The sequence below is a fragment of the Pseudonaja textilis genome, chromosome Z (assembly GCF_049901715.1).
Source record: "Pseudonaja textilis isolate UNSWEBS1 chromosome Z, rPseTex1.2, whole genome shotgun sequence".
NCBI lineage: Eukaryota > Metazoa > Chordata > Lepidosauria > Squamata > Elapidae > Pseudonaja > Pseudonaja textilis.
Genome location: NC_142008.1, coordinates 89663763 through 89735257, shown reverse-complemented (window position 1 = coordinate 89735257; position 71495 = coordinate 89663763). Strand labels below are relative to the sequence as shown.

General features: G+C 36.6%; 3 protein-coding genes and 1 long non-coding RNA gene across 15 annotated transcripts; 2 read left to right on the top strand and 2 right to left on the bottom strand.

Annotated features, from left to right (window-relative positions):
• Positions 1-11902: 11902 nt before the first annotated feature.
• Positions 11903-39237, top strand: ATXN7L3 (ataxin 7 like 3). Of its 6 annotated transcripts, none has more exons than XM_087915282.1 (14): positions 11903-12218; positions 13664-13745; positions 18845-18919; positions 19237-19369; positions 20718-20889; positions 25522-25619; positions 26816-26838; positions 27690-27735; positions 28660-28691; positions 29528-29596; positions 30661-30704; positions 33646-33717; positions 34436-34569; positions 35953-39237. In XM_087915282.1, exons 3-14 carry the CDS (start codon positions 18869-18871, stop codon positions 36102-36104), a joined length of 1026 nt encoding a protein of 341 aa, XP_087771408.1. In that variant the 5' UTR covers positions 11903-12218; positions 13664-13745; positions 18845-18868; the 3' UTR covers positions 36105-39237. The 6 variants fall into 6 exon arrangements, with proteins under 6 accessions (XP_087771408.1, XP_087771406.1, XP_087771407.1 ...); XM_087915280.1 differs by lacking the exon at positions 13664-13745 and adding an exon at positions 17997-18127 and having other exon boundaries at positions 11916-12218; positions 18796-18919; XM_087915281.1 differs by lacking the exon at positions 13664-13745 and adding an exon at positions 13817-14140 and having other exon boundaries at positions 11921-12218; positions 18796-18919.
• Positions 39238-40273: 1036 nt separating this feature from the next.
• On the bottom strand, positions 40274-47892 carry TMUB2 (transmembrane and ubiquitin like domain containing 2). 7 transcript variants are annotated; one of them, XM_087915284.1, is made up of 4 exons: positions 47810-47860; positions 44683-44772; positions 43288-43841; positions 40274-42411 (listed from the first exon to the last, which is right to left on the bottom strand). In XM_087915284.1, the coding sequence occupies exons 3-4, from the start codon at positions 43833-43835 to the stop codon at positions 42060-42062; spliced, it is 900 nt and encodes a 299-aa protein (XP_087771410.1). In that variant the 5' UTR covers positions 43836-43841; positions 44683-44772; positions 47810-47860; the 3' UTR covers positions 40274-42059. The 7 variants fall into 7 exon arrangements, with proteins under 7 accessions (XP_087771410.1, XP_087771413.1, XP_087771409.1 ...); XM_087915287.1 differs by lacking the exon at positions 44683-44772 and adding an exon at positions 46000-46123 and having other exon boundaries at positions 47810-47854; XM_087915283.1 differs by having other exon boundaries at positions 47806-47847.
• A 297-nt stretch (positions 47893-48189) lies between these two features.
• On the top strand, positions 48190-51895 carry LOC148124140 (uncharacterized). Its single transcript, XR_015739903.1, has 3 exons — positions 48190-48298; positions 51596-51659; positions 51859-51895. It is a non-coding gene; the product is annotated as an uncharacterized LOC148124140 (long non-coding RNA).
• A 1860-nt stretch (positions 51896-53755) lies between these two features.
• On the bottom strand, positions 53756-62997 carry ASB16 (ankyrin repeat and SOCS box containing 16). The gene is made up of 5 exons (XM_026717572.2): positions 62533-62997; positions 60707-60974; positions 57493-57985; positions 56836-56949; positions 53756-54970 (listed from the first exon to the last, which is right to left on the bottom strand). Exons 1-5 carry the CDS (start codon positions 62846-62848, stop codon positions 54785-54787), a joined length of 1377 nt encoding a protein of 458 aa, XP_026573357.1. The 5' UTR covers positions 62849-62997; the 3' UTR covers positions 53756-54784.
• Positions 62998-71495: the final 8498 nt, after the last annotated feature.

Genomic DNA, 71495 nt, shown 5'->3' with positions numbered 1-71495 from the left:
TCCTTTTCCAAATAAGTGAAGGAGCAACAAACAGATGCAACAAAAGTCAGTAAAATAAGCATCTGTGGTGACTTGGGATTTTCTTAGGTGATCTGATGCTTTTTTTAAACTACAGACGCTTATGAAGGAAGTGAATTGAAAATTTACTACGCTTTAAGAATCTAAAGAGATTTTAGAAAGTAAAGCAATGTTAAAATCCAAATTTCTAAGTCATTTCAGTCACTTAAATCTTAGCTTTTGTACTTCATTTTATAAACAATACATGTTTTAAATGTTTTTGAGCTCTGTGGGGAAAAAGGTGCATTCTTTCATAATGCAACTCTAGAAGTTAAGTACATCAAGGTAAAAACAGCAATAGGATGGATTTTGGATGCAAAGTGTCAGAGTTGGGTTAATGAATGGCTTTCAGGGTATGAAAGTTCATGTTCCTATAACGAAGAAAGTTAGCACTGGCCCTTCTCCTAGAAGTATGAAGTTTTTTGAGAAATATTAAAAAGGCAGAATAATATATTTCCCTGGATGGGAAGTTGAGAAACATGCTCTTGGAAAGCAGCCCCCACCTTCCTTAATAGCCCACAGTAGATGTCAGCACTTAAGAGATAAGAGAGATAGCTCTATTCATAAGCACTTAAGAGATAGATATAGCTCTATTCATAAGCAAATTCCCTGCAGCAAGGTCTGAACAAAGGTAGGATTAGCTCTCAGCCATAATAGGAATTTCCCAACATCTTTTCAGAACACAAACCCCTTCATTGCATCAGCCAAAATTCAACCAAGCTTAGCTCAGACAAACCCCTAGAATTTGTACATGGCACCATGTGAGTCTGACAATAGCCAATATAATAATGTTCTTCCACAGGAACAGGAAGCTCAAGTTCAAAGCCCAAGAGAAGGTATAAATAGCCCTCACTCTCAACTCCATTTGGTCAGCTGCCCAGAACCATTTGCTTCATGGTTCTGCTTCACCATTAAACCATCTTTCCAATCAGCCTCCATGTTTCCAGTATCTTCTGGCTTGGAACTGTACGAGATGGATATTTATTCCAACAACATGCTAGAAAAAAAAATCAAAACTGCATATATTATGCAACTCTAATTATATGGTCATGGTCTATTTTGCCAGTTCTCAGTTTATTTGCTACATTGGGAACTGGAGTTATTAGCACTGGACATCCATCCATTAACTTTTTGAATCAATGGTTATCCACTCATTCTCAAATAAGTTTTAAGAGCTACTTTAACAACCTCCAATCTGCTCTTAAAATTTGCTTGCTAGTATAGGTTTAATTTGTTTAGATTAGCAAATTAGTCGTATTGAGCTGAAAGAAGGGGTTCATTTATATACAGATAGTCCTTGACTTAAAACAGTTCATTTAGTGACAGTTCGGAGGTACAATGGCACTGAAAAAAGTTACTTCTGATCATTTCCCACACTTACAAACATTGCAGCATCCCCATGGTCATGTAATCAAAACTCAGATGCTTTGGGAACTCACATTTATCACCGTTGTAGTGTCCCAGGGTCATGGGATCACCTTTTGCAACCTTCTGATAAGCAAAGTCAATGAGAAAACCAGATTCACTTGTTAAATTTAACAACAGTGATTCACTTAACTGTGGCAAGAAAGGTTGTAAAATGGCACAAAACTCACTTAGCAATCAAAATTTTGGGCTCAGTGGTATTTTGGGTTGAGCAGTGGTAGGATTCAAATAATTTAAAAACCAGTTTGCCCAGGATCAGGTTAGCTGTCAGAGGCGTGGCAGTCCCAGTCCTCCAGCTCCATCGCACATGAAGGACAAGCCTCCCATGACAGCCAACCTGACCCAGGGTGAACCAGTTATTAAATTACCCTCCTTGGGGAGGAGTTTTTTTCTCCCCACCTGGAAGGAAGTTGAACGAAAACACATCTAATTGGTTCACTGAAGTCAACAAAAAATTAGGTATTGGTTCTGTTGAAGGTGTGAACCGGATGAAAACCACCTTTCCTATCAGTATTTGCTTTTTAGGAAATAACAGGTAAAATTCCACATGTCTATGAAATCTATAAAATTCCACAGAATCTATGAAATCTCAACACTATTTAAACGTTCTGGGTTTTTAGGAGCTGCTATGATGGAGCTGGAACTGAAATGACATGATGCACTAGTTGTGTTTTATGCCAAGTTGAAGTGTTCTACCCTAATGACAATTTTCATCATTCTGGGTCCAGATTTCCCACCAAAACTCTAATCAAATATTAATTAAAAGTAAGCAAACACATTTACTTCCTCAAATGTAAATTTATATGATTATGCCGGATTGACCATCTTAAGTTGTCTTTGTATCTTCAGCTTTCCCTCTGTATCACGGGTATCAAGCTCAATCATGTCATGTTTAGTTTAGCTTACTTTATTGTCATTGCACCTTGTACAACAAAATCAAACATTATCTTCAGTGCGTATCATGACCATGAAAATAAACACAAACACACATCCTTCACACTCCACACATTGAACAGAAAACCCCCGACACCGCACCAACACTGCACTATACAGTAGAATTCAAAAGAGATATTGCCCTGGATTGAAGCTGTTTTTCAGCCTATTTGTGCTTGTCTTTGTTATTCTGTACTGTCTGCCAGATGGTAATAGTTCAAAAAAGGGTGTCCAGGATGAGGTGGATCTTTGAGAATGTTTTGAACATTCTTAAGGCATTGGGAGCTATAAAGTTCTTCCAAAGAGGGGAGAGGGCATCCAATGATATTCTGGGCAATGATATTAACCCTCTGGCGTGCTTTCCTATCTGCCACTGTGCAATTGGCAAACCATACAGAAGTGCAGTAAGTTAAAATGCTCTCTATGGTGCAGCGGTAGAAGGTCACCAGCAGTTTCTCATTCAGTTGTTGTTTTCTGAGAAGTCTCATGTAGTATAATCTCTGCTGGGCCCTTTTGACCAGGGCTGCAATGTCAGCACCCCAGGTCAGGTCCTCTTTTAGGGTAACACCCAGAAACTGGCCACTTGCTCCACTCGGTCTCCATTTGATAAGCAAGGGCTGGATGTGTGATCCGTTCCTTCTATAGTCCACTATAAGCTCCTTGGTCTTATTGGTGTTGAGGACCAAGTTATTGTCCCCACACCACAAAAGCAACTGGTCCACCTCAACTTGGTAGGCAGACTCATCCCCCCACTGATTCCCACCACTGTTGTATCATCTGCAAATTTACAAATAGTATTACTAGCATGAGTGGGAATGCAGTCATGCACATAAAGAGTATAGAGTAAGGGACTCAACACGCAACTCTGTAATGTACCAGTGTTAAGAATAAGGGCTGAAGAGGTATGATTACCTAATCTGGCCCTCTGTGAGCAGACAGACAGGAAATCCATAATCCAAAGGCAGATTGAAAAAGAAAGGTCAAGGTCCAGAAGTTTAGACACTAGTCTGTGTTGAGGAATTGTGTTAAATGCAGAACTAAAATCTACAAAAAGCATCCTCACAGAGCCCCCCCGCCCCCTGCTGTTCTAGAGGAGTCAGAGCAGTGTGAAGAGTGATGTTTGCCTTTCAGAGCCAAGTGGGCATAGCTTGCAGATGATGGATTTGGCCCGCGGGCTGCCAGTTTGACACCCCTGCCTGGGCCTATGTATTTTCCTGGTGGCCAATAACCCTTGCGTCTGATTCATAATGGTTGTAGAGAAAATGGTGGCTTAAATTGGACATCAGCTCAAAGTTATATTCAGTAAATCCCAGATGGAGATAAGAACATGTATTGTGTTGCACTGTTGCTGTGGCTTCCTCAGTAAATTACAATTATATTCCAATTCAGCAATGTCCATTAAGCTGGTATTGGTAGAGATTGGTTTCCCTTTGTGCATCCATTGTGGTGAAAAAAATTGTCACATATATTGGGACATCATCAGATAAAATTGATCAACAATGAAGAATCTGCATTTTTTTTTTTTTTGCATACATAGAAATGTTCCAAGTATATTCATTTGATTCAGAAATTATCTTCTTTGTGTCAAAGTGTTCTAGAGCATGTTTTGGTCCATATTCCTCTGAATGATCTGGAAAAGTTTTAAGAGTAAATGTGTTATGGTTGTAGCAAGAACTAAGCCTCAAAAACTATTTTTTCTTAGAAATTTCTAAGAGAACAAAATAGTGTCTACAAGCAGGAATGTATAAAATAAATATATTTTGACTTTGAGAAACCTTTTTAGGAAAAAATTGATATATTTGATTTAAGATTATGCAATGCAGATTAATATACAATACATAAGATAGCAGTCTCTGCATTTAAATACTTTGATTAATAAAAATTGATTAATTTTTGAGAATTCTTACTGTAGTTGTAAGGTTCCAGTTAAATTCTGGAAATATTTTTAAAGTATGTGATTAGAATTAAAACTTTTAATACGTTTACCTGAATAAGAATTAAATTACTAAAGGCAAACATTTACTAATGCTTTAGTTAATAAAGTTGAAAGGGCAAGATATTGTTTTTATACCAAATAAATAAGGTAAGGAAAATAGAAAAATGTCTTTAAAATAGGTGTTGTCAATTATTTCTAATTCCTGCAAAACCAATGTGTTATCAATAAATTCTTGCTTTCAGAGCTTAATTAATTTAAGCTGGTGTCTACAATGTGTGCAGTTTAATATGAGTTATCATCTAATTTAATAGAAACCAGATGTGCCCGGACTTTTTGCCTGCAGTATTTACAATTTGTAGCTGAGAGAGAATTTAATGTATGGTGGCTAGCACATTATTTGCAGAATTTAAATAGGGTACCTGAGCATAGGAAATCCAGCGAACTATATGCAGTCTTTTTAGAACGTTCATAACTCAGTGATCATCATCATTATCATCATCATCATTATCATCATATATTAGATATCATTTTCTTAAGATTTAAGATATTTCCAAAACTCAAATTGTAGTAACTGCACATCATCCAAGAGAAGAGCAGGAATGCATCTTTTCCAAGAGCCTTGGAAGGAATATACTGTGCTGGGTAATATGCAGATAATGTCACATTTTCTTTTTCTTCCTCCTCATTCATTCCTATATGAATCGCATCATACAAAAACATGATTTTGTACAATGAATCATGCATCTATAGAATCATGCTGTTGGTATCCTATGGATTGCCAGTTTATCAACAGACTCTCCTTGCCAGTACTGTGAAATCCTTACAACCATCCTTACAACCAGTTAGCTGAAACTTAATAGCCAGCCCAGAGAATGCTTTGGTAAGTAGGCCAATAGCGCTCTACTGTTTCTCGGCAGAATCTATTTCATTGTATAAAGTATTATCAGGTATATGCCTGTATCTTTGCAGGGAAGCTGAGTGGTTGGAAAACTATTTTTCATATAATTTTCAGTCTCTCCTTCTCACTCTCATTTTTGTTTGGGTAAGAGAAACACTTTTGCTTTTAAACTATCAGAATTTTTTCCACATCTGAAATGATACAATATGCATCCCACTTCAAAGAATATCCTGTACTCTTTAACTTAGTTATCAACTATACAATGGTGAAGAGTAAAACCAGCAGATGTCACTGTGTGCCAAAATTGTAGAAAACACTCATACATACTTTTTGTTTTACTTCATTGTTCATGGTTATACAGACAATGCATTAAGCAAAGAACAGGAATGGGGACAGCTTCCTGTTGCTTTGTGGGATGTCCACTTCTTTGAAATCTAATTTAGTCCTTTACTGTACACACATCTGGCTGCAGTTTCCCCCACAGATAATTTACTTTTCATTGGCTCTTCTGGATTTTGCTATAATATGCCCACTTTATGTGGGGTTAATCCAGCCCTGTTTTATTTCGAACATTTTTCTGAAGCTTCTAGTTTCCAATCCCAAAATCTATCCTGCTCTCTCCTTCTGTCCTTTAAATTGAGAAATTCAGTTAAATGTTGCTGAATATACCAGTTCTGTTTCATTTTAGCAAGTGTGTTTTTAAGTAAAATTAAAAAGAAAAATCTTGCTTTTAAAGTAAAATTCCTACAATAGCAATATCTTTTTTAAATAAAAAAGTATTATGGGAAAAGGAAAGAATCCTTTGCATGGTAAGAAGGTACAACTCTGCATTTTTGCACTGTTAGCAATGTGATATTCCAAACGGAGGTCCTCATGAAAATATACTTTTCCTATTTAACATATTTAAATATTTTAAAAATGTCAAAATATTTTTAATTTCATGTGATAAATCAAACATGGAAAACCAAAGATCATTTAATTTCCTTATTATCTTGTACTATTTGCATCAACTTCACCAGGATTTTCTTCTGCATATGGCTATTGAAGATAACAATTTCCGTGCTGTTTTATGACCTTCCTTGCTACCACTGTTAAGTGAATCACTGCAATTGTTAAATTAGTGACAAGGTTATTGAGAGAATCTGGCTTCTCCATTGACTTCACTTGTCAGAAGGTCGCAAAAGGTGACCCTGAGATATTGCAACCATCATAAATATGAACCAGTTGCCAAGCATCAGAATTTTTATCGTGAGCATGTTGCAATGGTCACAATGGTTATACATTGGTATATATGGTACAGAGGAGATGTCTGACAGTTTAACCTCACTGAAGATGACAGATTAATCAAGTTCAATGAGAAATCCTATCTGGCTTAATTCAAAGTACAGTTATTGCTTTTTAAAAATTGATTCTTCCATAATATAACAAGTTTCAGCCTTGATAAACTATACAAGACAATTATATTTGGAAAAATAGATTATTAATAATATTCTAAATCAACATTCATTCCTATGAATACCAAGGCAATGTACAATAGACTAGAGCTTTTGAAAAGGTATCTTCTAAAGTAATGCATCAAGACAGGGTTAGCAAATGGAAGCTATCCCTGATTAATAGAAATTTATTTTTTATTTGTTTATTTTAAAAAATTGCCGCCCACCTCACCTCATAGCACCAGTCTGATGTAGAGGTTAAGGCATCTGGCAGAAACCAGAACACCATGAGCCTTAATCAAAAAGCCAGTGACTTTGGGTCAGTAATCTCCGCCCTAAGGAGACAATGGCAAATCACTTCTGAAATCTTGCCAAGAAAGTATCAAATACATGTCCAGTTAGTTGCCAAGAGTCAAAAACTAACTTACAGGCACAAAAGGGGAAAAAAAGGAACCTAGCATTGAAAAAGATTGTTTGGATTGCTATGTCCAACATGTTCAGGGCAGGAATCCAAATTTAAATATCCACAACAGTTGATTGACCATCCCCTAAAGAGGTGCCCACGATCTCTTCAAGCACTTTTTCAATGGTTTTACGGTTGGATTTTTTGAATAAATCTATTTTGGCATGACTCATATGAACTAGTTTTGTTAGAGGGGGGAAATGTTATGTGCACTAGGATAGCAACCAATGGAAAGACAGACAATTGAGAATCATATCAACTGAAGCATCATTGAAAATAATGCTCCTTATAATAGAACTTCATTTGGCTGCCTAGCAACCGTTACCAGAAAGAACGACTTTGAAAGCAGGGTCCAACGGCTGGTGATGAGGCCAACACAGGAAATAAACAAGTGTTTGTACATGGGAAATTTTGATACTGCAAAAGGTGTGTATTCAAGGAAGAATAATGCTTAGGCAGAAGTAAAAGATAATTTGAGATAAAAAAGAATAAGAATGAATATGAGTATCAGAAACATTAGTTTTAGAGAAATGTTTAAATCATCTTTCATATTATCTTGGATTTATTGGGCAAGCCTGGGGAAATAATAAAACCTCAATCTTGGGTTTTATTGTTAAAATAAACATTCTAAAACATTTCATTTGAGAACATGCAGTTCCATACTAATGTACCTGGGAATTTTATTAAATTAGTTCAATTAGATTTACTTTTAAGTAAGCATTGCTGTATTTAATTGTGCTGCAGATTAAGGCCTGATTTCTTTCCATAATGATTTACTTTCAAGGACACCCTATCAAAATATTGATTTTTAAAGTGGAAAGAGTGGGAAGTAAGGTATCCATGGATCCGCCTGTTGATGACTATGGTATATATTTGGAAGACTAACACTTGGAATTTAAAAGTACGAAATGGTAAAGGAGGACAGGACAGGACAAGACAGGATGAAAAAAGAGGCAGATATGTGTATGGAACTAAAAAAAAGAGAAAGCTTGTATTAAAATCTAATTGACGGTAATCTAATTTTACAGAATGAAAGGTAGTCCTCAACCTACAGCCACAACTGAGCCCAAAATTTCTGTGGCCAAGTGAGACATTTGTTATGTGAATTTTGCCCCATTTTACTACCTTTCTTGTCATATTTGTTAAGTGAATCACTGCAATTGTTAATTTAATAATAGGGTTATTAAATGATTTTTTCTTCCCCATCGACTTTGCTTGTCAGAAGGTCGCAAATGGGGATCACATGACCTGGGACACTGCAATGGTCGCAAATACGAGTCCATTGCCAAACATCTGAATTTTGATCACGTGACCATGGGGAAAGCTGCAATGGTCATAAGTGTGAAAAATGGTCATAAGTCACTTTTTTCATATTTCAGGTAGTAAATTTGAACAGTCACTAAATGAACTGTTGTAAATTGAAAACTACCTGAAATATGACTGGCATTTATATATGAAACAAACAAGCGTCTTCCAACATAATATGCTTAATTAAAAATCTGGCAAAAAATAATCAAGCATATCATATTGTGTAAATGGTTGGTTAGCTTATATTTCAGTATAAAATGGCAATCCAGAAATAATTAATTTAATCATATTAGATATGTCACATGAACCCGATTCATTAGTTCCAACTGCAAATTACTTTTTTAATATTGCATTTGAATTCGATCATTTTCACGAAATTACATGAAAAATTTATCTAATTCTAAACCAAATATGATATTATGAGTATAAAAAGTATTTTAAAAGATGACAATGGTGCATAGGTGGTATCTGTCTCAAACAATAGCTTACATATTTAAACGTTATCAGTAAAATGGACAACTATTTTACCAATTTATCCACTCACTCACACACATACATCTACACATACACATCTTTGTTTGCCTCTATAATTACATGAAAATAAACAATAAGAAACCTAACCTCCACATTAGCAAATTAACTTAATGATATATTAAACATAAAATATTAATATACTTGTTTAGTACATTCTATTTCCACATATTAACAAGTTATTTAAACATGAAGGACCTTTCCCCACTCTGTTCTAACCACCATACAAATAATCCTTGGCAATAACTACTTTGCCATGTTCATCTTCTTCAGTCTATGTCTTAAGTATAGCCTCAAACCAGTCTTCATGTTTTACTCTTAAGGCAACAGCAACCAGTAGCAGTTTGAAGATGTATCAAATCTGATGAACTTCATCAGCCATACTGTAGAAACCCAATCACTGACCATATGGACCAGGATCAGCTCTATAATCACTTCAATCTGATGTGACTCTATCCTCTCATTCCAGTTCCCATGAACTTCTTCCACCGTCATTATTCTGTTACCTGCAAACAAAGTTGGAGCATTGTTTTGAAACCTAAGGTTGTGTGGTAAAGCAGGAGGATGCAGGGTTTTGAAGATGCCAGGTTTGAAAAGGGTTCTTTCTCCTGAAAGCAGGGGCTTCCCCAATCCTGTTTGTGAACTTGGTAATTTGATTGGCCTGCTTTGTCACATGCATAGAGCAGGAGAAAAGGGTGGAGCCACTTGTTAAAACTTACCACCTCCCCGTCATTGTCCTGATTATTCATTGGTTTCCAGGTAGCTGATGCCATTCCAAAAGCCAGAAGGGAGCAAGGTCAAACTCTAAGAAACATCATTTAGATATCCAGCTCATTGTTCTGGGTTCTGGCCCAATCACTTTCTATAAGCCTTGGAGGGAAGCAATAGCAAACTACTTCTGAAAAACCTTGCCACTTGTCTATGCACTCTCCAAGAATAAGACACAATGGAACAGAAGAAAAATCTTGAGAGTATATAAGGTCAGATCTTAGGATCTATTATCAGTGGAGAGATGAGTTTGTTTTGAGGATACAGATTGTGATTTTGGATGGGTTAACATCTCTCCTTAAGTTAAGGCTCATTCCAATACATCTGGACTAACCCTTTATTATCTTCTACAACTATCATTAGATAAATTGGCAAGACTGGCATAGGGACTGGCAGCAAGTTAGCTGCACTGAGGTAATTGTCTTTCAGATTATACACTGATTTTCCATTTATAGCTGCATGAAATACAACATAAACTCAAGTAAATATTTTATTGCAAAGGAATAATATACCATCTATTCATTAATGCATATCTCAAGGATTGAAGTAGAATTCAACATTTAGACCTTGGTCTCACTCAGACTCCCTTTCTTTCTATACTCTTCCTAATTGCATGTTAGCAAGTAAGCACAAAGATATTTTGCAGATGTATATACATATTTTGTTTAGATGTGTATGTACGTGTATGAACACATGTTGCACATGTTAATGTGAATGTAGACAGGAGTTTTGGAATGCTATAGATTCTGTATCCTTTATTTATCATTTCTATCATAATACCATAATGTTGGTATTTTTGTGTTTTATAACATTCAATACTGTTACTTGCAACTAAATGTTTAATAATGGGATTTATGAGGCTGCTAGGGCAGATTAATGTTTAAGCAAATTATTTGTAAGCAGTTTTGAACATTACCTACTAGAAAACTAGAGACTTTTTTCCATGTGACAGGATGACAAATTGACACAAAGGGATAAATACAATAAATATAATACTCATTTAAGATAAACCTTTAATCTCTATGCAGGAACAGGAAGACACTTTTTAAACATGAAAGATTTAAGAAATAGAACTAATCTGAATGCAACAAGTATTTTAAAATTCTTCAACTCTGTCATTTGGCCTAAATAAATAGAAATTAGATATAAAACAAAGAAAGGAAAATAAACATCAGCTCATAACTAAAGATTACATATGTGCATGCTCCTTGAAATGATACAAGTACATTACACATTGACATCACTTACACTGTTTGATGTACTGAACTGTTTTAGCTTACATTAAAAGCTAGACTCTCAAGCTTTTATTCCTTTTAACCGAGAATTCATCAAGAAGCGATCTGTTAATGTATCTGTTAAAATCACATATATCATGTGTATCCCCCCTCCCTCAATTTTAACTCGGGGCTTGCATTTTTTAAACCTGAATTTTTACTACAATTGCATCGCTGGATCTTGGGATGTAGGCTGACCTGCAAGCAGATTTTCGCGGTGGGAAAAGAAGTGAGAGTTCAAATCTGGAAGTCCTAGTTTGGTGTTGTTTTTTCACGCTTTCTAGAAGTGTGGAAAAATCCCACAAGTCTGAGAATTCTGGGTAGCATCGAATCGGAAGGAGGCTGCTGGAATTACTCAGTCGGGAGACATTATTTTTCACCTCTTTTAACTACATGGATCCCAGACTTGAATATTTGGGAAAGAACTGGGCGGTTGGACTGTAGGCAACTCCTTCGCCCTGGTTAGGTAGCATGTTTTGCATTTGTTTTCCAAAGTTAGGGTCTGGGGGGGCTCAGGAGCGAGGGCTAAGAGTGAGTTCATCAACTCAAGGACGAAAGTGCGAGTAGGCATATCCACCAGTTTTGAGTTTTAAGTGTATGGGGGAGGGTTTTTTTTTTTTTTTTTGTCCCTTTCCTCATCTCCAGCCTTCCCTTCCCCAGAGCCCCGGAAAATTCTGACCTTCTACATTAAATGTAACAATGTACCAGCAAGCAGCGACTCATCGCGAACAAACTTGAATGACAACGAGACTGGGAGGAGAAGAGGAGACAGAAACCACGTTGATTGGTCGCTTCCTCCCCCATTCTCCAAGAATTACTCCATTGGGCGCCCTTCTACCAATTTCTTTTTTGTGTGTGCGTGTGCCTTCCTCCTGTGCCCGCCCCGTTACCAGCATGTTCGGTTGAGTGTTTATTGCAAAAGCCCCCCCCCCCCTCACTTCCCTATTGCTACCGCCAGTGTTGGAACCGCTGTAAAAGAAAAGGAGGTGGATGCGCTAGGCCGGACTGACCTATCTATCGGTTCGTCTTTTCCTTCTGCCAGGGGCCTTGCGCTGAGCTGGGGCCCGGTGAGGAGAGGGAATGGCTGCTTCGCCTGGGGCCCGGCAGGCCGCCCGGGGAGCAGCCACGGGCCATCAAGGGGGAGGTGATCGGTTGTGAGACTTCTCTTCCTTTTCCTTCCCCGTGTGTGGAGGTAAGTAAATGAGGTGAGGGAGAACAATAATTGGGGGAAGGTAAAATAGGGACAGGGGCTGCTATGGGAGATAGGCAGGGGTGGAGTGAGGTAAGAAACGGGGTGGATAAGCAGATGTGGGATGCAAGTGAGTATCACTGCCGGGGATTAAAGAAGCAAAGGGATTGGGGAAGAAAATAATTGTTTGCTCGGAGACCTGATTAAAAGATAATTACATTTTTGGAGGAGCAGCTACTAAGCAGCATTTTTCAATAAAGTCTCTATGATCAGGAGCACTGCATTTCTGAAAACAGGAAAGAAATAGGGAGAGCTATTGAATTTACCCTTGCTTGCAATGTTTCAGGGACATTGGACTATTCACTGCTGGACAATGAAAGCTGGGCTAAAGGGACCTTTGACCAAATATAATAGAGCAATTTAAATTTTTTGTATAGGATTGAGTAAATTATTGGGACACAGGTTTAACAAGAATTAGCACAGATGCCAGTTAGATGCACGTGCAGGAGAAAAATTTCTAGTTATGAAGCTTGGTAGATAACCTTGAGCCTGGCTCACACACATAGTTTTATCTACTTCTCTAGGTTGTGGTTGGGATAAAATGAGAGAAATAAAAAATGTGTCCTGCCCTAGTTTCCCTGAAGGAGGAATAGGACAGAAATGTAGCAAATATACCAATCTTTATTGAATTTATTAGACTGCTTATCTCAGAATGTGGTATGTTGGGAATATACAGCTGAAAGTTTCTAAAGCAAATACTCAACTGGTGGGGTAAACCAGATGCTAATTTGAGCAATCCTTCATCTGATAAGGCAGTTGCTGAGCCAGCAAGGAAGTGTAACCAAGTAGGTCTGGATGAGGGCAGAATCTGACTGGCAACTGCTTTTACAAAGTGAAATGTTTTTTGAAGGATGTGTGCAAAGGCAGCACTCAGGATAAGTGGGAATAAAAAAATGAAGATGATAAGAACAAGGATGAAAGCCACCTTTCCCAAAGGGGCACTCCCCAGGTGAACTACAACTGTATTTTAGCTGTGTTAGTTTGAGTAATTGGGATGAAAAATATGTTATTTGTGATTTGCTTATAGTCATGGACCTCATACAAACAACAAAAATCAAATATGGTTGTCCTTTTTGGAAACATGTAAAAATGTTATTTACAAATATCAAATCCCACTCCTACATAGATTCTTCCCTTTTTGCTCCCCAGCAGAATTAAAATCTCATCTTCAATATTTTTTTGCTCACTATGGATGTAATTGATGCAATATTGTTGTGGTTATAGTGTAGATATCTAAATTCATAGAGATTTCAATTAATAACCCTAACCCATTTGGTAAGGAAAAAAAGTATGATAGCCAAAATAAGCAGATGTATTTGATTGTTTTGTGAAAGTCACTGGGAAGAGGGGGAAAAGGGAATAATTTTTTTATACTTCCTAAATTGCAGCTGAAATGGCTAGTTCAAATTATCCAGCTGGTTTCCATGCCTAAGGAAGAAACTAGGACCTGGAATCTCCATTTCTGATCAAGTACTTTAACTTATCTTTTTTCAAATTAATGTATATGTATTCTTTTTTATCTCTTCTTTGCTTAATTAAAGGCAAAAAATGGTAGAATATAGAAGATTTAGCTGAAGAAGATGAATAAAATTAGGAAGAACTAAAGGTAGATGTTCAGAAAAGTCTAGAAACTGGTGGATATAATGGAGAAAGCTGAATTGGATTAAAGGAGGAGTTGCTTGGAGCTCAGATGAGGCATGGAGTGATAGCTATGAATGCATTGTTCTGTTGAAAGAAATATCCTTCTGAGTTCAGTTCCAAGTGGGGAAAAAGACACTGGAAACATGGAGGCTGCTTGGAAGGTTTAATAGTAGAAAGGACCACATGGCCTGGAGCTCCAGAGGATGATGATCACATGCTTCAAGGTGAGAAGAGAAAGGACTGAGTTGCTGAGAGTGCCTGGGTTTTATACTCTCTGTTGGGATTTGAATTGGAGCTTGTATTCTAATTGGTTGTCAGACTCCCAGGGGCAACTCTGTAGGCTGTCCCGAGTTCCAGGCTTGGTCTAACCTTGCTGGGTGATTATGCCCTTAAAAGGGCTTTTGGCAATAGCTTTACCTGGAGTTCCTTGTTATGTAAAGTATTCTGGCCCAGGCCTTAACGGCCCACCCATTAACAAAGGTGGAGGTGAGATTCTGCTTCTGGGGTGAGTTTCTGCTTCTGAGTTTCTACTCTTTTTAGAGGAAATATTCTGCCTTTTTAATATTTCCTAAGCTATTTCAATTTTCTAGGAGAGGAGGGGGTGCTAACTTTCTACAGTTCCAATTTGATTCCAGCAGTCAATTTAGTCAAGGAATTATAGTCCAGAAAATTTAAAATCTTCAATTCCTTTTATTGAGTTTCTCTTACGCAATTCAGCATTATTATCTGGTTTTATTTTTAGACTTCTACCAGAGCTCTGAAAATGTTCCACTTACACTATTTACTTCATCTTCGTTTTTCAAGTCCATTCTCTTGTCATTCAAAATAGGACTTAGCTCCAATACTTATTTCCAGTGCTATTTCTTTCTAGAATGTGGGGTGTAATCGTTGAAAAGATAAAATTTCCTCAGAGCAAAGTATGAATGCATTTTCCTCTGGTGAGTAACTGTGGCTTGTATCCCACCTTGGATTGAGAATAAAGCCATCTGGGGAGGCTCAGTTTTGTTCCAGGCAGGGCACTTGTGCAGCATCATGTGTAACCAGTATAGAGTCTGTACATTTGAGCATTAATTCAGTTTTTGCTCTGGAGAAGAAATAAACATGAACAGGAGAAGGGCAGGCACCAATTAATCCTATATGGTATTTAAGTACCTAGTGGGCATGTTAGCTTCTGTTGACCTGAATTGATTCTGGGGCTTGGGAAAAAATTGAAACCAACTGAATAGAGCCACCAATACAGTTTTAAAAAAAACACGTCAAATTTAGAGGGGATATTTTAACTATTGCAAGATTTGGTGGCACAGGAACCAAGGAGAGAGTTGATAGAGGTTAACCATATTTTAAGGAAGAGCTGGATGAATCAGAGAAAAGAGATTAAATATATACCAAGATCCAGGATAGGGGGCAGTTGGAAGAGAAAGCTAGGCTTTGAGAGATGCTGTACAATAAATAGCCAATTTAAATAAGAACTTGATTAATTCTTCCCTATTTTCAAGTTTTACAAGCCCAAATAGATGGTAAAACTGGCCACCATTTTGTAGTCTTGGTGATGAGAGAAGTGGTCGTCTAATGTTCCAAATGGACAACTTCCTATTTGGCAGCTGAGTTTAGGCATGGATACAGTGTCCAGGATGAAGGGTGGGTGATTTCAGATGGTTGGCTGCAGGGAAGCATTAGATCTGTGGTATCCTACAATATTTGGTTTTTGTTTTGTCTTTGTTAAGCTAATGAAGGCTACATCTAGTGTTAAAGGAATGCTTTCCCCAACAGTAGGGTGCCAAAGAGGCCTTGAAATTACTACCAAGCTTTGCAAGCTCACCCATTCTTTGTAAGGTAGCTCTACTAAAGATTAAGATTTCTCTTGAGCAAATCCATTAAAATACAGGGTGTGTGTTAGAACGAGACAGAGACTGGTTTATTTGCATCTTTTAGTCTTATCAACTGCAGATAGCAAATCCCTTATATTAGAGAAGAGGTAGTTTCTGCATCCCCATCTAGATTGTACAGTGATTTCATATGTATATGGATTACTTTTTGCATTTCTCAATGCCAACTACCCTCCCCCCACCAAATGGAGGATTTTTAAACACCAAACATCCCTTTTTAAAAGGTTCCAAGGATAGTAAAACATTGATTACATTATTAGTTGGCATCACATTTTAAATGTTCTATAAAACAGGGCATTGCAGTGTTTAAAAAGCCATGAGTTATATATATGTAAAACCTCTGTCTGAGAATATGAATAAGATTTTTTTAAAGATGCCTTTTTGGATCATGTAGTTCTTAGAAGAAGAAAGAGGTTTTGAGTAGCACTGATCAGTACCAGTGATCCAATGGTTTTGTCATTGATGTATGTTAATGTTAGATTTCTTTTATCCCATTTCTCTCATGTATATGGATACGCACACCACATCTGCCCTGATTCTTTTATTAATACAATGCATAGCTGATTTGTGGGCTCCACATCTGAGCTTGTTGATTTACAATCTCATCCTAATTTTTTTCATGGTCATATTCTCTCTTTTGAAAAGTAGATTCATTAATTATATATATGCTTCTGCCTCTCTTTCTCCTCATCCTTCCCCTTCAAAACTATTGAAATGTAGATCGCTTCTTTTTCTGCTCTGGGGCTCCATATTAGCAAAGCTTGTACTGTGCAATCCAAGCTTGCAGGATTTTTCTCCTATTTACAGAAGGATGCAGCTTTTGATTGTTTGGTGAACAATCTCAGAAAAAGAAGAGCAGGGGAGAGTCAGCAGAAACTTTTGAATCCCAGAAATAGCCATGTTACAATCTGGTTTTATCTAATCTGGTTTCTTTAAAAAGAAAAAAGACAAAGCGAGCTGTTTGTGGGCCTTGATTTCTGTGGAAGTATGTTGGGGAGCTTGAGAGGAGTAAGACAGAAGGTGGTGGATGAAGGTATTGATTTGGAAAAGCCCTTAAACAGATTATTTTCAGATTTCTGTTTTTTTCTTCCTTAATGTTCACTGCATTTGATAAGTAGTCTTTATCTCAATCTGACAGTTATTTCTTGAGGCTGTTTGGAACACATACCTTACATCTGTGCAGTCTGTCCATACTCTCATTGAATGCAGTTTTAATGGATGGGATCAGTTTGTTTGGTTAGTTTACTTTGTGCCCTCTCCTTTTTGAGATGTTACAGATTTTTTTTTCCTTCTGGCATGTTCCCCCTCCCCCCTTCTTTCTATTGTGAAGATACAATTGTTGAAGCTGGAGATGGAATATTGAATCTTATAGAAACTGTCCGTTCTATAAATGGTTGGTCTGCTTTGTTCTCATGTAGGCAAACTATTTTTGCACAAAGGAATAGGTCAATCTATTATTCCCTGAAAAAATACCATCACAGGAGGAAATCATTAAGAAAATATTGGAATGTGATGAAATGAGTAGATTAACATTTGAAATCGAGAACAAGATGATAAACAATTTTATAAAATTTGGGATCTATTCTATCAATGGTTAGACAATAAAACATGGTAATGAAATATGTAGATTCTTAGAAAATAATAAATAAAGATCTATTCTTTTCTTATTATATCTACAAAATGATTGTAGGATAGATTTGAGATGATAATATGAAGTGTCATAAAACAATTTAAGTAAAATATGATTATTTTGTAAAACATGAATGAATAAAAGTATAGTCAAAGGATTGATTAATAATGATATTAATGTATTTAATACTTGATTGAAAATATGAGAATATATACAATGTAATTGTAATTGAAGACTACGAAATGGAAGTACAAAACAATTTGTAAACCAACCGGCACACTGTGTGTGTGTGTGTGTGTGTGTGTGTGTATGGAAGATGGCTTGATGTTTTTATGTTTTGTTTGTCTATGTTCGTCTTAAAAACCAATAATTTTTTTTTTAAAAAATACATGTATTATGTGGGTGGGTGAGCAGAATATAGTTAATATAGCTCACTATTAAGAAAGAGAGGAGCATGTAATTTATCCAAGCTAATGACAAGTTAAGTCCTGCATTGTGTTTTGACTGAAGATTGAATAGTGGAATATGGACGTAATATTTCTAACAGTTTGTATCTCTCAAAAGCCAAGCTATTAGTTGGAATAGACCAGGGCTGTCAAACTCCTGGCCCACGAGCTGGATGCATCACATGCTGGCCACACCCATGCCCAGTTTAGTGAAAGGGGGGAAATGTCATGTGATGCCACCGTGACGATGTAAGTTTGACACCCCTGGAATAGACCATTGGATAAAAGAATTTAAGGCCATAGGTTCCAGAAAATGCCATGAAATTTTAAAATTGGAGGATAAACAGAAGCTTGTTATATTTATATTATAAATCTCTAATAAGATTCATCTTTCTATACAAAGCAATGCCGGAACAAGAAGTGAATATCTATATTCACTTATCTATATTTACTGTCAACAAGTGAGAGAGGGTGACAATCTGGCAGATTGATTAATTTCCTAGGAATCTGTCAGTTAATCAGAGGTCATGGTCAGCATGTACTCAGCAAGGTGGAACTTGTTAAGTTACCATCTATAATACATGGTGGATTACATGAACTCGGAGTCTGAGCTCTGAGCCCTCAGTAAAATAGTAGAACCTATATTAAAAATTGAGAAATCTAGCAAAAACTGCTGGGCTATTTATAAAATAGGTTTTATAAACTTTTGCTTCTTTCAAGAATGGTTTTTCAAAAATGGCTCCCTATCCCAACTCCATATTGCACTTTTCAAAATTATTGATAATTTATATGTGTTATCAATTAAAACTATTAATATTTCTGTCGTAGATAACCTCTTACTCATTGCCTTGTTTTCCATTATGAAAGTAAGATTTTCTTGAAGTGATAATTGAATCCTTTTGCCTGTCTTCATTTAGGGGCACCCCTTCCCATCTCATCTTTGCCTCTACTATGTTGCATTTTCAGCATCTTTTCTGATAGCTGTTGCAAATGAAAATGGAGGAAATGACTTTGTCGGGCCTGGATAACAGCAAGTTAGAGGTAAGTTGCAAAGCTTTTGATAGAGCAGAGCCAAAAAGACTATGGTGAAATGAATAGATTAACAGAAAAAATCTTGCAGTTCCTTTGGACAGAGTGAAGAGCCCGCTGTAGTTAGGGCTTAGCTTAGATGTGTGTGCTATGATTCATCTATCTTTGACATTTGTATATAGCTATTAGGGAGTTTTTTTTTTTTTAATGTCACCATTTTCTGAAAACGAATATATTCTCTTTATATTGAGAAATATATAATAATATGCCGATCTCCCGATGTTCCTTGTTCTTGCAGTTAAGACATTTTTGATCTTGTTGCCTTGCAGGCTTTGGCTCATGATATTTATACTGACTTGATTGAGGATGCTTGCCTGGGCTTGTGCTTTGAGGTACACCGTGCTGTCAAATGTGGCTACTTCTTTCTGGATGATACAGATCCTGATAGTATGAAGGACTTTGGTAAGTGTATATTTCAACCAATGCCCTTCTTATATTTGCTTACCAGGAATATTTTTTTTAATTCATAAACATTTTGAATACAGTGTGTTGTCAGTGCATATCATTTACAGAGGGAAAACAAGAAAAAAAAAGAAATAGTAACATACTGTATACACTAATAACAATATCAATGGTGCAACAGAATAATTTTAACTAAATTTATCTTTATGTTGGCTTATTTGTAATCCTGTTGGTTATATTGGCATACTTATAGTTGTAAACCATCTTTATGTTTAGTTCATGTATAACAATAATCTTTTTTTTTAACTCTAAATTTCTACCTCTTATCTCTAACCATTCATAAAATCTATCCCATCTTAAGGAATATTCTGTATCTCCAGTGTCCTTTATTTTTAATATCAATCTGTCCATCTCTGCACAGTCCAATATTTTCCTACTTACATCCTCATATAATTTTCTCATTTTTTCAATATTGTACAGATACATTCCTCGCTGCTGTCAATACACGCAAAATTAGGTATATAGTCCCTTTATCATAGCCCTCTGGCATTGTGCCGAACAGAAATATTTCTGGTTTCAGACGTAACGTTGTTTAATCATCTTTTCCAACCATGTATGCATTTTCGTGCAATGTTTTCTTGCTTTTATACAGGTCATATGATAATATGTAATATATTCATTTTTATAGTGGCTATTCTCCCGATCATTGATAGTTGTAAATTCTTCTATTTCTCCAAGTCCAGCTTGATTTGTTGCATTAATTTTATATAATTATCCTCTTTAATTGTTGCACATCTTGCTGTTAGATAGATGGCTAAATATTTTACTTCCTTTACTATCTGAAGATCTGTTTTCTCTGTCAATTCCTTTTTCTGTTTATCTGTAAGGTTTTTAACTATTTTAACTATTATCCTACATCGCTCTCCACTCATCTAGCCACTATTTTAACTTTTAATGCACACTAATGATAAGCTAGGCAGGGGAATGTGCGTGTGTGTGTGTGTGTGTGGTGGTGGTGGTGGTTGAGATGGTAGAGATTGTTCTACGATTATCCAAGGAGCTTTGTGAGAGTTGAAACAGTGTTGCATGGTCAGAGCCATTCTAGTGTCTGAAGGTTGTCTCTCCCTCTGTGACTGAGAATTGTTCTGGTAGCAATAGTGATGCTTACATTGTAGGTCACTATTCTTGTAATGTTTATCTTAAAAGAAGGGAAAATTGGACTGTTTTTAAATGTCTGTCAATCTAAGCTGCTACTTTTTGGTGAAGTTCTTGAGGTGCTTATATATGTAGCTCTTTTCCTGGCTATATGTTCAACTGAGAGACATCCTTCTTTCTTTTTTGGTTACAGAAATTGTAGATCAACCAGGGCTAGATATTTTTGGACAGGTCTATAACCAGTGGAAGACTAAGGAATGTGTGTGCCCAAACTGTAGCCGAAGCATTGCTGCCTCCCGCTTTGCCCCACACTTGGAGAAGTGCCTTGGTATGGGTCGGAACAGCAGCCGCATTGCCAATAGGAGGTAAGGACATTAGAAGGCTCTGAACATTATAGGTCTATCAGAAAAAGAGCTGAGACCAAGGATGATATGCTTGAAAATCAGGTATCAGAAGAAGAAAAGAAAATCAAACTTTGAGATTCTATGATTGTGTTGTTTTATGTTTATTCTATGCGTAAAGTAATGCATTATTTGTTGTCACGCTAGCATAAATTATGCATCAGTGGAAAAGCTGAACTGATGCATTTTTGCATCATTATTTTACATTTGTTTGCCATGGTAAAGAATGTGGAGATATGAAAGGCAGTAGAGGAAATCAAAAGATTATGGAGAAAGCAAGGGAGTTCTAGAAAAACATCTACTTCTACTTCATTGATTACACTAAAGTCTTTGATTGTGTAGATAACAACAAACTGTGGCAAGTTCTTTTTTTTTAATTTTATTTGAGTTTTCACAAAGAAATACAAATAAAACATCTTTTTTGAAAATAGCACGATCCTGGGTTACATTTCTTCGTACAGACACAAATTCAATTTCATGCTCATTTTTATGTTCAATTCCATATCTTATTACTGTTTTACATTTTCTACATAGCTTCTCCCTTCTTTTAATTTTCTTAATTTTATTTTAATTATCTCATCTCAATTCAAATCATTGTATTTATACTTTTTGTCTGTCCTGTTTCAAGTTCATATTATCTTTTCTCATTAAACAAGGTTTCTTCTGTAGTTGCTGATTGGAGTATGACACCTTTATATCTTTTAATTTTATCCATTTAACTCTTATTTAGGCTTCAATATATACCTTAAAGTTATAACATTCAATATAATACATAACTTCCATTTGGATTCTGCTTGGAACATTCTTAAAATACACACTATATTCTTAAAAAGAAAAAAAAGGATTATAAATATATGTAGTTAAAACAACACATTCCATTCCAATTCATTTCTTCAATTAATGTTAATATTCATTAAAATCTTAACTTCTTTAACATTACTTTTCAATTAAATATCATACTTCTATGGGTACAGTTATAAGCTTTCCATAATTAATTCCCCCCCTCAACACTTATATTTTATAAAACATTAACTAATTAAAATGTTCCCATCCCTTCCTAATTCAATTCTCATTTATTTTATTTCATTTATTTTATTAACAAACATTTCACAAGATTACAGTAGTTATTTTATCCCTCATTTTAATCATACATTTTTTCCAATTCTCTAAAATTATTTCTAATACTAATATAACAATACAATCTTATGTACCTTTACAGAATCCCTTTTTCAGTTAATTTTTCACCCATTATCTCTAAATAGGCCCTGTTTCTCTTTGTCTTGTTTCTGTCCTTTGTAACTTCTTTTCCTTTCCTTCTTCCCTCTGTTCTTCTCTCCCCTTTTTACCCCCTTGTCTCTCTACCTCTATTTCTCTCTTTTGTATTCCCCTTTTCTGTTGCTTTCCAGTATTATACTTATTTTTCAAATTATTTTTATTTTCTTTGGTTTTTTAATTCTTAAATTCTCCATTCTCTTTCCCCCCTTTCCTTTTTCTTAACCACAGAAAATTACTTGTTCATTAAAGATGGCTTCTTCTTTGTCCCAGTCTTCTTGTTTTGCAGACATTTCTTGTTTCTCATAGTTCCAAATCTCCATTTCTAAGAATTGAAAAACGAAGCCAAAACAACCTCTCCCTTCTTGTGCATCTTCTTTGTACTTTTTAAGTTCCATTTTCAATTCATCCAGAAGTAGTGCCATTGTATAAATTTTTAAACAACCACCCAATTAATTTTAGTCATTCAAATGCAATAACCAAGAATCCAACGATCACCAAGGAATCCAAATACACGCAAGCTGTTTCTTTTTGCTTTTTTTTTCATTTTCTCTTCCCGGGGTTCTACAATTTGGTTACCAAGTTTCAGTTAAAATGTATCTTTTAGAAGTCTTGTTGAGGTTTTACTGTAGATTCCTTTTAATTCCAGGCAGTCTCCTCCCTTTTTTCCAGATCCTGCCCTTTTATTCTTTTTCTCTCCTTTCCTGCTTATAAAAAACTTTTTAATGTCCAGAAATCTTTATTATCCCTTTGACATTTTATTTTATTTTCAGCTTAATTGCCTGTTGAAGTCAAAGTGGGGTTTTTTCCCGATTTCTTATTTAAGTCTCTTAGTTGTCAATATAGGGAAAGGGAGAGAAGAAGAAAAAGCCAAACCTTTCCCTTTTCACTTTCCTTCGCTGCTTCCGAATCTTTTTTGGGAACGATGTTACTTTTTTTTTTAGTTTAAATTCCAGGGTACCTTAGTTGTTGCTTTTGCAATTTAACCCAGTCAGCCAGAACTTACACTTCTTATCTTCCTCCTGCACATTCTTTTCCAGTCGAGTTCTTCTTTGAGGTGGCCATTTCTGACCACCGCTGCAACCGCCTTCGGGAAAGGGAGTAATGGCCAGCTGAGGAGGAGAGATGCGGCTCTCCTCAACCCTGTTGGCAGTCTCCCCCCTCTTCACCACCTCTATGGGATGGCTTCGCCCCGAAACCAGCCGGCTTGGGGTGCTCCAGCGGTGAGCCCAGACTGAAATCGCGCACGATCACGGATTTCTGTCTGTCGCTGAAGAAGCTCAAAACCGGAACCCCAAACTGTGAAGAGAATGAAAAACCAGACCACCTTACCTGCCTCCTTAAAAAATATGTCAAGAAGTAACAGTTAGAATCAGACATAGAACATATGATTGGTTCAAAAGAGGGAAAGGAGTATGAAAAGGTTGTATATTGGTAATTTAACTTACATGCAGAGTACATCATGCAAAATGCCAAGCTCAGTGAATCACAATCTGGAATTAAGTTTGTCGGGAGAAATAACAACAACCTCAGATATGTAGACCATACCACTCTAATGGCAGAAAGTGAAGAACTAAAGAGCCTCTTGATAAGGATGAAAAAGGAAAAGCAAATGTTGGTTTGAAAATCAACATTTAAAAAACTAAGATCGTCCGCTCCCATCACTTCCTGGCAAATAGAAGTGGAAGAAATGGAAGCAGTGACAACTTTTGTTTTCTTGAGGTTCAAGATCACTGCAGATAGTGACTACAGCCATGAAATTAAAAGAACTTGCTTTTTGGGAGGAAAGCTACAACAAACCTAGACGGCATAGTGAAAAGCAGAGACATCATTTTGCTGACAAAGATTTGTATAGTTAAAACTATGGTTTTCCCAATAGTAATTTATGGCTGTGAAATTTGGGCCATAAGAAAGGCTGAACACCAAAGAATTGATGCCTTTGAATTATGATTTCAGAGAAAACTACTGAGAGCCCCTTAGACTGCAAGGAGATCAGATCAGTCAATCCTAAAGGAAATCAACCCTGACTGTTGTTTGGAAGGACAGATAGTGAAACTCAAATGTTTTGGCCACCAAATGAGAAGAAAGGACTAATTGGAAAAGACTTGGATGTTGGGAAAGATTGAAGGCAAAAGGAGAAAGAGATGACAGAGGATAAGATGGTTAGATAGTGTCATCAATGCAATGAACATGAATAAAGGAGACAGTGGAAGATGGGGGAGCCTGGGTGTGCTGTGATCACAAAGAGTTGGACATGACTTAGCAACTAAACAAAATAGACAATCAATTCCCTATTTTCTATATGGTGCCTCTGCTCCCACATCTGTTAAAATATGGCAAGGGGTAGCCTGTAATTGCAAAATGTTGGCCCCTAAAGCAAATTATCTGCTTGTACATGATGGAAGAATGCACTCAGCACAAGGTGAGAGTTTGATTTCCTGTGGTATTCCAGTTAAGGGATTGAGCTGCAAGTCAAAAAACACCTGGTACAAGTTTTACCTTTGCATCCAAATGTCAATTCCTCATTCACTTTCCCTTCCTTCCCTCTTTCTCCCTTCCGTTTCTTTCTTTCTCTTTCTTCCTTCCTTCCCTTTCTTTCTCCCTTCGCTCACTCACTCCGTCCCTCTCCTTTCCTTCCTTCCTTCCTTCCTTCCTTCCTTCCTTCCTTCCTTCCTTCCTTCCTTCCTTCCTTCCTCTTTCTTTCTTTCTTTCTTTCTTTCTTTCTTTCTTTCTTTCTTTCTTTCTTTCTTTCTTTCTTTCTTTCTTTCTTTCCATCCCCGTGCCTGGTTTCGGGCCTAGGAAGCCTCCTGGAGCCTCCTGGGTGCAAAAATGGGGTTTGGGAGTTCAGCATGCCCTTTAAGCCCCATTTTTGCTCCCAGTAGGCTGCAGAGACTTGCTAGGCCCAAAACAGGGCGCGGGGAGCCTCAGAAGAGCTAAAATGGGGTATGGGGGGCACACCCCATGCCCCGTTTTGGGCCTAGCAAGTCTCCCTGGAGCTTCAGGAGAGCCAAAACAGGGTATGGGAAGTGCGCGCCACACCCCCTGTGCCTTATTTGGGGTCTAGGAAGCCTTCCTGCACTTACCTGGGAGCCAGAACCATGTGCCTGGGGACTCCTGGGTGGGGCAGGCTCAGCCGGTTTTTGGAACTACCAGTTCCCCAAACTGGATGTAAAATTAATATCCGGTTCACCCGAACTAGCCCAAACAGCTGAATCCCACCCCTGGTTAATGGCTTGGAACAGAAAGTGGAAGTTCTAGTTGCAGTCTTTCATCCTGAAATTAAAAATAAAGAACCCTTTTTCTTCTTTCTTCTCCCTGCTACAGGATAGCAAGTAGTAACAACATGAACAAATCTGAGAGTGATCAAGAGGACAATGATGACATAAATGATAATGACTGGTCATATGGATCTGAGAAGAAAGGTAAGCTGAGGCAAAGATGTGTTTGTGAGAGTGCTCTTTTTTAAAGATAGTCTCTTCATAGAATGAGGACTTGATATTGAATTTGGCTGCCACTTCAGTCAAATTCTGATGAGTTAGATTTTCTAGAAGGCTCTTCTGGTGGAATTTGATGGTTCAAAGGGGCAATCCTGCATCTTGAGCATTTTGCAATATGGAGTCTAATGCAAAAGATCAGGATTCAGATAGAGTTCCCACTTTGGGGGGTAGGGGAGAGAGAGATTGCCAATGCCACAGTAAGTTATTATTGGGCAGTTTTATACAACTGTGGGTCTAAAAACAGTTTTCATAAGTGACCTCGAGAATGAAAAGATTTTGGCTTCCTCTAATGGCGATACGTTTCAGAGGAATAGATTAATTATTAATTCATTATTAATTATGGTAATCCTCAACCTGCTACCGTAATGGAGACTGCCTATTACAGTCCATCCATCCAGTGACAACTGTTATGTGAGACAACCTTACTTAATGACGTCACCCCTGCTTTCCCTGATGCCACTGATAGGTAAATGCACAGGTCGTTAAGCATGCATAGGTACCTCATGGTGGAGGAGGCCTGCCACCCAGCTGAGAGTCCATAAAGAAGGCAGACAAGCAGCAAAAAGCTTTGCAAAGCCAAAATCAGCCCAGCAAGGTTAAGTCTAGTGTTGCATTCCAATGTCATATAGGGTCCCAAACAATCTGAAATGCTTGGCCAATGAAACCATGCTTGTGGTTTAGGTCTTTGTTCCACCTGGAAATCTGGTATCGTTTAATCTTTGCAGAAGTGCATGCTTGGCATTGTTATATCCTATAGATCACATGTAACCCATATGTCATTAGTTGTTCTATGACATTATGCCAACTTGATGAAAAATTATCAGTCTTTATTACTTGAAATAAACCTGAGGGGGAATGACTTGAGAAACTAATCATACTTTAACATCAGCCTCCATGCCCTAACTTCCATTTTACATATCTCTGTTTCTAATTTGAGACAAGAATGAGTTCTCTGGGCTACTACAAATATAGACTCAGAACTTGGATCTGTACTATTAAAGAGCATTGTTTCTAACATCCAGACACACATGGGCTTATATAATTCTTGGACCAAAAATTAAGTTTAAAAATGTTTTAAGGGGGTGGTAAAATAAAATATCTCTTTTTTGTCTACTGATTAGCAAAGAAGAGGAAATCGGATAAGGTAAGATCATGCCTACCTTTAATATTGTTTTAGTTATTAAAATAAGCATTTCTAAACTTTTTGCAAAGTTAGAAGTTAGTATTAGAAAAAATTGAAGTATTCTGTATGTGAAGAAGACGCACTAATTGCTCTCTGTTTTCATGCTCTTATACTATTTGTAAACCCTGGGTTTCAAAATCTCTTGTGCATTGGATTGAAATTGTGCTACTGTAAGCAAGGGAAACAAGATTATGGTTCAATTTGGATCCTTTAGGGAGGTTTTTCTCAGTTTATTCTGTGCGTTTACATCTTTTATCTTTTACTTTGAGTCACATGGCTCCTTTGAGTTGTAGGCTCCTCAAATAGTGCTGGCAAAGAGGAAGAATAAGTGAAGACACCAAATACAGAAAAAAGAGAAAGGGCCTCTAACAGGCATAGAAACATTTATAAAAAAAATTGTAATAAAAATTTCCCCTTTTTACAACTCTGTAATCCATTAATTCAATGTAGAACTCAGCATACATTGGGAATGTAAGTTTTCCTTCCCAGACACTCTAGTAATGAACATTTTGTATCTGTATATCAACTACTGTCTTTAAAACTATTCATTTCACAATAATTTCTGTGCTTCTATTTCAAATATTATTTGAGTTCCAGGTAACCAAAACATTTTTTTAAATCATCTACATTGCTGAAACTGTTGTTCAAACTGTTGAGCGAGTAGCCTGATCTTTGTCACTGAAATGAAATAACGTTGAAAAATCTGCCCTTCAAGTTGGGGAAGGAATTTAGTTGCAGGATCTATTAAATTCAGAGTTTCCGTATCCCCCCATACCAAAACTATACCTTTTATTTTTCCTGACTTCTTTCAGAATCCCAATTCTCCCCGAAGATCCAAGTCCATGAAGCATAAAAATGGTGAGTGTATTGTGGAAAGTCATCTTTTATTGTTCCTATGTCTGATCTCCATATGACATAGCATAATGCATTTTCAAAGAATTCCCCAATTCTCCTGTAGAACTTTTGTGTATCTTAATTAAAATTTGGAGTGGAGAGGGTACATACTTTTTGCACTGCAAGAAGTGCCCGCCTTTGGAAAGCCCAGTTTTCTTGTGTTTCTGCATGAGTGATGAATATGGGCATGCCAGATTAATTGGGGGGAAACAAGTAGCTTGGTTTCAGGTTTTTAGTGGAAAGGCAGGAGCAATATGCACTATGCTCAGAAAACAAAGGTGGTCATGGCTTTCAATTGGATTGGGCATTTGGAGGAAGTGCATAGAATGGATTTGTTACCCTACTAAGGCTGCCAAAATGCAGGTTCGATGTAGTAGCCCTACCACAGGCAATCTACTGTTCTGGTGTGTCAAATAAGGAGAGGAAATACTGAGCATTTGGAGGAACCTACTGAAGGCTTGATGGACTGTGGTAGATGGGCAGGTAGTAATGGCAGTTAGGTGATGGGTTTGCTTAAGAGAGCCTTTCATGAATGGCAACAAGGAAATATAAAAAAGCCTTCAGAATCACAGGTGTCTTGGGTCACCATGAAAATGATTGGAAGGAATGGGGGTTGCTTCACTGTTTGAGCATGCTTTCTCCACTAATTAACCTTTCCTACTGTAATTTGAATTAAGCATGTTTTAGAATGTTTAGAACAGGGCTTGCCAACCTTTTGGACCTCACGGACCACCCAACTCAACAAACTTGATATATAGCCATATGGAATCTATGAATTGACCTTTAAAGACAAATACTAGTTCTCTGGCATGTGCATTGGTGATTTCACTAGTAGAATGAGATCACATGTGTTGCTACTTATGTGTATTCTTTTTTCTCTTCCTATAGGGGAGCTGAGTGGTAGCTCAGATCCATTTAAGGTGAGTTTAAGTTCAGCACAGCAATGCCGTGTCCTATCATACTGTGTTGCTTCTTATGATTTTAAGAAGTACTAGATCTTCTACAACACCTCTGTTTTGAGGTGCCTGAGTCAACTTGTCTAAATACAGCAGTGGCTCTGGAACCCATTCTTACAATATGTCTGAATTTGATGGCATAAATGCCTACATTTAAAAAAGAATGTGAGGAAATTTTAATGTCAGCTTCAAAGAGACTTATCATCAATTTTAACAAAAAACAGTGCTCCCTAAAAGAATTTCACTGCTATGTGACAAAGCCCTGTCCATTCTGCATCATTACCCTATCCCTTGTGGCTGTCAACCTGTCTTAAAGTTAAAAGAGCTCCTAAGGTTAATGACTCCAGAATAGAATAGGATTACAGAAGGGCATGCATTATATTTCTATTTGCTTTTTTATCTTGTTATGCTAGTTTTTTATCTCATCTTATTTATTTGTTTGTTTGTATCCCATCTTTATTTTACAAATAATGTGGTGAATGTATCAGAATACCGTCCTCCTTCTATATTCCTCACTAGAACAACCCTTTAAGATGGGTTGGGCTGAGAGAGAGTGATTGGTCCAAAGTCACCCAGCTGGCTTTTGTGATTAAGACGAGACTTTAACTCATACTCGTTTTCTAGACTGGTGCTTTAACCTTTAGACCAAACTGACTTTCACTCATACTGGCTTGTTTTACTTTGTGTTGTATAATTTCATTTTCATACCATTTCATTTTATGGTGAAAATGTGAAGGAAAGGATTGCCATGATTTATGTAACACCTAAAATATCTGGGTGTGGTGTATTCTCCTCTCTAGTATAACAATTCTGCTGGAATCAACTATGAAACTCTGGGCCCCGAGGAGCTCCGTAGTTTGCTAACTACAGTGAGTACCTAGCTCTGTTGCCTTCTGTCTAATGATTCTGTATGCTTTTGCTTATTTTCATTTAATAGATTGAAACTGTTGTTTATTTATTTGAAAGTAAATGCTTGCCATTAGGAATGCTGCATATGGTCTGAATAACTGATCATTGGAGCCTATGCAGTGCTTAAACATTTACTTGGAAGAGACATTACAAAAGGAAGATACATCCTCTGACTACCCTTTGAAGTGATTTGAGGACTGTTCAATTCCTTGAAGCTGCCAAATAATATTTAAATCTGATAGGTATTCTTTATTTTGGACTTAATATTCATTTAACTATAGCAATGTACAGTTGCTGCTTTATTGACTATGAAAGAGGGAAGGAACCCAAGCAAGATTTTGTTGAAACGAAGGTCAAATGACGCTAATGAGTAAGCAAGTAGTATGAGGATTGATGTGCCTGGATCAGAAAAAGATAGAAATAAAGGGTGGTGTGCAAATACTGATGACTATCATTGTGGAGATAGGGTCTGCTGACCTAATTAAAGTAGCTACTCAGGCTGATTTTTTTTTTAATTTTATCCTGGAAAAGCAAGAAAATTGCAGAAGGTGGTTGCTCTTCCTAGCTGGAATATGATCCTTATCTGGGGGCTGGAGACCCAATACATTTGAAAGAAGAAAACAAGTATAGTTCTTTTTTAAATTCCCATCTCAGTTGAGTTGCTTTAATAGGGGATTTTCCTCTGTATTGCATCCTTGCCCTTTCCATGTACAACTTTCTGAGACTAGGCATTGCACCTTTTAGGTCTTCCAAGATGCCCCCACAAGGGTTACATTATTCTGCCTCACTCTTTCTTTTACTCCCCATTTTCCATGTTTTTATCTGGCTGTATTTACTTAAATATTGTTTTTCTTCTTAGTCAGCCTGTTGCTGAAAATTCATGGTTGCATTTACAGTTCTGTCTGAGAATCAAAATATTTACATTCTGAAATAGTTACTTTTTGAATGTTTAAGAATTATATCCATCTTCTGATGCACTCACTCAGCCTATCAACCAACCTTATGTACGGTCTTTTTTCTCTAGCAATGTGGGGTGATCTCTGAACATACCAAGAAGATGTGTACACGGTGAGAACTACCTTCTCTTAATTTTTGGGTGCCCTTGAGTTGCTTTGGTTGCTAGTAAAAAAGTTTCTAGATCACAAATTTGCCCCATTTGCAGTGACTAGTTTGACTAGAGTAGAATCTACTTGCTTCTGATTATAGGAACTGATCTTTTCAGTAGTGTTTACTCAAAACAGAATTCACACCTGGGGAGAAAATATGCATTGAAAATTGAGGGGAAGAAATATATTTTTTCTTTGGTGGAACTTGCAAGATACTTTACACCTGAGCAAGCCCTATTATTGGAAATGATATTGCAGAAAAATGTTAGAAAGGGGTGGGAAGGGAATTCTTTCCATTTTAATTTAACTTTGTAACCTGAGGAGGGATACTTTCCTTACAATAAAGTATCTCTTGCTAATCCTGATATTTCAAATATTAAAATAAAATTAGCTTTTAAATGCATTTTCAGAGATCCTCTTGGAAAAGATTCTTAATTGTGTACAGATGAATAAGAAATGGGCTTTAACTAGCTTCTTAGGAGAAATTCAGAAATTTGGGAGCTTACACAACAGCTGTATAAAAGCTTTCCACATAATTTTTTAACCATGAATTGGGCTTCCATGCCTGATCAAAAGCTAAGGTATTTTACTCATTAGGAAAGTTTGGAAGTACCTTTTCAAATTAATAACATTTTATTATAAGATACCAGCTTTCATGAGCTTCAGACTACTTTATCAGATGCAGGGAATGGCTTAACATAGGATTTAAAAACATAGGCATGAGAAGGGAGAAAAAAACAAAATGATTATGTAGCTGAGGGTTTCACAGGTTATAAATTCCTATCAATTAACCATTGTTCTGTGTTAAAAACAGTGTTTGCTGAAACTTTCTGAGATAAGTTGCAAATCACTGATATATATAAGTTCAGCTGTCTCTCTCTTAGTTGCTCTGGAAAAGTCTTTTTGTTCCAAAACAACTGCATAAAGATTTATAATGGATTGTCCTGGGAGATCAAAATGCTTCAATGCTTTGTCCTTGATTCAAGCCTGATGTCAGACTTGGCTCAGTTAATTCTTATGTACAAAGTCCAGTCTATTTATCCTGTCTAAAAGTCAAAAGGGAACTGCTGGCAACTTATGGCAGCATTAGAAGAATAGTACGTGAAGATATTCATGAAATTGATACTTCGCCTGATGCACCATCTAGTTCTCGTGTTATCTTTCTTCTGTTTCATTGGGAGAATTTCTTCAGTTGCAAGTAGAGTTTCATGTTGGCTGGAGAATTCTGGGAGTTAAAGTCCACACATCTTAAAGTGGCTAAGTTTGAAAATCACTCTTCTACGTGAATATGCTGGATGAGGTCATTTCATAGCACAGAGTGCAGCATCAGTATGCTGACGATACCTAGTTACACACTTCGATCTCTGGCTGAGCAGGTGATGCCATTTTGGGGCTGATCCAACACATGGGAGGTTATGAGGGTCTGGAAGGGGAAGAACCAGCTCCAATTCAGCCCTGCAAAACAAAGTGGTTGTGGGCTTTAATGTTTCTTGTACCCCAGCCCAAAAAAGGGTAGCCAAGGGCTGCCATCTATTGAGGTACTATAACTCGAATACTCCAGTACTTAAAAACAAATTCAAATTCTGCTTCCAGAAAAAGTTTTTTTTAAAATAGATTGCCTACATTATATAGCTTAAGTTTAGCAACTTGTATTTCATATAACTTAAGTGCAGGGGTGTCAAACTCAAGGCCCGTAGGCTGGATCCTCCCCATGGGGTGCTTAAACCTGACCCATGGGGCTGGTCTGGAAATATCAAAGGACTGGCCCATGCGCTCCTCGTCGCCGCCTGTTTTGGCCTCCTGCAGCACTCTGCTGACTGAAAACAGGTTGCACGGAGGCCCCACAAGGCCTGTTTTTGGCCTCTCCAGCAGCCCTCTGCTGATCGAAAATGGGGCTCTGCCAGGCCCATTTTTGGCCTCCAGCAACACTTTGTTAGCTGAAAACAGGGTGCGGGACCTCTGCGCAGCCCATTTTCGGCCAGCAGAGGGCTGCAAGAGGGCTGGGTTGGACTGGATTACAATTATGTGACCTCAAGTAAGAGCCTGACCTGGATAGAAAACAAGCAACTTCCTATGTTAATAAAGCAGTTTAATGCCAGCTTTTACATACTGTAGGTCCATTTAATCTACAATCAACAATATATAATTGACAGCCATTTCTATTTACTATCCTGGAAATTTACCTCTGTTGTTAGATCTTGTGTTATCATGTTGTTTATGCTATTGTATTTTTATTATTAGTTTAATAATAAAAATACAATAGTACAAATAGCTTTTTCTGCCTGGAAAAACAATTTACTATTAAACAATGGGGTATAAATGTAGAAATGAAAAGTTTAGTGGAATATGAAGAATAATTGATAAATGTTTACCAGTAATATCTGCTGGAAGACATAGGAAAATGGTTATAGTAAAGAACTGTGGAAAGAAAGAAGGGGGGAAAATGCATCTTGAGCCTGTGTCAAATGCCCACCATGGCCACGCCCACCTGAGTAAATTTATTTAAGTTTCTCACAAGATGCTGCTAAGAGTCTACTCTGAGAGGTAAAAACTGCTGAGCAGCCAGTTGTTTAAAACTTGGCTTGAATTTGCTTCCTGGTTTTAAAGTCTTCAGATTCCAGTTACAAAAAGAATGACTTGCTTTCAGAGAAAGAATTAAAAAACAAAACAATATAATTCTTGAAAAACTGTACTAGATTTTGCTTTGCTAGTAGATAGGCATTGTTTCAAAGACAGACTGGGATACTCAATATATTTTCCAGGTCTGAACATTTAGTTGTTCCTTTAGATTTTTTAACAGTGTTGATCCCGTTTCTGGAATATTTATTTATGGGCGATGAAAGAGCAGAAAGCATGTATTTCACAACCTATGACTGTTCTGTAATCTTGTCCTTTGCCTGAAGGTCTCTTCGCTGCCCCCAGCACACTGATGAACAGCGGAGGTCAGTCAGGATCTACCTCCTAGGATCCTCTGCGTAAGTATAATTAGGATGAAAGGAATGCAGGAGAAACTCTTTTACTCTAAAGTGCATTTCATACTGTTTAACTGTATGAATGTTGCTGAATTTTGCTAACTGAACATAGGAAGTGGAATAACTTTCAGTAATTTACTGCTTTGCAACTTATCATTTTGTTGGTTTCTTTCTGAGCCCCAGAAAACCTTACATTGATACACTTGGTTTTTCAGAGTTAGGCATATTTCATCCAGAATTTTTCAAGCATATCTTTCTAGATTAGAAATTCACACTAAAAGAAATAAAAAATATAAAATTAGTGGAAAATGTGGATGGACAGTTGAAGGCAGTGTCTTTTCTGCTTTTTCTTTCTGATGGTATATGACAGGCAAGCCTCTTTCTGTTTCTTTCTGTTCACGAAAGGCACGTTGCCTTGGTAATTATAACAGTATGCCAGAAAATGCAGGTGGGGCTACGCCAAAATAATGAAATTTAAGAGTAAATAAAATTAGAATATTAACATAGTTAATTACTTCTTATGTATTAATCATTGTCTTCTATCTTTCACATTAACATAAAAATGTAATGTTTGGAGGCGCTGTAGAACCTACTTCCAAAGCTTTGCTGAAACTGCCTCTGTCTCTACCAGTACAGGTTGGATTTCTCTATTAGCTGTTGCTGCATTAAAGAGAATTGACCTTAATCTTTTCCCCTTTTCATATATTTTCCCTTTACTTAGCTCACTTCCTGAAACAGAAAGCAGCGTGGAAAATGATAGCTTTGATGTGGCAGAGAGTCAAGCTCTCATGAGTCGGCTTCAATGGGATGGTTCTTCAGATATCTCTCCCTCTGATTCAGCTTCGTCAAAAGCAAGTAAGAATGTGTGTAGCTGCCTGAGAGAGCAGGGAGAAGTGATAATAGCTTGCATTTTAAATACTGGGCCTCAAGGTAACTTTCAATTGTGAGGCTGTAGGAGTATTTGCTTCTTTACCTTTTTTTTGTCGTAGCACACTGTACTGCTGAACATAGAAGGAGCAAGGACATCAAAACATTATCACTTAGGATATCTTGTTTATCTTGTTCATACCTATGCACTAGATGCCCTTTTAGCCTTTCCTGTAATTCTAAACATCATGTGTTGCAGTAGCTCATTTTGCGCAGTTTGAGTCGTTGGATTTCACCATGCTATTTGCAATGCTGGGATAACATGATCGTTGAATGCAGACAACTCCAACCTTTAGGAATATGATTGAGGAATTCCCACAGGTTGCCAAATAAAGTAATGGTTCCTTCATAAAAATTGATGGGCAGACTACTTGAAAAAAAATTTTCTTAGCTTCTTTTCAGCTATGATCAGCTAATTCATTGGCAATTATTTATATAAAAGATTCTGCCCATAATCTCTACCAAAAACAGGTACAAAGAGATATCCCACTGAAAGCAACTTCCCTGTTCTTTCAGATTACGTAGTCTGCATTGCAGACTACATGGAGGCACAATAAGAAAGGAAAATCATGAGATAAGTAATAGTCCCCTAAATAAGAGGGGGGGGGGGCATTGAAGATTTTGTTAAAATGCTAATCTATCATCATCTGCCAGTTGCTGTGCTTCTCTGAATCCTGTGAGCATTCTTGATCTGCAACATCTAGAAGCTGCACTGCTCCATTTGTTAAGAAGTTGACAGAAGCCCATTAGGGAAATGCTTCTAAATAATAAACTGAAGTTGATGTAAAAGTATATGAACTTACTCTTATTTACTCACACTTACAGCACACGCAAGTGTGACAAATCAAATTGGCAAAAGACACTACAGCCCAGTGTTGATTATATTGCTGTAGGTGCCATTTTAATGAAAAATATTTTCATTTGATAAAAGTATTGTAAATACTGACTCAGGGAATTGTATGTTTTCTGGCTTGCTGAACTATAAAGTTTATGATTGTGTTGATGATTATTGTAATTACAACACTGCAATTACTCTCCTGGGCATGCTCTTTACTTGATGACTCGTGTGTGCAAATGGGCCATACAGATTTGACAGCAAAATTCATCCCTTCATGGCAGTGCTTTTCAATGGAAGTGATTTATTTTGTTCAGCTTGGTATGGGCAGTGAGAAGTTTTTCAAATAATTACAAATTGTTGGCCAGGCAAAATTGGCATATACTTATTGAAGGACAAGGAAATTATTTGAAAAACAGGACTGAAAACAGGCGGGCACAATACTTAAACATGCATTCTTTTTCTCCCCACAACAGGTACAAACAACTCTGAATCTCGAAAAACCAAAAAGAAGAAACCACACATGAGCCTGGTAGGAAGTGCTTCAGGAATGAGCTCCAGTAAAAAGAAACTGAAGTCTAAGCCACTTGCCCCTCCTACTCCCAGCCTCTATGATGACATAAATTGAATAATTTTGAGATGAGAAAAACAGGGAGGGCTCCGGGAATCTGTTCTGTTCCTTTCTGACCCAGATCGGGAGACAGATCTGGCTGATACCCTCTCAAGTGGTCCCTTGCGGACAACCTTTACAATAATTAACTGTGAAGACAGATGGCTGCATGTGTCCACTGCCCTCGTCTCAAGCCTCCTAAAACATGTGGCATTGCCCTATGCCCACCAGATGTATAATGAAAGACTAGGACTGCTTTGGGGAGAGTGGTCTTCCCCACTTCTGGGGAAAAGGGATGGTGGTGGTTTGAGGCAGGCCTTAAAGGTGGATAGCACCTCCATCAATCAGGGAGGAATTGGTCTCTCCCCGTTTCAATTTGTCTATTTATTGTGATGTTAGTGGTTGTTCAATCATGACTATATATATGGTGGCATCATATTTGCTTAGCAGTGCTAGAGGCTGAATTGGCAGGGCTGAGAGGCATCTATGCATATAAACCTGCCTGTGCTCTTTTGTTGATTTGGAAGGGTATGGCAGAAAGGAGAAGAATCAGTGCCTACCCTTTTGTCTTAAGTGTCTACTCCAGTGGCCTCTTCATTGTCAAGAGAAGTAGCACGAGCTTATAGATCAGCCTCTTCTCTGAGGTTTTTGCCTTGTTCGGTTATCCTAACATGCTGAGATGGGCAGAGGGTTGAAAAGATGTTGCTGTTGTCACTATTGTTTCCTGACACTTATCTGCTTCTTCACCAGTAGCATCTCTAAAATCTTATATAAATCAACATTAAGAGTCTGGGGTTGTATTCTTCCTACTATATGGATACCAGGAAGCTGGTGAAGAAGTTAATTTCCTTACTTGTGCTTGGATACAAATCCCTATCTATCCAATCTTGATGAGCCAAGACATGCATTACTTTATACACATAAGTTAATACACATTTTAAAATGTCCCTGACAATTGACTGTAAATTTGAATTACTGAATTTTAAAACAGCTCTCATTGAAACCAGGCAGGGAGATTATGCTCTGACCTACTAGCTATTATTAATTTCTCTTCAACTTAGTGTGTTTAAAATATTAAAACTGTGCTGGAGTATTAGGGGCAAAATCAAAAAAGTTAGAGATAATGGGACGGGAGGGAGAATATGGTTTTTTAGATTAATAGTTTTATTATATTTCCCCCTTTCACCCCCCCAAAATATATTTTCCCTCCACTTCATTCCTGCTCTATTCTAGTCTTTTTACAGACAACTGCTGTTTCAAATCTATTGCCATAAATCATGATACAATGATTTTATAGATAGATGCTAGAAATTGTAGTACTACTTCTATGGAATATTGCCTCTGCTTTTTGCTTCCCTTTCCTGAACCTTTACAGTGTGTACAACAACTATACAGAAGTTATGTAACCATTTCAAAATGTGTTCCCTCTTTTCTTCCAAAAGTGTGCACATGAAAAAGATCATTTGTTGTATCTATCCATAAGTCTAATTTACTGAAGCTTAGCTGTTTCCTTCCTAATGTAAGAATGTTTGTAGTTAATTTCTACAGTAGTAGATGATCCAAATTGCTAATAACAACTGCTTGGGGCTGTTGCCTGGATTGAGGTGGCTGACAACTTTCTTTTGCTTCATTTCCCTCTTTGTTCCTAGCAACTAAACAAAGTCCTTGCTCAAAACATAGAGAAACTCCATGTTTTCCACTGTTAAAAGCCATAGCTCAATTACATCAGGGAAAGCTCTCTGAAAAATCCCCATCAACTGTCCTGATGTGAAAAGCTTTCAGCACATGCAGTACTGTTTACAGGAAGAATCCCTAAGGGACTCCCAAGTTCTTCCTTCCTCTCCAGAGTTCCATATGCTTTTCCGGTGCTGTTACATGTGGGGGCAAATTCTGTTTACCATAATGCTTATGTTAAGGCATAAATGCTAGGTCTGTTGCTGTCCTAAATTGCTTCAAGTGTGGAAATAGCAGACATAGCAAGTCAACATTACTGAGGTTGATCTTCTTTTCTTGCCGTTATATACTTGGGCATAAGGTATGTTGTATAGAGAGGATTCTGGGATCGAGGCGAGCCTTCCTGAAAGATCTTTCTGGACAGTGATTAAAAAAAACCCTAGCTTTGTGGAACTCTGTTAAAGGAAAACCTATTTGCAGGAATCTTGATATTTTTCCTTCCTGATCTTAATCTACAAAGCATTACTCCTGCATTGCCTGGACCAGGGCTCCCCAACCCTCAGTCTGTGGATCAGCATCGGTCTGCGGCATGCCAGCAACCGGGTCATGCAAATAAGCGAACTCCCATCCACGGGATGCAAGCAGCATGCAAAACCACACACTCTCTGCTCTGTGGAAAACTCTTTCTCCGTCGAACTGGTCCCTGGTGCCCAAACGTTTGGGGGCCACTTGCCTAGATTTCATACTTAGCAAATGTTTTTAAATACATGACTCAGTATTCTATAAGAGCTGTGTAAGTATGGATCAGACAATTGCCTAACACCTCCTTATAATGTAGCTATTTGATGCGAATAGCTCTCCCTCTTTCTAAGGGAGGTGGGAAAAGCTGGATATTGTTCACTTCCTGATAACAAGTAGTTACATACTTAAATTATGTATCAAAATGCTGGCTAACTTTACACTATTGCAGCAGTGTAAAGATAGCAAGTGTGAAAGAAGAGTAAAAGTAGATCCCTGTTTGTTTCCCATGACTGCAACTCAAGCTTTTGGGATCATGTTTCAGGCAACTTTGGAAGTACAAACTTTGGGGACTTTTGAACATTATTAATTTAGCAAGAGGGGAGGACAAAGGTCGTTTTACATGCGGATCTGCACCTGCACCCATTATTTTTTAAGGTAGGCCTGTTTCACTTGAAAAAAAAAAACCCTTGTATTCTATCATGAATGGATTAATGAGAGTTTTTGAATTTGTTGATGTATAAAACTGCACCTATGTGATATTTTTGAACATGTGCAGAAATCATTTAAGAAAGTACTGTACTGTGGTCTCTGATTTTTTTAAAAAATGTTTTATCTATATAATCTCAGACTGTACAGGTAGCTAGATATTAAAAATACCCTGTCAAATCTGTATTTTTTTCTTCCCATTCATGGATTGTGAAATGCTTGTGTAAATAAACTGTAACTCTGCTTGGTACTGGTTAAGGTTATTTATGGCTTTACACGTTTTGAGAAAAGGGAATTTTTAAAATGTTTTGTAACACCAGTATGTTACAAAGATACACATGGTTTTCTTAAAATGCACTATGGAATCAGGTCTTTCAAATAAATTAGAGTCCCAAATTGTTTTTGAAAGAAAACCCTAATTCTACTCTGAACTGCAGTTCCTAAAGATACTCAGAAATACCCTTTTTTTCTTCTTCTCTGGACCCTTGTATATATTCTTTTAAAGACTGAAGATCTTTTTAGTCTTTATATTGGCTGCTAATGCAGAAGTGTAAAATGAATACAACAGTATGAATAATTTGATGACTCTGAATTTATATAACATGCTAGAATACACTAGGAGGGATGAAAGTGATTTTTGGCTCATTGTGTTGCGGGAATGCTTTCATTGCTCTAATGTAAGATGCTTGCATATCACATGTTGTTTGAAAACAGCAACTGCAGTTTCTTAATCTTGGCTTGTGAATCCAGCCAATATGTTTGGATTGCACTTTGTATTTTTAACAAGTGGACAAAATAGGTTATACAAAATAATACTCTACAAAATATGGATTTTAGAATTCTGCAAATACTTTTTTCCCTTCTCTGAAATAAATTATAACACTAAACAAAAACTGGCTTACCTAAATTAATCATTCAGTTAAAAATTTAATTTTACCCAACATAGAATTGGATTTCAACAGAGTACCTTATTTATACAAATACAGACATCTTACAAAAACATCCAAATTTTCTGTGGTTACTATTACAGATCTTCATGATTGTTTTTGAAAGATTTCCTGATGAGAAAAATTCTCTTGTATAATAAGTACTTTGCTATGGAAGTCTTTAATTTCTACAACAGACTTGCAAGTATACCAAACAAGTCATTTAGAAATATTTTACCTGGATGCCTATGAATAAGCATTAGCAAAATGGCCCCATCTAACCGTTCTAATTATGTAGTTATTTACATGTTTCTTTTACTTTCCCTCTAATCTTAAATTCAGAATGAATGCACAGAAAAGACAATTTCCAGGAATATTTATACATTTTTTTCTTTTTTACAAGTATGCATTTCAGACAACATATCAAGCAAAGGTGTACTTAAAATTAGAGCTCTACAAATCCCCCAAGAGCACTTTTTATATACAGGAACACATACAGAGCACTTCTTTTCCAACAGCAAAGTCATTTTTCCTGATTTAGACAACTTTGGAGGCAGCCAGTTGTCTCCTTATTCATGTACATGCATAATTATTTCACTGCTAAGTCTGTGTGCATGCCCACAAATGCAGTTGTGAAGTAGCCAGAAAAGTTAGAAAAATGATGAGGAACTTTGTACACACTCTTATACATTCCAAAACATCTAGCAAGCCTCAGTTCAAAAAACATTTCTGTTAATCTGTTCTTAATGCCTTGATTTTAGAAGCTAGAGCAATTGAAAATATTACAGGGTAGCTTTGAGCAGCATTTAGACATTTCTGCTTGGCACCAGTAATTAAATTGGATGTTTAAGTCTGCAATTTAACTTGAGCTTCTCTGTAACCATGATGTCTAAAAATATAATATTCCTCTTGCTTACAACTTCGGGGCTAATTTAATATCTAATCCTATGTTTAAAATAACAGTTCTTTCCAATGGAAACTTCAGCTTCAGTAATTGTCTGTTCTAGTTCAGATTCTAGGAATTGTAGCAGTGAATTCCATGGCAGTAACCTAACTTTAACACTTTGATTAACTCCTATCTACAAGAAAATTAATTTGAAGCAATCATGCTTCAAAGAGAATAGAATCAATGGAGTTTAAAACTATAACTAAACTAATCTACATATGAATAACATTGAAAAATACTGATGACAGCAGACACACTTTTCTTCTGTTTGACTGGTTAGGCACATGTCAACATATATCTTACCTACAAACGGTAAATAAACTGCGTAAACAGTTGATAGGAATCTCGAAGTGCACCTGTTACCTTTTCTCAAGCAAGTACAAGGTGCACCAAATAGACATCCAGCTTGCAGTCTCAACTCACTGTGCTTTACCCATCAACATACATATGTATTTCTGATAGGGACTGACTAAATGTGTAAGTCCCCAGTTAAGATACAGCAAGATATCTTCAAAACACAGTTCAAAAATACCTGATTTTGAGATATTAATCTATGTGAACTGCAGTAGATATTCCATTTGTTCCACTCTGGCATTCATGGACTGCAATGGGTCATTGCTTTATCACTAGATAATTGGACACAGTGGAATTAATAAAAGAAATGTACATCAAGATCATTCCTCCATGCTTGTCCAAGAAGCAACAAATTGATTAGGCAAACAGTTCAGCTAAAAATGCTCCTCCTCAATTGGGGGATTCAAAAGACATCCAAGGGCATATAAGATAGGAATTGGATTTCAGACCAATCATCAATAACTTTCTAATCATTTTGTAGAATGAGATGTATGAAGAAAACATTGGTGTGATCAGCCAAATAGTTTTTTGAGACATAGATGGAAGAGAATTGTGTTTTAAGTGAAAACCAAGTAATGGAAAGCAGAGGAACTAATAATGCCTTAGTCTTCATGTGTCATATCTTCATCTTTTACTAATGGTTTCAGAAATATCCAGACATAGCCACAGAAAATGTAGCAATTAAGATTTCGTTTTGTTTTTCAATTGTAAAGCCTTTTTTCAATTTGTATAGAATTCTGGGTAAGAGCATTTCTTTGTGCTGTTGGTTATTAACAAGTGAGCATATCAGATAAAAAGCATTTTGGTTGACAAAGGTAGCTTAATTTTTTCTTCTCCCCTAGCTGCTCACCGTCCATACATCCCAAAAACAAGAAAACTAAAAAATACAGTCACTCCAACCAACGAAATGGTGGCAGGCGCTGTGAATAACTGGCGGTAGTTGATTCGGAAATACCAGATCACTGCCAGCATCAGCATAAAAATGGGAATCATCAAGTCACTCATGCTCAAAGTAATACCCCCAGCTTCTGATGGTGTTACCACAGTGTCAGGAATGGCAGAAACGGTCTGGGAGAGATGACAGTGGATCACACAATTGTCCAGTATATTGAGGGACTGCAGAGTCCGTGCCTGGTCTTGGAGCAGCTGACCCTGGTAGATAAATTTCATCTGACTTTCCTGGCCTGGGAAATATTTGCTTTAGAAAGAACATAGATAAATAAAAATGTCAGTAAAAATGTGATCTCTCATATTCTAATAAACTGATGAGCCTTTATAAGGGAATCAACATGTTATTTCATGACAACATAGCCAAGATATAATTTATTAATGAAGTGTTTTAATAACACTTTAAATCCATGTACTTTTTTTTACATATTTTAACTCACTCATGCAATGTTTGTATCATGGTCAATATTCATTTTGTAAGTAACTCATCTACAAAAAACAATACAATTGTTAAGCTTCATTCCCACTGTGACCATGGTTGTATAAATGCTGGTAGTCTTCAACTTATAACAGTTCATTTAGTGACCATTCAAAGTTACAATGGTAGTGAAAATGACTTATGACCATTTTTCGCACAAGTGTTGCAGTATCCCCATGGTCATGTGATTAAAATTCAGGTGCTTGGCAACTGATTCATATTTATGACAGTTGCAGTATCCCAGGTCAAGAACTATGTGTACTGTATGTCAGAATAATCAGTTATTCTCAAAAAGTTTAGGGAGTTTAAACATCCCCTATGATTCCAAAATGGAAGAAAAAGTATATGATGATTGCTGAACTGATCTCTAGATATTTACCAGCTGGGTTTGATTCCCTCCTACATTGCAACAGTAGGAATACCTTTTAAGATTCTTTTAAATATGTAGTAAAAGTGAGAAAAGTTTTAAACTATAGTGAGGGTTCCAAAATCAATTAAAGTGATGATCTACCATATAATGACAAGCCTGTATAAATTATACCACATTGTTATAATCTATTCTGGGATGATATTTTTAAAATTAGATTTTTTTTTCCAAACAACTAAGGAGAATATACCAAACAAATATATGTTAATATTCAACAGTACCTCTTCAGTATGCCTATGGTGTCTTCTGGTTTTACAATAGCCACTTCTTCTGTATCATTGAGGAATTTCAGACGCACTTTGATGAAGCCTGGATTTAGCTCACTCTCCTCCATATTGGTTACTGCTTGTGGAACTCCCTGGCTTTCCTGAGAAACACCTTCTATTGAAACGGTCCTTTGTGGCAGACCCTGAATGTCCAATAGACAGTCTAAAGCTGCATCAGAGCCACTGCCATTATCTACTTGCTCTAGTGTAGGACTGGTGCCAGAAGCAGAACCTTCATCCGCCTTTTCTTCAGTATTTTCTGTAGCATTCTCTGGCTCAGATTGTTCAGAAACAGAATTTCCCACATAATTTTCAATGGGGTTCAGATGGATCACTGATGAATCTCCAGTGGCCACAACAGTTCCTAGAAGATGGTTGCTACCATCTGCGACATACGTTGAGAGCCAGGCCAGGACCAAGGCCATAATAAGGACCATTATACCAGCCACCACAGTCACTTCATCTCCCACGCCTTCAATTATGGTAATCTCAGGAGGCTCCATCTTCAGCTAAAAGAAGAAAAGAAGATAGAATTCAGTTTTGGATCAAAGACTACAATAATTTCAGACAGCACTGCATTCAGATTTTGGTGCTATATCTTCACAGTTAAATCACAAGGAAAGAGAATTTGTGAAATTTTTACCTATAAAAATGTATCTTCCATGTTAAATTTACTTTTTTTTTATAAAACTGAAAACAGTAGAAATAGTTATTAACTGATTAACTAAGACTAACCAAGTCGCTGGTTAGTCCTAGATACTCTATTCATGCAACTATTAAATAAGTTACAAAAATCTGTAAAATTCTTACAATAACATGCAATTATATTATGTAGGTTCACAGCCTTGAGTTACTTAAGGTGAGATAAAAATTTAATAAACAGAAGTGAAGAATAACTAACTCTGAAAGACTAAATAATGTCTTCATTTTTAAAAATCCAACTTTTTGCTGCAAAACAAAGAACTTGGAAATTATGTGAGAGTTACATCTATAAATAGCAAGTTATTGTCAAAATTAACTGCTGGTTTAGTTAATAATGTAATAGTAGTTATGGAGATTGTCCAGGGTTGTAGATATCTTTGTACAGCTTCTCTACACTGCAGTGTAAAACTCTGAAATAGGAATTTAAAAAAGCATATTCAAAATGTATTCAATCCATTAATTTTCCTATGCAAAAGCCACTTATTGCAGTAAAAAAAACCATGAAGAAACTAAGGGAAGAAACTCTACCATAGTTTGCTTGGTTAGAAGATGCCTAGTGTTGCTAGCTGTTATTCAACAAAATACAATACTATCTTGATTAACTATCAGATAGGAACAACCAGATCCAAACTTGAAGAGTTCACTTACCAGTAGTTATTTTATGCTCATGCCTATTTCACAGGAATCTTCCCAGACTGGCAGTTTGTACCTGGGCCAGATTAGATAAGGTTGAATAACCTTCAAGGGAATGAGCGGGGAAGTCAGACCTTGCTTCCTATGCCCATAAAAGGATTTGAAACCAATTTCCCACTTGGTCCTTCCCCTGGCTAGGCTAGTCTCTGACATTAATGTTTACATAATAGTCTGATTATCAGCAATAGAATAAAATCATTATGACATAAATCAGGGGTCCTCAATCCCTGGCCTGTGGATCAGCGCCAGTCCACAGCATGCCAGCAACTGGACTGCGCAAACAAGTGAAGCTCCATGGGATGCAGGTAGCATGCAAAACCACACCCCTTTCGGTCCACAGAAAAACCTTTCTCCAAGGAACCAGTCTGTGGTGCACAGAAGGTTGGGGGTCACTGACATGAATAATTAACATGAATTTAAATTGTTTTCTTTTGTTTGAAAATTTATGATCCCTCAAAATTGGGAAAAACATGTATAATAGAACTCTGAATTTATATATTTAATTATTTTTACCCTTTTATTATTTTGATAAATACCTCAGGGTGGTAAACCTAATACTTCTTTTTCCTCCTAATTTCTCTACAGCAACAAACTTCTTAGTGAATTGGAATGAGAGAGAGTAAGTGGTCCAAAGTCACTCAGCTGGCTTTCATGACTAAGGCAGGCAAGAATTCAGAGTCTCCTGGTGTCTAGTCTGGTAATAATACACTAAACTGACTTTCTATTTTTAAAAAATAGAATAATTTTTATTTAGCATAATTATTATTATGAATAATTCAGTCACTCACTCAGAAACAGATTTTCTAATCAAAGTGATCATTTTTTGGTCTAGATCATGGGTGTCAAATCTGATTGTTTCATGGGTTGAATCATGGCATATTGCAATGTTTTTTGCCTTTGCAGAGCTGGGGTGGGTGTGGCCTGCACATGATGTATCCGGCCTGCAGGCCACCAGTTTGACAGGCCTGGGACTCTAGATAAATTGAAAAAACACTGAAATTGCCTAAACTATTTTCCTATGTCTACCTAAAACTTGTTTACTTATCAAGGAAGATGTAAGCTTAATTTATGTAATAAGTGGAATGAAGCCCTTCAGATGACAAATAAACCTCTATTTACAAATTCATGTTGCAACAAAATAGCATTTTGAATGGAAGTATTTGAGGTGGATGAGATAGACAATATTATATCTCTGCTTCTGAATTGATACAGGTGGCCTCAAGTTTTCAATGACTGTTCAAAATTATAATGGTGCTGAATGTGGGAACTTACCACTGGTCCATAGTTGTGACAGTTGCAGGGTCCTCATAGTCAAGTTATCGCAATCCAGGTGCTCAGCACCTGGCTTGCAATTCTAATGTCGCAATGAGAGACCTCCTCTGATTACCATTTGTCCCTGTTGATTTCCCATAAGCAAAGTCAATGGGGAAGCTCGCAGGATAGGTTGCAAGTAATTCTCCTAAGTTGCTCCTTCTTTTTCTCCTAGTGAGCCGCATTACAGATCTTATATCCATAAGCACCCTCCACCTGTATGCACTCAGCAGTGTGCATCCACCCTCAATACCCCCTACCTAGGTTTTCAATATGGCAAACCTGACATTTGAAAACCAACATAACTGAGATAGCTAGTTCCCCTTATCATCTTTGTTATTGAAGTTATTTTACTATTTATGCAACTATTAACTTGCAGTGTTCACATTCTGTCTAAAATCTATAAGATATGCTTTTTGCCTACAGTCTGACAGCACTACTTATAGGAATCCTAAAACCAACAGGGTATCTTCTAATATAGGTCAAAAAATCAGCACATGAGTAGACTGGGGTCTTCTGATTTTTCCTTATTGTTAAAATCTAATTCTCAAGTCTAACACAACATGCCAAGTTAGGAATAAAGGGAAATGGTTCAACATCTGGAAAATTATAGATTTCTCCACTCCCAAACTGCAGTAAATAAGAGAAAAGCCATTCACTGCTATGCCTTGGCACCACAGTGAATAGAAAAACTGAGGCATGCATTTTGTCCACAAATGAAAGTAAATTTAACTAAATATCTGGACTGATAACAATCAACATTCATGCCTTTTTAAATTACTATCTTCAACATCATCTCCCCTACTTCCAGGTAAGGTTAGCACAGACCCTATTCACCTTCTGAATTTATGATTTTCTAGCAGGTCTGGGAATCCTTGGGAAATTAAGAGAACTTGCCAAGTGACTTACTATGTATCAATTTTTAACACTTTCCATATTTGTTTTAAAAGTTTATATTTTATTGTTCTTTTTATTTTATGCCACCCAGAATCACATTTGTAGAATGAGCAGCTATATAAATTTGAAAAATAAATATAAATAAATAAATTGACTGCAACATGAAAATATGTACAATTGGGAGATTTCTTTTCCAAAAGGGAAGCTACTAAGAAGCTAATTTTAATTGGATTTTTATGCCTATACACTTTTCTTCACTGAGTGATTGTTTTTATCATTATTAAAACCTTTGTATACAATAATAAAAAATACAAACTAAAAAGAAAACTAGAAAGAATAAAAGATTATTGTTTGATATCTCATCTTACCCAGCCCGTTTAAACATCTTTCTAAACCTATCCATTATTTCTCCCACTAAAAGTCTGCCTTTTAATTCATTTGACTGCCGAATTCTAAGGGCAATATTCCCTCCTCCAACAACGCTGCCTTTTAAAAACACAATTTCCCATGTGTCAGCGCCTCCCCCTCCACCCACCCTTTCAATGCTCCGTAATACGTGTGAAGGGAGGCAATGAAGTCCGGGCTGAGAGGCAGTATAGCAGCGCAAGTCTCCTTATAACACGAGAGAAGGGAAGGTCTATATCATAATTTAAAAGTAGCGCTGCAGAGAACACAAGAAAAGGCAGGAGAAGCTCCATTTTTATTTGGAGGAGGAGAAGGGGAGTCCCATAAAAGGGTCACCGAGGGAACTCGGGAAGAAGGGGGGCTCTGAAATCGGACCAAACTATGCGGCTTTTCCAATATTTATTTTTATTTTTTCTTCAGAGGTGCAGGAAAGGCTGAGGCGTTGGGGGCGCAGGAACCTGTCACTCACCTTCCTTCCTTCCTTAGAGTCTCTTCCTCCAGCTTCCCAAAAGGGAGACGTCACTAACGACCGCTGACACGTAATTGCGAGGCGCACAGGATTGTTCGGCTGCGAAACTGGTTGCTGTAGCAACGGCTACAGAATCAGACCTATGATGCGATAAGCACGCGACGGGGTCACTTAACGTTCTTTAGTGATTACTTTTCCTGTTTATAGAATATACATTCATTCTTCGGAGAGAGTGAGACGCCAACATAAATGGCTTGCTAGTTAAATGCGGGGGGATCATCCCATTTAATTCCTTTCTCCCAATATCGCAGAACAGAGCGACTTATCATTTTAAAAACCAAGCTTGATCAATAGATGGCAGCAAAGCAATTTTTGCAACAAGATCAGCTAACAAATTCCGAAGGCGCTGATGCTATTTTTCTTCTAGAAGAGAGCTCTTAAAGAGAAATATTTAAAAGTGCCCATAAAGAGGTGGAAGTTCTTGTTCAGGTTTCGTTTCATTTTGTTTTGACTTTTTAAAGGTTTTTTTTTCTAGGTGCCAAGATTGTGTTTTCTTTTTTAACTTAATTATGCCTATGCTTCTTTAATATGAATATACTATGACTATACTATGCTCTTTTTCTATTAATCGTTGTGATTAATATAGAGTTTTGCATCTTTCTTCAAAGTCTTTAGAAACTGCATCGGAAAACTTTCCTTCCAAAATCTACCAACTGTAAGAAAGGAAGCTAATTAGCAACTGTGACAGATGACTATATTTATTTTTATTTTTATTTATTTTATTTATTTGATTTGTCAATTGCTTACAAGATAATAAGTATGAGTATATACAGTTATGAATACATGAAATGGGTACATATAAGAAAAATAAAAGAAACAATAGGACAGGGACGGTAGGCGCGTTGGTGCGCTTATGCACGCCCCCTACAGACCTCTTAGGAAAGGGGTGAGGTCAATAATAGACAGTCTAAGGTTAAAGTTTTTGGGGTTTGGGGAAGAAACTACAGAGTCAGGTAGAGTATTCCAGACATTGACCACGCTGTTGCTGAAGTCATATTTCCTGCAATCAAGTTTGGTGCAGTTAACCTTGAATTTGTATCTATTGTGTGCTCTTGTGTTGTTATGGTTGAAGCTGAAGTATTCATTGACAGGTAGGACATTGCAATGTATGATTTTATATACCATACTTAGATCAGACCGAAGACGGCGTAATTCAAGGTTTTCTAGTTCTAGAATTTCAAGTCTGGTGGCATAAGGTATTCTACAACGAGTAGAGGAGTGGAGAACTCTTCTTGTGAAATATTTCTGGACTTTCTCAACTGTGTTAATACAGATACGTAATGTGGGTTCCAGACTGATGAGCTGTATTCGAGTATTGGTCTAGCAAATGTTTTGTATGCTCTTGTTAGTAGTGTGATATTACCAGAGGAAAAGCTACGTAGGATTAGGTTAACAACTCTTAATGCCTTTTTGGCTATGTAGTTACAGTGGGCTCTAGCACTTAGAACATTAGAGATGAGTATTCCAAGGTCCTTTACAGAGCTTGGATTATCAACAAGATCTTGACTATTCAGCTTGTATTTTATTTTATGATATATTTTTTTTGCCAATATGTAAGACAGAGCATTTATTTGTTGAGATTTGAAGTTGCCATTTGTTTGACCATTCTGATACATAGTCAAGATCTTTTTGAAGGGTAGCAGTATTGTCTGTGGTATTGAACAGCTTTACATCAGCAAAAAGAACTCAGTTGCTCTTAATATGATCACAGAGGTCATTTATGTAGAATATGAAGAGAGTTGGTCCTAGAACACTGCCTTGGGGGACACCACTATTGACAGGTACATAATTTGATAGGACACTCCCAATTTTGACCATTTGTTGTCTGTTTGACAGGAATGCTTCTATCCAGTTATGCAGTTGTCCAGAGATACCATAAGATTTTATTTTTAGGAGTAGTTTGTCGTGTACCAATGAATCAAAGGCTTTACAGAAGGCTATGTAGATTGCATCTATTGTTTTGCCCTGATTGAGTTGTGTAGTCCGTATGTTTTTGCAGTTTAAGAGTTGCAGATTACAGGATAGTTTTTTCCTGAAACCAAATTGTTTATTGGAGAGTAGGTTGTTTGTCTCTAAGTGGAGGATAATGGATTGGTTAATAATTGATTCCATGACTTTACAGGTGATGCAGCATAAGGAGATTGGTCTGTAATTTTCAATTAGGCTGGGGTCTCACTTTTTGAAGATGGGGATGAACGTGGCTTGTGACCATAGATTAGGCAAGGAGCTGGTCCTGAAAGATTTTTCAAAGATTATGCTTAGAGGTTCGGCTATGGCAGTGGATAGCTTTTTTAAGAAGTAGGCACATATTCCATCTGGTCCAATACATAGAGATGGTTTTAGATTGTGTAGTACTTTTTCAACATTGTCTTCTGTAAAATCGGTATGTATTAGATCATTGTAGTTACCTGTGGTTCGGCTAGGAAATACTGGCCATGATCCATTGCTGTTTACAAATACTGAGCCGAAGAATGTGTTAAAGATGTTGGCTTTAATGGTATCATCATTGCAGTCTTTACCATTAGGTCCTACCAGGTGGGATGGACCTTGAGTCTTTTAGTTTGTTGTTTACAAAATTGTAAAAAGCACAGGTGGAATTGGTGCATAGGTTTTCCTCTTGTTTAATGTGATAATTGGTGCGTTCAGTCTTTATCTGGTGGCATAAATTTTTGTATCAGCTTTTGAAATTGGCAACGTGACCAGATTTGTTTTTCCGCCAGAGTAATCTCTTTTTGGATTGAAGTTTCCTTATTGTTATGGGTAATGTTTTTTTGTTTTTGTTTTGGGAGTTTTTGGTACATATAGTGTGATGACTCTTGACTTCAAGTAAAAATATGTTGTAATGGTCTTCAACAGTATTGCATCCAGGGAATAGAGATTGTCAATCAAGGGATGAGAGATTGTTGTCTCTAAGATCAGTTACCTTTTTTGAAGTTATAATTGGGGATTACGTCATTGTGGTGATTTTTGTGTGGGCATATGTTGAGACAAAAGTCAATCATATTGTGGTCACTGCTAGAAAAGGGTTCTTTAGTTTATATTCTGTAAATTAAATTCAAACTATTGCAGAAGATGAGATCAAGGCAGTTGTTTAGTCTAGTGTTGTTGGTTACTAGTTGTTCCAGTCCCAGATTTGTAACAGCATTGTAGAAGGTTGCATGTATGGTTTCAGTGGTACATTCATTTAGCGTCCAGTCTGAGGTAGATTGAAATCACCAAGATAAAAGGGTATGGGCAGGATGCTGCCCATGTTAGTAGTGTATTTAGCTTGTTTACATGTTCGATGTCATAATCAGGTGCTCTGTAACATAGTAAGAATCAAAATGTGATATTTAAAGATCGTTCACAGATGATGGTCTCAGGAAGAGCAAGCTCCTGGGTAACTTGGATATGCTGTGGAGATAATCTCCCTTTCATCACAAAAGATAAAAATATATACTTTTTATTTTCTTCAAAAGGAAATATCTGTTTGATAAAAGATTGATATTATATATATCAATATATTGATAAAAGATTGATTTAATATATATCAATATATTGATAAAAGATTGATATTATATAGTTACTGACTTTCCCCCCCCTGAAATATTGTCTTACAACTCAAAATAAAAAGTGTCATCTTCTATTGACTCACAAGGGTGTATGTGTGTTGTGTATTTCAATAAACTTGAAATAAGATCAGTCCAATATCCATTTTTATATATATTTTGTCTTATGGCTGGTTAGTTTCCAGATGCCTACACAAGGTTGTCATTAGCAGTCAGCAGAAAACTCCAGCTGAACCATCCAGGTAAGATGTACCTAATTCATTCTCATCTACCACAGTATCTATTTGCTTTTATTTTTATTTATTTATTTTTGTCAATTGCTTACAAGATAATAGGTATAAGTAAAAACATAGTTATGAATACACGGATACATATAAGAAAAATAAAAAAATAAAAGAAACAATAGGACATCTTTATCTTATCTTTATATCTTTATCTTAGGGCTTCTGATTATAAAAGCCAAGAGATTAATTAAGCCCTGTCACTTCCTTAGTGACAGTCAAGAATACTGCTGGTCTTGACTTCTGGTTGACATCGCAACGAGATCAAACACAAGGAGCGGGTCTCCGCGCTCCCATGCTCCCAGTTCTCCCTGTTCACCCTGTAGGGGCAGTGAAGCAAAGAGGGGTGCACTGTGAGTTCAAGAAGAGTTGCAATACTCCTGCTGGTCCCAGGTTTCCCCCCTCCCTCAGCCACGAGAAGAGGCAGCCTAAAGATGGCTGCCATGAAGCTGGGACAACTAAGGACTGGTGCTGGAGTGGAATTAGTGAACAGTCTCTGGAACTGGATGAGAGGATTCTTTTTTATTTAAAAATTAACCCCAAAAGAATAAAATCCAGGCAAAGAGGGGGTAACAACTATTTGCTAAAGCAGTGACTAAGCACTTTGAGAAAAACTTCAGAACTGAAAGAAAAGAATTAAGGGGAGAAAGGCAAAAAAAAAAACCCTAACTTTTAAAGATACAGAAAATTTTAAACTGAGTAGGCATTGTTCGGGAAAGGCATTTTAAAAATACTGGAACTATTTACCTAAAAATTAGAATTTCTTTCTATATTTTGACTTATTATTTGATTAAAACTGGTCAACACTGATATCTAAACCAAGAGTGCCATCTGCTGATGAAAGGAGAATATAACATTCTCAAATCCTGGAAAATTCTGACAAGGATATGTTTTATGCATCTACAACATGAGTACTGGAGATTTAAATATGAGAATAAGAAAGATATTTTCATTAAAGAGCCCCTGAATGCTATGATATGAGATTGAACACATAAAGGGTATTTAAGGAGGTTCGGGAAAAGCTGCTGAGATTATCTAAAAGAACAGATTGACTGTGGAATACAAAAAATTGTGAACATTTAATTTTTTTTGGGGGGGGGTAACTTTAGGCTTGAATACATGATTTTTGGATTACTTGGATAAGAGCAGGACTTATTAAAACAAGACAACATGCCATCAGGAGGAAATGAGTGGAATGTGGGAAACGGCATTAATGTTTCAAAGCATCAAGGACATTCTGATAAGAAACCACAAGGTTTTATTAAGAACTTAATACACGGCATGGATAAAAAACTGGAAAATATTATACAAAGGACAATGAGTGACCAAGTTGCCCATGAAAAGGAGCCAACTGAAAGAGCAGATGTAAAAGCAGAGATTAACCAGCAAACAAAACAAGACAAGAAGGAAACAATAATAAAAATAATAATGATTGATGAAATAAACCAAGGGGAAAACATTTTAAGAAATTTAAAAAGGGAACCAGAGATGCAGGAAGACATTTTTTAAAGGGAGATAGGGGCATGGGTTATTTTTTGAAAGCTAGATAATGGAAAAGGGCTGAGATGGGAGAAATGTTTAAAATGAATTAGACAAGATGTAGATGCAGATAGGGATAAAGATCCAAGAAAGGAATATTGGAGGCAAGTTAAAAAACAAACAGCTAAAGCTTTAAAGCGGACAAGAGATGACGGATAGAAAGGATTTGTTTTTATAATGGTGGCATGATTAAGTTAGAATAGGGATAGAAATAAGAGGGGGGGAATATTAGTATACACATTTTTATACAATAAAAATAATAAGATTAGAAATTAAATGATACTATTATTATGTATGTTTAAACAATATTGTGATTGGCATTGGAATAATGTATTGAAACAATGAATAATTAAATAATTAAATCTATAATTTAATACAAATTGTGTATTAAAAATTTAATACAAATTGTGTTTGTTCTCCAAAGCAAATGTTTCATTACATAGTGCACTGAAGATGTTACCTAATCAGATAATGAAAACAAGTTTAGAGAGCACCAAGAACTCCACAGTTCAACCTAGTTCCACATATATTCTCTTTTATTGGCACAACAGAACAGTATGTTTTTATTTCAGATTCTAGCCCAAAGATTTAAAATCATCTTGATGCTCATATAGCTTGCATCATTCTCTTAACATGTCCTCAGCATGCAGACATCATGCCAGAGAAATCACCTCTATTTAGTATTTTCAGTATACCTTGAGAAAGATGGAAATTACAAATGAAAGTGAATATAATGTTGTAGAATCTAATCTGGGTTGATGACCAGTGGTTTTATCTTCCGAGCTTTTGTGCTGGAGTCCATCTTCAGAGAACTTCTCTCTCCCTAGCTCAGAAGAAAAAACCTTTGGTTCTGGTGACCGATCCAGATTAGATCCTGCAAGATAGCAGTTACAAGTAGGACTCTCACTATTGCCAATGTTTAATTGATCACTGCCAAATTTACTGATGACCATTCCAATCCGTCTCACCTTATCTCCAGGAAGTCTGATCTATAGGTCACCAATAATGGTCACTACAATTAGTATCGGATTCTTAACTGAATAGAAAAATATGCCCAGTGATATTAATCTCTCTATGAAACGATCAACATTTACATTCTTAAGATTATAATCAAAGCCCAGTGCATTAAATCAGGATCAATATTAACATATGTGAATACCCACCCATTATTTAAATGGACAGAATACAGTAGTTAACTAATTGGTGAGAATCCTTCATGCCAGAGATTCAATAATATGCACACATTCTCATTGTGTAAATGGATGAAACAAAATAATTTCCAGCCTAAATCAATCAGACATGTATGCCTCAACAGTCTCTTAACAGGACTCATGTTTGCATTACAGTCAAAATTTATCTTCATATTTTTCTGCTTTTTCTTCTGGAAGGAGTTCTGCTTTACATTGAAAGGTACAAGAATTATGGCTATCAATATAGCTAAAATGCTTGCTCTTTGCAGTTTAATCACCATTTTAGTGGCAATACTAGTATTTCATTACAGGAGGATGGAATTATAATAAATTACTAATTGCTATTTTGCCATCATCTTATTGGAGATAACCCTTCAATGGGAGAAGTAAATATTCATGCAAAGCAGAAGGTAGTTTCAACTGAGAGATGCCTTTATGGCAACGGATCCCTAACTGCCTTCGAATAGCACAACGAGCTAAATGTTGCAGTGGGCGAGGTTGATTCACTAGGAAAAGAGCTGAATCATAGAACACTTGATACTCCTGTAAAGACATAAAAGAAAAATTAAATGTGGTTTTGTCCATACATGGCACATCAATAGAAAGCATCAAGAGGCAGACGTGTTATACAGAAATTATTATAAAATTCCATGTAAAGAAAAAAATATATTCTGCAACAGATTACACACCCCATGGAGCAATCTTTAAAGTTCTCTGGTTCAAGTATTTTAGGAACACACATTATATATGTTCCTATATGTACAGTAGTACTGTATTATATAGATTTCCAGATTCTAAACCACTTTCTCCATGTGCTAAGCTGTATCTGTTGTCTGTATCAGGACAGTCAAGAGTTAAATATCTATTTAAAAAGGTGTGCATTTTCACCCACTATTATTTTTCTAACATTTATTGTTCAGTCTTGCTATAACTTCCAGATTTGGTTTTTTTATTGGTAAAACAGTTTATAATATCTGTTACTGTTCTTATATCACAGTTCAGCCACCCAGCTAAGCTTAGGTTCTTTTAGATACTCTACTTTATATTTCAAGAGTATATATAATTTGTGAAATTAAATCCCCACACATAGAACTAGTTGCCAAAGACCTTATTTAGAACCCATGTTATGGGAAAGGATCAAATGATGGAGTATCTTTATTTTTTTAAAAAAAGCAGTAAGATTTAATTTTAAAAATAAATGCCAAATCCATGGTTGGACAATACCTTTGTTAGGATCAATTAGAGCAGGGGTGTAAAACTCAATTTCACTGAGGGCTGCATCAGAGCTGTGTTTGACCTCAGAGGGGCTGGGGGTCGTAACCAGTTTGACATCACTTGTGCCTGTGGTGGCCCACGCAGGGCTGAGGGATCTATTGTCTCCAGGGGAGGAAGGCAAGACCAGGGAGAGCGCCAAATGATGGCCTCCTGCAGCCCTCTGCCAGAAAAAATGGAGCTCGCAGTCCTCCCAAGCTCTGTTTTCACTGACAGAGGCACCATGGGCTGGTACTTCGCTGTTTGTAGGGCAGCCCAGGAGGCCCGATCTAATCACCCCAAGGGCTGTATCCAGCCTCTGGACCTTGAGTTTCACAACCCTGAATTACAGTAATACAAAAGAGTGTAATAACTTTTGAATTTTCAAGAATTCTGTTTATGTTAAATTGAGAATCCCTGTACTCAGAGGGAAAAGTTCTAGACTTACCAATGCTTTTTTTTACTGCATAGAAATCTCTCTCCCACCCTGCAATATTTCTCCAGTCATAACCAGAACATACCATCATGTGATTCTTCTACATCAACCTATGTTCAGTGATACACCATATAATAATATAATTCGATCATTACAGGGAGAATTAATCTATGAGAGCATACATTGCCTCTCAAACAATGTGATGGGAGCCCAAATTAAACAAGTAGTTTTGGAGTTATCACAGGAACAGGGAGGTTGTAGAGGGCGTAGAGAGAATGGCCTTGAGAGATAGGAGGAAGAGCCCTTACTTAACGAGTAGTCATGAATTCTAATTCATGATTTGAACTCGATTTCTGAGTGAGTGGTCAGATGGTAGCAAAAATGCAAGCAGGGTATGGTTGCTTATTTCAAAAGCTTTCTGGAAAGCAGTCCTAATACATACAATCCAATTGTAAAAACTAATTCTTGTAAAGATCTGATTACTTGAATCTAAGCTATGGCTAGAAGTCAAACTGATATATGACTGTTTACTTCTCTTTTAGAAAAAAGGAATGGTACCTAAAAAAACTGTCAAATTTCTCAGCTACCATTTCCCCATCTTTCTCCATATGCTGTAGTATAAGTCCTGATCTCACTCAGCAAGAAAAAGCCAAAGGATAACATAATGATAGAAGAGTATGACTTATAAGTAATGATGAACAATAAAAGTACTGTTTCTTACATGCCACATTTCAGTGGGTACAGATCCTACCCAGGAATCACAGGACACTACTCGGTCATAAGAATTCAGAATTATTTCCATAGATCGAGGTGATGAGGCACAAAACTTTAGCATCTAAGTGCAGAAGCATTAACGGAAAGAACAAAAGAAAATAAAAAGCATGAATATCTTGGAAGGGAAAAGGAATGTTTTCAACCAAAAGCCCTATATTCTTACAGCACCTATAGGAAGTACAATCTGAGAGGAACATTAAAAACAGCATTGTGTCAGTTTTCATCCAGGAGATGGTTCCTATTTTTAAAGCTGGTGTGGACTTTGAAGAGAGAGAAAATGGCTACATGACTGGCTCTACCATTTAAAACAAGTGCCTCTCATTGTAAAAGCTTTAGGTAGTGCTACTCATTCCTCTTAGATGTCTAATAGGAGACAGCTTGTTTGGCATCCTCTACTTTCTGTATTGAAACTGAAACACAAAATCTCTTGTCCTTACCCAGAAAGGAAACTGTCCTAAGTTGGCAATACATTTAAAAAACTTACAAACATTATTCTGTACATATATTATTGTCAAATTATTTTATGCAATCCAAAAATCAGTCAACAATTTCAAGAAACTGTCAAGGAATCACTAGAATTGAAGGCTTACTTTAGGATTCTTACCTTAGGATTAATAAAGGCAGCACCATGGTTGAGCAACGTAGCTATAATTTTTTCAGGCTCTTCCTCCAGGTAATCTTCCACTGCTTGCAAAGCACAGTCCATAGGAGTATTATCAGCACAATTACTAATATTCACTTCTGCCCCATGCTGTAGCAGGAGCTCCACAATACCAATGTGACAGTTGCTGCAGGCATTGTGCAGTGGAGTATGGTTCTTTCGGCCAGCAATCTGAACATTGGCCCCACTATCCAGAAGTTGCTTTACCACTTGATAGTAGCGGCCAGCTTCCTCAGGTTTATCTGCACTGGCACAAGCAGTGTTAAGAGCAGTCTCCCCTTCCTGATTTCTATGAGCAATATTTGCTCCATAGGAAAGATAGAGTTTGACATGGTCCTCTAAACCATGCCTGCTAGCCACATGCAATGGGGAAGCATGGCCATCTCTTGATTTCTGGTTCACTAGAGCTCCATATTCCAGTAATAGCTGAGCACACCTGAAAGGCACAGAGTTGCATTAAGGAATTTTGCAATTGCCCTACAATCAACTACTATTTAATTTTACGTTCTGTTGGCTTTAAAATATATTTTAAAATATTGCAGAAATAGATTTGGGTGCACATAGCTAAATGCTGTTAAGCACTCTTGCACTCCTTGTAATTATATCAAGTATGGCTTCATTCCACTATATCCAGTTACTCTCTTTTCAGATCCTATTAAATGCAGATTTCAATTATTTCTTTTATTATGAGGTAACCATGTAAACAAGTCAAACGTTATTAAAATTTAATTCTGAATTAAGTATTACAAAATGCACTTCATTGCAGTTTAAAAAGAATGTTATTCATGGGTCCCAGAGAAGGCTAAAGGCAGAAGCTATGTAAGAGAAAATGTAAAACAAGCATTTCCGCATTAACTCATATCTACATACTGCTAAAACTCTCATATCTGCCCTATTATTTGTATCCTTCAATTGGGTGAAATGCTGTGTCATATGGCAACAGTTTCTAAATCAACATACCTGAAATGGACTAATTTACAGAATGTGTCAAAATCTAGGGCCCATAATTCCTGTGGGATTTAAATTTGGGAAAGTTGTAGCTGCTTCAGTACTATTGTACTGCTGCAATCAGCCGCAGTCATGTGATTGTCATTTCCAATGCTCCCTGCCAGATTCCTATAAGAAAAGCCAATGGGGAACTCAGCAGGAATTTCTTCCTGCTCCTGAGCTTCTTAGAGAGGATGTCAGGATGAAAACAGCTCTGTGGACAAGCAGAGCCAACATTTACTATACCAATTGATTCCTATACCAATTGGTTCCAATGATCCTTTCTGGATCAAAGACAGAGATGCAAATTGCCTAGTTTCTCCTTATGGTTGTTCTTCCTCACAATGAGAACCTCAAGACAGTGATCATAAATATAAGAATACTAATATTTATTTTTCTAATGTGTAGAAACTTAAAATAAACACCAAAAAGCAACACAAGAGGGCCACTGTAAGTTTTAAGGGCACAGAAAATAACGGGGCTTACTTGAATATTAGGAATTTTATTTTAAGAATAAATGTGTCCTTGTGGGAAAGGTTTTTTTTTAAGGATTGGAGAAATGACAATTCATAAGGGCAATTAGAGATATATTTAAGAAATTATGCAGGGACCTATGATTTTGATTCAATCATATCAGCTATGTCTAGTCTTCTTAAGAAAAGTTTGTTCCCAAAGATGTTACAGTATAATATACGCAGTAAAATTTACTTGAAAAAATATGAACAAGACTCTGAATAAGAATTTATTACTAGATATAGAAAAAAATGAGTAAGGTTTTAAAAATAAGAAATAAATAAAAATAATAATCCTACATAACATTTGGAATATTTTTGTTTTGGGGAAATTTTTGAAGTGCTAAAGAAACTTGTAATAAAGATCAACAAACATCTGAATAAATTACTAAGAGATACTGCCCAGTATAGAAGAAAAAAAAGGACTACATTCAGTGTATTCAACCAGGGATCAAATGGAATTTGTTGTTGTATCTATTGATACCTTAATTGAAAAAAAAGGGTATACTGGATATGCTTATATTTAATGAGATATAAAATCCTTTCCCCCTAGGCATCAGGAAAGGCTTTTGGCCAATAAATCCTTAGTCATCCAACTCTATCCCAAATTAAGGTCATAAAAAGTCATAAAAAGATGAAAAAGTTTGGAGAACTTTTTAAAGAAGTAATTATTTCTCATTACATTAAATTGTAATCTTTTGTTTATAATAAGACACTGGGAAACAACAATTTAAGAAGTATGGACACACTTATACAGGCAGAAAATTACCTAAAGTTGAGAGAGAAGAGGTGGAATGCATATGTGAACAGGATTGGTTGTTATTTGGAATGTTGTGTTTGGAGCTTGTCTTCTGTGAAGGGGAAATTATTCTTCTCATGTTAAACTTGGATTTTCTTTTGTTTAGAGCAGGATGTTGGGGCCATTTTATGCCTTTTTAAGTAGGATTTTGTTATAATTAAGAGCTGAGATGTAGAATGTTGAGTTTTATACAGGACAATTAATGTAAAAAATTTAAATACTCTGGATGTTTTGCTGATAACTGAATTGAAGAAGACATTATTTGATTTGCCAATTATTAAAGAGATGGATTATGGGATGAAGAGTTTATATTTGTTAGATAAGAAGTGAAGAGATAATGGAATTGTTTATACTTGTAATGATGGTGGGAAGTCTCTGTCTTGTGGTAAGATGGTTTCTTTTTATCCCTTTTCTTGCATTTTTCTTCTTGTTTTTCTATTCTAGTTATTCAAAACTTTTAATAAAATTGTTTTTTTTTAAAGTTGCTCCACTCCCATTGCTTTTCTACCCACCTAGTTATTCTATTTCTCAATTTAGATAAGGAAGTATCTATGAAACAATGGGTCATGGATTATGCAGTTCAGATAATAAAATATAAAAGGTTTCTATATACCCTTCTGTCAACATTGAAGATACAGAAGATTTCCATAGAAATACTCTGCCTTCAAAAAGTAATTAATGTACAGCTTCTTACATATCTTTTCCTCCCAGGAGAGTATCTTAACATTAAAGAATAATTCTTTTACTTGAAGAACCTTGTTTGCTATTTTACAAAATATGCCACCACTTTCCTATTAACCTGTCTTTAATTTTCCTTCAAGCCATCACACCCACAATTCTTTCAACTTCCCAGACATACGGCAAAGTTTCCTGAGTGGTGCACAAATGCAACGGGGCCAGCCCCTCTTCTGAAAGAATATTAGCATTAGCACCATAACGTAGGAGCAGACGGGTGCATTCTTCATGATGGTTGGCACAGCTATCATGCAAAGCAGCTTTCCCACCAATAACTGCATTGACATCTGCCCCTTTCAAAAGCAGATGTTTCACACAGTCTTGATAGCCCCTGGCAGCTGTTATTCGCAATGGAGATGTGTGTTTCTTTTGAGCAGTCAACACCCACAACCCTGTAAAACCAACAAAGACAAAGATAATTGGTTGGACAAAAGCTTCCTGTATCAAAACATGGTAAAAAATACTGTCAGTTATCCAATTATGTTGGTTGGCATTAAACTGAAGACACTTTTTCCCTGTATCACATTCGTTACAGCTAATTCTGTTGATGGGCATCAGCTGAAGACTATTTTACGTATAAGTTGTTTATTCAGAATTCATTTATTTTAGAACATACACGAGAACTTTCACAAAGATATAATATAAATGAAGGGATAATAAAGCTACTAGTTATGATAATAAAATTAAATATTCACAATCCTCACACCATAAAATGGCTCCACAAGAAGCTTACACAATACAAATAACTCAAACATGCTAACTTGTGGATTTCCAAGAAATGATAGTGCCTTAAATACTAAAAATATAAAATCTGGTCTAGGTGGAAGTTTGGCCTGACTCAATTTTCTTACATAGTCTGAGGAAATACTATGCTGTTTTAGGATTAACTTGAGCACTAGAATGAAAATACAGAGGAAGAATAAAAGATGTTAAACATAAAAACAATGAACTCCAGCCTTCTATAGTCTTCTGCTTTAATGGTACATTTCTTTACACTGTTTTTTTTAAAGAGGATGATATTTGGCTGTGTGAGAAGAAGAAAAAGAAATATGTTATATTTTAAATGTTTTGCTTTTCACCCAATTCCTGAGGATTATAGTTTGGTGACAGTCATTAGTGAAATAGCTTCAAATATATACTAAAATGATACAGGGATAGATATAAATGTAGGTCTTGCCTCAGAAATAGAAACTAAAGACTCTAAAGCCAAATAGAGATTGAAAACTATTGTTATAAAATAACATGTTAGAGAAATCTTAATCTCAAGAAGAAGAATTATAACTAACAGCAACATATTAAATTTATATGCTGCCCACCTCCCAGTGACTCTGGGTGGTCAATTCTAGGAAATCTTAACTGTTACTATTAATTCAGTCTTAGAATACCTACGGTATGTTGCAATAATGTTTATAAACGATATCACTTTACATACAATTCTAATTTCTTCAGTTTTACTTTCTTATCAAATTTTCAGATAAGAATGAAAATAGATGCTTTAAATATATTTAATTATTCTTCTCTATTTTTATTGCAAGGTTTAAAAGATGTTTACAATTCAAGCAAAGATTGTACTACTAATTGGAAACATAACAATATTGTACCGATATTCCTTCCTTCCGATTACAATAGTGAAAAAAAATTTTTTTTAAATAATGACCAAAAACATGGGAAGCTTAAACATGGAAGTAGACTGAACACAGGCAAGGTAGTAGTATGGTAAAAGGCTATCTGGGAAATAAACTTGTCTGGGCCTCAATTTACCCAAAGCTGCCTTTTCCCCCCCCCAGCTAAAATAATTAACACATATTTCTTCCATTTCATTTCTTATGTAATTAAATCATATATTACAAGCCTTTGTTCCACAATACAAAGAGATAATGTTTGTCTAAAATCTGAAGAAAAATGAACAACATTACTTGTTTTCTTTCTGCAAAAAATTACCCATCTTACCCTGATCAGCTGACCATTCTAGCTCTTCCACCTGGGTCTCCACAATCAAGTTGGAAGTGATTTTATCTTTAAAAATGCTTTGGATCCTTGGCAAGTCTCCTGTGTAAAGGGCATTGTGAAGAGCAGGATCCCGACAGTATTCAAGATGTCTGGTGGGCTTGGGGAGAGAAAGGAGGCTCCTGGCAGTTGGATGATACCTCTGGCTGGCCCACTGGCGAGATGCAGCCCTCTGCCGTTCTTCCCACTCCAGCTTTTCTCGTTGCAAGCGCAAGGAGCGCAGAGTGGAAGAGGTGAATACAAAAGTTTCCTTTGACATTCTTCTAAGCAAGAAAGGAATTCAGCGTTTTTTACACAGTTACCCAACTCATCAACCCCAAATCATTTATGAAAACAACTGATACTTCCAATTTTCAAAAGCTACTATTATGACAAGGTCTCACTGACAAGAACATCTGCGTACTTATTACCCAGGGTTATAAATAGAATTGAGTAATCATCATAGAAGCAGTGTCATCTTTCTTTTTAGAACTGAGCAAAAAAAGAAGGCAAGTTCTCAAATTCAATTAGAAAATCAGTAATAAATCAACATATGCCGCCTAATAACAAAACTATAATGAAAATATAATAGATGATTAAAACAAGACAGATTATATTTGAACCTAAACAAAATTACTTACCGATTTAATCCCAGCCATATATATATATATGAAAATAACTTTAGATGGCAAAGGAACTTGACATTTAAATACTGTTTCAAAATATCAGCCAAATTGAAAATAAATTAATTATTGTTGATATATAATAAGAATACAAGTTTATAAAAATTTGCAACACAGGTGGGAATTCAGCTGGTTCTCACTGGTTCACCTGAACTGTTAGTTAATTGCTTATGCAGTTCGGAGAACCGGCTAAAATATGAAAGTGCAAGAGAGATTTCCCCCTTCTCTCTCTTTTCAGTTAATAGCTCCAAACAGACAGCCAAGAACCACTTAACAGTTGCAACTGGAATGCAGCTGATGCACATTGAATAAAGTCAATAAACAACAGAAACTGACAGGATTAGGGCAGGGAAACCTATCAATCACCCATCTCGGGATGGGATTAATTTCTTCCCTTCAGGAAGGACAAGATTACAAACATTTTCATTATAAAGAGTATTACGTAACTTTTCTGTGATCAGCAGAAACTCCCGGAGTTCCCCAAGACTTTTTATAGCTGCTGCAGTGTTGGGGGTCTCTTCCAAGTACAAGGAATATTTTTCAACATAGTCCTTTAAAGAAATTCTTTTTTTCTCATTCGGCGCACTTGAAGACCATGATTCATAATAGCAATTCTGTTCTCAAATAATAAGAATTCAGCCTAGAGCACATCTGTTAATAATATCTCAAGACAGCAAGGCATGGCTTTTCTACAACTCAAGAACGGTAAAAAAAATGTGCTCATTCAAGAATGAACTACAATGGACTTCTGGTGGCCCCTCCCTCGTTGACAGACTGGAGACCATGATCATGCGCGGCTTCGTTCCGTACTCTCTTGTCGGAGGGCCCCGAGAATTTGTTTTGGGGCCAGAACCTGTAGGGGCAGTGAAGAAAGGGGAGACCACCAGCTGGATCGAGGGGAGCCGCATCTCCCCTCTCTGGCTAGACATATTCTCCTCCTCCAAAGGGCTGTAGTGGTGGTCAAATATGGCCACCCTGAAGAGGAAGAGTTAACCAGGACAAAGATTGTGCTGGAGCTGTGAAGAAGAGAACAGTGTGAAAACCAGGATAACCGGGCACAATATCTGGACATAAAGGTACCCTGGAATTAAGATTCTAAGAACATTTTAAGAAAGATGGTAAAGCAGTGAGCGGAGAAAGTGGAAGGGGGGAATTGACAGCTGAAATTGGCTTTTAAATTTGAAAGGAGGAAGCCAAAAGCTCAAATTGGATATATGTGATTTTGGCATTAAAGAGGCATAATTAAAGCTGAACTTGAATGTGTCAAAAAAGAAACAGTAACTGATATTTGGACTAATTGGATCTTTGACATTTAAAAGCCCTAAATAGAGAAAAGAAAGTGGGAGGGGAGGGGAATTTGGATATAACAGAGAGTGCCACCTAATGGTAAAGGAACATTTTGTGATTCTTTAAAAAAGGAGGACTTCTGGTGGTGACGTTAGGATGATCAGAAAGATTGAAGAGCTAGCTCTATTCTTCACCACTCTTTTCTGGTGCTGGAGCGATCCTGAAAGGATACATGAAGCCTGGAGGGAAGCGTGTTGGAATGGGGAAACTCATGGAGCACTTTGGCAATACGCGATCGCCAGCGCGACGGAGAGAAACCCCGTTGAGCTCAGCAACAGAGAGGCTGGCATTTTTTTGATGGTTCCTCCAAAGTCCTAACAGCCAGAAAAAAGGGGAAGCAAGATCGAATGACAGCCTGTGGTGAAGAATAAGGATAAGACAGTGCAAAGAGCTAGCATTATAGAGGATTTTAAAAATAAAGATTCGTACTGTATCAATGAAGAGTAATCTATTGTAACCCGATAAAGTGACAAGAAAGCAGAGGTGAGAATGATCGGAGAGTGACTGGGAACGATAGATAGCTGAGAGTGGCAGGACACTTTAACAAACAGAATAGATCAAGATAGCGATCCAGGATACCTTCCAAATACTAACTTTTAAACTTTGGAAATTTTTGGAAATCCTAATTTTTGAAAAACTGTGAAGTGAGAGTTTAACACAAGTTACTGGGCTGTGAGCACTACGTTTTGCTAAGGACTGATAGACATTGAGAAACAGCTGAAGTAACGGAAGTGGAGAATGTCTATAGTGAACAGTATTACTCAGCAATTCAATAGTACAACACAGAAGATGGAATCGGAGGGAAATTTTGAGAGACTGAAATACTAATAAGAATTGGATAAATTGATAACTTTTATTCTTTTTGAACTTTTAAATTGGTGAAGTGGCGAATCTGCCATTTGAACATCTGCTGACTAGTTTTCTTTTTTCTTTTTCTTTCCCTTCTACTGGATACAATAATTTCTGGAAATTATTATTAAGTATAAAATTAATTGGTATTTAAACCCAGATATATTATAATATATACTTTAGATTTAGATTTAAACGATAATCAATTTAAGCAGAGTTTAGTGTAATTAACTGGGAGTTGCTACTACTACTTAATTCATTTTATATATGCCTAATTAAGATAAATAAATAATTAGTTAAAGTTCTAGGTAGATTATACTTACAGTTATATATTGATATTTAATAGATTATTTAAATTCTTCTCTTTATATTTTGTATTTATATTAACATAGAATTTAGATTCTCTGATGTTTATCATAATGCTTATATTCACAATTTAAACTGTAAATTATACTTACATTGATGCATATACATTTACATATCTGAAGAGTTTTGTTTTGATAGCTATATAGTTAGATATACCTAGATATTTACCTTGCAAGTATAGAATTGTGATTAGTGAGACTTTATATAAGAACGTAACATTATAAAAGCTCTTAACAAGTATTATATCTCATTAACGGTTAACTCTTAAGAAAAATAATTTAAAATTGTTTAATGCCAATTTGGGATAATGTTTACATCATTCTTAAAAATCAGAGAGAGATATTAGAAAAAATGTCCACTGTAACTATTACAACAAGTAAGACAGGAAAGAAGACCAAATCAATTCCAGCATCCTCAGCAGCAACAGGATAGATACAAAAGGATACAAAAACAACAGAAGAAACACTAATGGCTGAGAAACAAAGCACCGCTTCGAATGTTAACAGTCAAACCTCGTTACTTACATTAGAAGAATTGATGGCCAAACTTCAAGAAATAATGGTAAAAATCATTCAGAAACAAGAGCTGATATTAACGAACTGAAGGAGGAAATGGGAAAGTTAAAAACAGAAATGAGATCAGATATGTCTAAACTTGATGAAAAGGTAGGGTCAATTCAACAAGCATTGGAAAGAAACGAACACACAATAAAGGAAGTAGAGAAAAGAATGGACCAAAGAGAGAAAAAGTTAGAAACAGTAGACCAACAAATAAAAACAGTGAGTAAAGAAATGGAGGACTCCCTGATCTATATTGAAATGGACAAAGCTGCGTCGTACCTTAGATTTCAAAATATAGTGGAAGCTAAAGACGACGACCTAGAGTTAGTGATGGCAGAAATTTTAACCGAAGTTCTAGATAGGGATAAGGAGGAAATGCTAAAGGAAATGGACGACATATACAGGGTCAGCACAAGTTATGCAAGGAGAAACAAACTTACAAAAGAGGTCCATATTCAATTTACGAGGAGGAAAGTTAGGAACATAATAAATAAGATATCTAGAGAAGAAGCTATAGTATACAAAGGAAAGGAAATCCAGATCCTCAAACAAATCCCTAGAAAAATAAGGGAGCAAAAATGGGACAATAAATTTTGGCTACACAGTTAAATAAGCAAGACATTCTATTTCGTTGGCTGATTCCAGAAGGAATGTTGGTCTCTTGGGAAGAAAGTAAGATCAAAATAGATACTTTAGAAAAGGTGCAAGAATTGTACGAGCAACTAGCGGTCTTGGAAGATCAAAGTAGCAAAGAAGATCTAGGCCTAAACACTCAAGAAGAACAAGACCAACCAAAAAATAAAGATGAAAAACAAGAAGTACAAAAAACTAACCAACAAGAAAGAGAAGACCTTAAATCAATGAACATAACGCAAAGGGAAATAAGAGAGATCAGGAGACAAAGAACCAGATATAATTAGGACAATGGAAAAAGAGGCGAAACTCTTATTCATCAACATAAATGGTTTAAACTCAAAGACAAAAAGACCAAGGATTCTGGCGAAGTTAATAAAACAAAATGCAGATATTATTTGTTTACAAGAAATACACATTTTGAAAACAGATGAAAAATATCTAGATTGTCCTAAATTAGGGACATTGTTTATGGTTTCTGCAGATAATGAAAAAAAGAATGGAATAGCAGTTTTACATTAAAGAAGAGATAAAGGCAAATTTAATATTTGCAGATCCCAAAGGAAGAGTTCTGGCAAAAGAAACACAGATAAACTTTAAAAAAATTCTATTAGTGGTAATATATGCCCCTAATGACAACCAAAAATAATTTTATAAAGCTCTATATGCTAAAATTATTGAATTGGAAAGGAAAATATTTGTATGATAGGGGATTATAATGCTGTAACAGGTTATCAAAAAAACTATAATGGGGGGAATAAGAAGGGAAGGAAAAAGAAAAGAGAACTACCTAAAATATGTGTAGAAATGATCAAAGAATTAAATTTAATAGACATATGGAGAAAATTAAATCCAGATAAGAGACAATTTACCTTCTATTCAAATCCTCACCAGTCATGGTCACTTATTGACATGGTATGGATAAGTGGAGATTTAGTAGAAGAAGTGGAAGAAGTAGAAATTATACCGAACTCTTGGTCAGACCACAATCCTCTCAGAATCAATTGGAATGGTAGGAAAAAACCAAGGAGAAGATGGACTCTAGATTCTCAATTATTAAAAGATGAGGAATTTATAAAGAAACTTAAGGAAGAACTAACCTTTATTTTAAAGAAAATAATCACCAATATACAACTATTCAAAACTTATGGGATACTATGAAAGCTGTTACACGAGGAATTATAATATCCCACTCTGCAAAAAAACCCAAAGAAAAACATGCCCAACAAAATAATTTATACCAAACAATTAAGAAACTAGAAACTAAATTACAGAATGCCCCACAAAATGCTCAATTACAAGAACAACTGACTCTCTATAAACACAAACTTAATTTAGTTGAACAGGAAGAATTGGTTAGAAACTTGAAGGCAACCAAGCAAATATATTTTGAACAAGCAAACAATCCTGGCAGATGGCTGTCTTATAAACTCAAAAAAGAGAAAGAGAAAACTCATCTACCAACTTACAAGATGAAAGTAGAAATTATCAACACAGAATAGAGAAGAAAAAAGAGATTGCACAGAAATATTTTGAGAATTTGTATAAGGAAGAGAGAGTAGATGAAAATGATGGGAATATCTAAGAGAAAAAAGAAATCGAGATATTAATGATGAAAGAATCTTTGACAAAGGATATAACTATGACAGAATTAAAGCAAGCAATAAGAGCCAAGTAAAGTAACAAAACCCCAGGTCCTGATGGTTTCCCAGAAGAATTTTACAGAGCGATAGAAGAACAAATAGATCTAATAATGTTGGATTTATATAACAAGGTATTAACATCTGCTAAGATGCCAGACACGTGGAAAGAATCTTTAATCTCGCTAATGCGAGATTAGATGTCAGATGTCAGAATGATACAAAACAATTTCATTGCTGAATGTAGATTACAAAATATTCACTACCATTATTGCTAATAGATTAAAGAAAATTCTGAATCATTATATACATTCAACCAAAATGTGTTTCTCCCAAACAGACAAATTAGGAATAATTTACAAATAATAATGGATAAAAAACAGGTAGCCTTTGTTTTCTTGGGTGCTCAAAAAGCAACCTTAATTGGCAATTCATGATTCAGCAAATTTATGATATGAATTTCGGCACCAAATTTAAGAATATTATAACAGCAATTTCCTGCAAATAAATGGAGAAAACACCCAAACTTTAAATATAGAGAAAGGAATCCAACAAGGTTGTCCTGTCTCCTCTGCTCTTTATATTATCACTAGAAGTACTACTGTGTTTTTCATATAATAAGGCCAGGTGGTTTTTTGAGCCCCGAAAAAACGGCTAGGATATCTTTGCGGGGGTGAATTAATTTCTTCCCCCACGCATCCTCGCCTAGAGCGCCCCATGGGCGGCCACACCTCGCCACCAACCACTCCTAACAGCTGATCATGGTGGAGCACAGAGGGCTCCCTACCCCCACCAAGCACCTTTGCTGCAGCAGGCAGGTGGCAGCGTGGATGTCCACCAGCAGCATTTCAGCTGCTTCTCGGGACTCCATAGCCTCCACAGTTCCCGAAGTGTGTTTTTGTTTAATCCTGAGCGGCTGGTTAGGCATGAGAAGACCGAGCGAGTGTCTCTGCCACTGTTATCCTTGGTGCTCCAGCCTCAGGCTCTGCAAGTTTCCAAAAGTCCCAGTGCGCAGCCCGTTCCTGCATTCCAAGCGCATCCAGGCTGAGCTGCAGCTGTCTCTCGCCAGCGCCATCTCCAACAACAGCAGCAGCAGCAGGAACCGTGGAATTTATGGAGGCGGCTCCTCCACCTAAGAAGCGGCTGAAAAGCTTCCACTGTTCCTGCTGCTGCTGCCACTGTTGTTGGAGACAGCGCTGGCAAGAGAGGGACAGCTGCAGCTCAGCCTGGGCACACTTGGAATGCAGGAACGGGCTGCGCACCAGGACTTTTGGAAACTTGCAGAGTCCGAGGCTGGAGCACCAAGGGTAGCAGCGGCAGAGACGCTCGCTCGGCTCTTCTCGTGCCCAACCAGCTGCTCAGGATTAAACGAAAACGCACCGCATGGCGCTCCCAGGTACCTCAAAATGTTTTTTTCCCCTGTGGTTGAGGAGACGGGGACAGAGGAAAAAGCGGAAGCGACTCAGATGCTGTCGTTGGAGACGGTTCTGGTGAAAGAGGGGCCAGCACTGGTGGGAACCCTGGAAGCTGCAGAGGCCCGAGAAATGGCTGAAACGCTGCTGGTGGACATCCACAATCCCAACACCCACCTGCTGACTCAGGTCTGCAGCAAAGGCGCTTGGTGGGGATAGGGAGCCCTCCATGTTTTGCCATGATCAGCCGTTAGAAGCGGCTGGTGGCAAGGCATGGCTGCCCATGGGGTGCTTCTAATGGCAAGTAACCCCCCTGCCCTTCCCCACCATTTCACATGTTTTAAAATAGGCCTAAATTTGGGGGGAGGGGCTTAATTTCATTTTATGCCTAGAAAACATGCTGGGACTTCCTATGGGGGGTGTATTTTGGAGAAACACAGTATTAGAACGAGTTAGGCAAAATTCAGAAATAAACGGTTTGAAAACTAGAAATGAAGAATATAAGCTGCAAGTATTTGCAGACGATATGACTTTTATTATTGAAGACCCAATAGAAAAAGGACAAGTATTAATTAAGGAATTAAAAAGATATGGAGCTGTGGCAGGATTGAAAATTAATGGATAGAAAACAAAACTTTTAGAAAAAAATTAACAGATCTACAAACAACAGAATTAGAAAGAGTGATTGGACTTCAAACAAGAAAAATTAAATATTTGGGAATATGGCTGACAGTACACTGTAAGGCAATAAAGGAGAATAACTATAATAAGCTATTACAACAAACAAAAAAAGACTTAGAATTATGGACCAAAATGCAACTGTCATTGCTAGGAAGAATAGCATCCATAAAAATGTCTATATTACCAAAATTTCTATATCTATTCCAAACCATTCCAGTTAAATTAGAAAAGACCTTTTTCAATAACCTTAATGAAATAACAGCAAAATTTATTTGGCAAGATAAAAAACCCAGAATAAAAATGAAACTACTAAAAGATATAAAGAGCAGAGGAGGCTTTGGATTGCCAAACTGGGAACTATATTATAGTGCAGCAATATTAGTTTGGCTAAACGATTGGATTAATTTAAAGAATAAAAGAATATTAGCTATAGAAGGTCATGACCTGCAGAGAGGATAGCATGCCTTTCTCTGGGATACAGGACCCACAAACAAAAATATTTCCACAGACACCTGATTAGAGATTCGTTAATAAACAACTGGATCAAAGTTAAAAAGAAACATTATATAAAAATCCCAATCTGGCTATCCACAATGGAAGTGACAACTCACCCAAATAATTTAGACCTGAACAAAATATTAAAAGTACAAAGACTTATTGAATATTCACGGAAATTTAAAAACAATACCAGAGCTCCAAGAACAAGGGCTACAAGTAGACTGGTGAGTTTATCTCCAAATACAAAGCCAATATAAA

Bases quoted from the DNA above. Each gene is read 5' to 3' on its own strand.
- TMUB2 (XM_026717494.2), bottom strand. From the start codon at position 43,835: ATGGAGCCTCCTGAGATTACCATAATTGAAGGCGTGGGAGATGAAGTG. The intron at 42,412-43,287 runs GTACTGTTGAAT...TTCTTTCTAAAG, and splicing joins ACCATAGGCATACTGAAGAG to CAAATATTTCCCAGGCCAGG.
- ATXN7L3 (XM_087915282.1), top strand. From the start codon at position 18,869: ATGAAAATGGAGGAAATGACTTTGTCGGGCCTGGATAACAGCAAGTTA. The intron at 19,370-20,717 runs GTAAGTGTATAT...TTTTGGTTACAG, and splicing joins TGATAGTATGAAGGACTTTG to AAATTGTAGATCAACCAGGG. The intron at 34,570-35,952 runs GTAAGAATGTGT...TCCCCACAACAG, and splicing joins TTCAGCTTCGTCAAAAGCAA to GTACAAACAACTCTGAATCT.
- ASB16 (XM_026717572.2), bottom strand. From the start codon at position 62,848: ATGTCAAAGGAAACTTTTGTATTCACCTCTTCCACTCTGCGCTCCTTG. The intron at 56,950-57,492 runs GTAAGAATCCTA...TTCTGCACTTAG, and splicing joins CTGCCTTTATTAATCCTAAG to ATGCTAAAGTTTTGTGCCTC. The intron at 54,971-56,835 runs GTAAGAAACAGT...ATGTCTTTACAG, and splicing joins TACCCACTGAAATGTGGCAT to GAGTATCAAGTGTTCTATGA.